General features: G+C 43.5%; 6 protein-coding genes across 6 annotated transcripts; 4 read left to right on the top strand and 2 right to left on the bottom strand.

Annotated features, from left to right (window-relative positions):
- Positions 1–1,469: 1,469 nt before the first annotated feature.
- LOC147985896 (uncharacterized) lies at positions 1,470–2,081 on the bottom strand. Its single transcript, XM_087539956.1, has one exon. The coding sequence runs from the start codon at positions 2,079–2,081 to the stop codon at positions 1,470–1,472; it is 612 nt and encodes a 203-aa protein (XP_087396082.1).
- A 27,835-nt stretch (positions 2,082–29,916) lies between these two features.
- Positions 29,917–31,728, top strand: LOC125538734 (uncharacterized). The gene has a single exon (XM_048702009.2). The coding sequence runs from the start codon at positions 30,202–30,204 to the stop codon at positions 31,531–31,533; it is 1,332 nt and encodes a 443-aa protein (XP_048557966.1). The 5' UTR covers positions 29,917–30,201; the 3' UTR covers positions 31,534–31,728.
- Positions 31,729–41,919: 10,191 nt separating this feature from the next.
- Positions 41,920–43,292, top strand: LOC125533645 (centromere protein X). Its single transcript, XM_048697022.2, has 5 exons — positions 41,920–42,073; positions 42,177–42,260; positions 42,398–42,437; positions 42,855–42,908; positions 43,007–43,292. Exons 1-5 carry the CDS (start codon positions 42,020–42,022, stop codon positions 43,108–43,110), a joined length of 336 nt encoding a protein of 111 aa, XP_048552979.1. The 5' UTR covers positions 41,920–42,019; the 3' UTR covers positions 43,111–43,292.
- Positions 43,293–44,967: 1,675 nt separating this feature from the next.
- LOC147985895 (uncharacterized) lies at positions 44,968–48,980 on the bottom strand. The gene is made up of 8 exons (XM_087541782.1): positions 48,581–48,980; positions 46,482–47,061; positions 46,145–46,343; positions 45,945–46,043; positions 45,617–45,849; positions 45,388–45,460; positions 45,201–45,302; positions 44,968–45,060 (listed from the first exon to the last, which is right to left on the bottom strand). Exons 1-8 carry the CDS (start codon positions 48,978–48,980, stop codon positions 44,968–44,970), a joined length of 1,779 nt encoding a protein of 592 aa, XP_087397908.1.
- Positions 48,981–53,120: 4,140 nt separating this feature from the next.
- LOC147985894 (protein FAR1-RELATED SEQUENCE 5-like) lies at positions 53,121–55,271 on the top strand. The gene has a single exon (XM_087541781.1). It carries the CDS (start codon positions 53,826–53,828, stop codon positions 55,269–55,271), a length of 1,446 nt encoding a protein of 481 aa, XP_087397907.1. The 5' UTR covers positions 53,121–53,825.
- A 9,276-nt stretch (positions 55,272–64,547) lies between these two features.
- Positions 64,548–66,933, top strand: LOC125538733 (protein-L-isoaspartate O-methyltransferase). The gene is made up of 4 exons (XM_048702007.2): positions 64,548–64,875; positions 65,683–65,953; positions 66,101–66,265; positions 66,457–66,933. Exons 1-4 carry the CDS (start codon positions 64,732–64,734, stop codon positions 66,705–66,707), a joined length of 831 nt encoding a protein of 276 aa, XP_048557964.1. The 5' UTR covers positions 64,548–64,731; the 3' UTR covers positions 66,708–66,933.
- The last annotated feature ends 4,191 nt before the right edge of the window (positions 66,934–71,124 follow it).

The raw sequence follows: 71,124 nt of genomic DNA, 5'->3' as shown, positions 1-71,124 counted from the left end.
GAACGGACGAGCGAACGCTCGCTAAATAAATAAACCGGAAAAAAACCGATCTATTAAAAAAACGAAACTAGGTTTTTTTCTAAAAAATAACCGAATCGTTTTTTCTCAGAAAACCGGGCGGCGGGGCGGCTACCTCGGCTCGGACTCCGGCGGGGTTCCGGCGGCGGCGGTGGGCAGCAGCGGCGGTGTGCGGCGCGGCGGCGGCAGCAGCAGCAGCGGCAGGCGGCGTGCGGCGCGGCGGCGACAGCAGCAGCGGTGACAGGCGGCGTGCGGCGCGGCGGCGGCGGCAGGCGGCATGCTGCGTGGCGGCGGCTTGCGGCGTGGGGCGGGGCGGCTCGGCGACTCGGGGCTCCCAGGGGGCCCCGGGATGGCTATTTAAAGGGGGGAGAGGCGGCGGCGTACCCGGCTTGGGGAGGGGGTCGGGCGGCGGCGGCGTACCCGGCTCGGTCTCCCCGAGTCCGGTGGCTGCACGAGCTAGGAGGCGGCGGGGGCTGGGCCGGCCTGGCTCGGCTGGGCCCTACGGGTTTTTAAAAAAAACAATTTCTCTGAAACTAAGAAAAATTCTAGAAAAATAAATAAAAATCTAAAATTGCCAAAACAAATTTTCACCGTCTAAATAAAATATTTAGAACCGGATGAACATTTTCTTGGCCCTAAATGCAATTTTCGAAAACATGCAATTTTTCCTAAATTCAAATAAAATAGCAAATAAAACCAAAATAAAATCTTATTTGATTTTGTTATTAAATCCCCAATATTTCTTTATTTTGGGAAAGTCATTTTATTCCCTCTCTCATATTTTATGATTTGAAATAATTGGAGATAAAATAAATAAAATCAAATGATCCTATTTTTAAAATTTGAGAAAACTCAAATATGAAAATAACGAAATTCCCAACTCTCTCCGAGGGTCCTTGAGTTGCGTGAAATTTCTAGGATCAACCAAAATGAAATAAAATATGATATGCAATGATGATCTAATGTATAACATTCCAAATTGAAAATTTGGGATGTTACAACATCATCAGCGAATATGGCGATGTCGGACGCCATGTGCCATTGGGTAAGTCTCTTGAGGATGCCCGTATGCGTGGCATGCTGTAGCAGCGAGTTGATTGTCAATGACCAGGGCGAAGAGCATAGGTGAGACGGGGTCACCCTAGCGTAGACCTTGCGTGTGGGATATTGGCGCCTGGGGTTGCCATTGATGAGGACTCGGGTGGATGTCGTGGAGAGAAGAATAGAGATCCATTCGCACCGGCGGTGGCCAAAACCAATGTGCCGGAGGGTTTCGAGAAGGAAGGGCCACGAGACAGTGTCAAAAGCCTTGGCAATATGTATATCGGTTATAATAACATCTTATATTATGGGTCGGATGGAGTGCGTACTTTATTTAATATGGCACAAAATATAACTTGCTTGTTGCTAAAAGCGGATGGGCTCTAGTAGCAACACCCTTCCCGGGTAAATTACAGCTGATAAGAGAAAAGGAACCAGCTGACTTCCATTCTGCAAGAGCCAACTATAAGCTCAATACTGGAGCTTGTACCCGATTTCTTTGGTTCAAACACTACTTCATGACTCTTAACATGTTCTCTGCACTGATTCTCAACAACCTGATCCCCATTAATACAATGTTCCATGACAGAAATATTCAACAATCCTTCAAGTCCTACAGAAACAACCTCGCATCTAAGCTTGATCTTGCCATCAGCATCAAGAGGCAATCTAACATCTGCACATTCCAGCAACTTGACTTTCAAGTCATCTATGTTGTCGATGCTGGCACAAAATACACCACAAAGGCCATCTGGCCATGATCCATCAACGACTTTTACACTGATTGTGGCCTCCACAGATTGGACGATCTCTTCGAATGCCATCTCCAGAGTGCTAAGCTCACTAGTGAAACTTCTGTCATTAAAATATGTCCTATATGTCATAAATAGACAGCATAAATCTTTATTCTTAGATTCAGCAGTGCCCTTCACTTTCAACTTAATCTCAAAGTACGAAGGATCTGATGACACCACAATAGCTCGGTTTGGACTTGTCAGCGCTAGATAGGGATCCTGCATCATACAATTAATTAATTATGTAAAGTTCATCAGTAATAAGACTAAATCTGAACATAACCAAACTAATGTGTTCTTCGTTGGTAAAAGGACAGGTGGGACTCAATTATGGTGACAATTTGAAATGTGTTCGAAATAAAAAAGAGGCAACTGCGAGGAAGGTTATGATGATCAGTATATGTAAGAGGCAAGAGCCCACAATTTCGGGTTGGTTAGATAGCAACTTTATATCTTGGAAACCCTTATGATTAAACAAAATAGTCTAAATGAAAGGTAAGCCCAAAATGCCATGGTAAACGTTGAACAACATAATGGAAACAAAGTTCACAAAATTGTACGCTGAATTGAAAATGCAAACCATAATGGGTGTGAGGTACATTACACTAATGACGGGGAAAATATATCAGCTTGGTGTTGAAGTAAACGACAGAAAAATATACTAGTAATTTTTTCAGTTGTGCATATGCTCACACTAAGCATGTCCTATTCAAAGTTATTTGTTTGCTAAAAGATCTTTCAAGCAAAATTTCAAAGGCAAGAAACTACTCACATAAAGAGACACCAAAGAGAACGGTAGTCCCAAACATAACTGAGGGACAGATGGACAATGGACTATGCGGTATGGGAGTTGGGAGCACATGTTAGGGTTGTCGAGTTCTGGGGCAAAAGATCCAATCCCCGGGAACGAGAAATGAGATCTTTTGCCTCATCAAAAGTTGGTTAGATGTTGCAGGCTCTCTTACATATGACTTCTATATACCCGAAAACATGCACTAATTTGATGCGCGGAATTATACCCAGATTCAAACTTGTGCATTAACAATATGCCTGCTCTACTATTGATGAGGCAGTGCTGCAGGCAAACAAATCTTATCAGCACTCACCACTTGTAGGCTTAATTCCCATCAAAAGGCGTTCGATAAGCCCAATAAAGGACAACATCTGGTTGATCACAATGAGAACTTGAAGAACTTTAACATACTAATTATGAGACTGTCCGTTGCATTCTAGTCTAGAGCCATTTATATGGATAAAAATATGATTATAAACCTCCCAAACACTCCTCGAAAATTACAAAGATAAAAAACCAATACTAGCATTGACCATTACAAAGAGGGAAGTATTTTCTCTGCATGCACTTTTAAAATCAATTTGTTAAGTTCAGAATAATTATTAATATTGAGAGTTCACATATATCGGTTGTAATAACATCTTATACTATGAGACGGATGGAATATTTACTATTGTTGCCTCTGTGGATGAAGTTAGATTTTCATTGGTGTTGTGTTAGCTTTATTCTAAGTTGTAACAGTATCTATGTATGCTAGTAGCAGAGTTCAATTTATCTTACAGAAACCCTGCCACATTTACTGCTACAATCATAATATCAACGTCTACATAACAATTTCAGTGGGCTTTGTGCCACTGTACGGTTGAAATAACTCCGCGATATCGGCCATAAAATCCACGTTGGGCAGGTATAGAGGAGATGGCTTGCACCGAACACCTAGAATATACTACCGAAAAAATGCAAATGATACGTATCGCTCGTTGTGATGCATATCAGCGCGGTCGCTAACTATGCGCTATTGTTTGGCTGGCCCATTAAATGCTACTGTATGCGGGAGGAGGGAATCACTGGGTAGAAGGTTCGTCTGGTTTTATGAAGCTTCAAGAACCTTCCTTTTGATTTCGGGAATGTTTGAGAAGGTTTTTTCTTTATTTTTCTGTTTTATTTACATAACTTTTCTTTCTTCTTCTTATTTTTCTTTATTTAAATTTCACTTACATTTTAAAAATTTAAAATATTTTATGAATTAATGAATTTCTATTTAATTTGTGAATATTTTAAAAATTTAGGAATTTTTTAATTTGAATTCCGAATCTTTGTAAAATTTATGAACATTTTTAAAGAAGCAAAAAAAACATGAAAATTTGAATTAAAGTAAAGATAATGGAAATAAATAAAAATAAAAGATATAACTCACCCATGCACTGGTTTGCAATGGCTGGGTACGGTATTACGAATATTGCGCTGCAGGCGACCGGTGCAATGGCTCGTGCTGGCTGTCTACTGGGCCAATCCAATTTAGATCGCCGCAAGCGAGCGACACGAGCGATAGACGTATCGAAGACGGAAAAACTACGCCATGGCTTCTCGCGCGGGGCTAGTCCTGTTTAGTGGGTTGACCCTTTAAATAGGTTTAGAAAGGTTATATAGACAGGTTTGGACCAATTAAGAACCCTTCTAGTGATTTTGTTGTGTGTTTTATCTATTTTTTCAGGGTTTTTTTGCTTTTCCTTTTTTTATCTCTTCACGTTTTCATAGTCGGTTTTCTGTGTTTCTTAAGTGATTTTATTTTTCATTTTTCATTTTTTCCCTTTCTATTGTTTTATTTTTTTGAACACATGACTACATTTTATATTTTTTGTATACATCAGGATATTTTTATACATGCTTAAAATTTTCAAATACATTTCTTTTCAAATAATGTTTCTCTATCTATTTCTTTTCCTATGCATTGTACAGGATTTGTACACACCAGGAACAATTTTCAGTACAAGTTTAACATTTTTCAAATACATCATTTATATTTTTTGAATATATGATTTTGAATATACTCTTAATATGTGTTAAAAAGTTTCTAATATATAAGTTGAACTTTTTTTAATCATATGGAGCATTTTTTTAATTACGTGAACATTGTTTTACATTGTATAAAGAACTTTAAAAAGCATCACGAAAAAAATTGTGAACCACGCTAACATTTTTTGAAATGTCATGTACATTATTTTCAATGGTACAAAACATTGTTTTAAATTACTCAAACAATGTTTTTCAAGATATAAACATTTCTGTTTTAAATATCATGTACAGTTTTCTGAAACGCGGGAACAAATTTTCAATTTTTACAAGTCAGGCAAACTTTTTTTAAATGCGTGATGAACACTTTTTTAAATTTATTGAATATTTTCTCCACTTCAGGAATGCAAGTAAAAATGATTAAAAAGAAACAAAAAAAATGAGAAAACGTGCGCCAAAGACCCGACGCTCCTCCCGCTATGGCCAACCCAGACGAGCGAACGCATCATCTCGCTATTGTGATGAGACAATGCACGGGAGCAATATCTCGGTCACCTGAAGGTTTTGCTTCCTTACGTAGGTATTGGCCCGACCTGTTTCCTTTTTTTCCATCGATCCCCGCTAAAAAAAAGCTCAGGTTTTGATAAAAGACGCTCGTTAGCTGTAGTATTTTGTAGGTTTTCTGTCCGTATTTTTGGGTTGTTCCTATTTGGTACTCCCTCCGTAAACTAGTATAAGAGCGTTTAAATAACTAAAGTAATGATCTAAACGCTTTTATATTAATTTACAAAGGGAGTACTTTTGTCTTTTTTTTTCTTTGGCATTTCTTAGTTGTTTTCAGTTTTCTTTGTTTCTTTCTTGTTTTCACTGTTTCCGCTCCTTTTGCACTGGTTTTCTTTGTGTGCTTTGTTATTTTCTTTGTTTCTTCCTCTGTGTTCACCTGTTTTTCTTGGCTTTCTCTGATCTTCTTGTTTTTTTCACTTTTTCCCTTTTTACTCTAGTGTTTCTTTGGTTTTTCCTTTTTTTCCCTCATTCTCCTTTCTAGAAAAGATCTACATTTTTCACACATTGTACATTTTTCTGATATGTCAAGAACAATTTTTATACACGTTTAGCATTTTTAAGTACATGAATACCATTTTTTCGAATATATGTTTTAATGTTTATTTTATTTAAATTTTCATACACATTCAACATTTTTGGTAAAGATATAAAAAATTGTAGACATATTTAGCATTTTTTATATACTATGTGATTAACATTTTTCAAATATAGGTATTGATGTCTACTCTCTTTTTTGTACACATCATACATTTTTCTTATAAATCCAAAAACATTTTTCTATACACATTTAACATTTTTTAAAGACATGATTAGCATTTTTTTCCCAAATATATGTTTTGATGTCTATTGTTTCTATATACATTATTCCATTTTTGTATACATCTATACATTTTTAACATTTTTCATATACATGATTAATATTTTTCAAATATATTTTTTGAAGTCTACTTTTTTTGTGCATAACATACATTTGTCTTATACATGTGAAATGTTTTTTATACACGTTTAGCTTGTTCAGAATTACAGGGATATTTGTGTACATGGTATAAACATATTTTTCAAAATTCTGTGTAAATGCTTTTGAAATGAGTGAACATTTTCTAAATGTCACAGACCTTATTTTTGAAGCTATCAACCCTTTTCTAAGTTATGCTAACAAAAATCTTACACTTCATTAACATTTTTCAAATTCTTGATTTTAAATTTTTTTTGAAGTAAATAAGTTTTGGAGTATATGTATTTAATATATATTTGAATATATAAACAAAAGTAACTAACCAGAAAGTTGTGTCGGCCTATTACTCGCGACTGGGAATACTGGGCAGGCCCACCAGTGCTTTCTTGACGCGAGCGTACGCTAGGTCCGAAAGTACTCTTCTGGACCTGAGCTCAATAGTAAAATCAGAAAAAGAAATATTCTTTTTTTACAAATGGTGTGAGTGCTTGTAAAGTTTCACCATCAGCTCCTGATTGAGGACCTATTGAGGCCTGATGTCTACTACACAACCTTTTTTTTGTAGACGTTGTTGGGCCTCCAAGTGCAGAGGTTTGTAGGACAGTAAGAAATTTCCCTCAAGTGAATGACCTAAGGTTTATCAATCCGTAGAAGGCGTAGGATGAAGATGGTCTCTCTCAAGCAACCCTGCAACCAAATAACAAAGAGTATCTTGTGTCCCCAACACACCCAATACAATGGTAAATTGTATAGGTGCACTAGTTCGGCGAAGACATGGTGATACAAGTGGTATATGGATAGTAGATAATAGTTTTTGTAATCTGAAATAATAAAAACAGCAAGGTAGCAAGTGATAAAAGTGAGCGTAAACGGTATTGCAATGATGGTAAGCAAGGCTTAGGGTTCATACTTTCGCTAGTGTAAGTTCCCTCAACAATACTAACATAAATGGATCACATAACTATCCCTCAACATGCAACAAAGAGTCACTCCAAAGTCACTAATAGCGGAGAATGAACGAAGAGATTATGGTAGGGTACGAAACCACCTCAAAGTTATTCTTTCCAATCAATCCGTTGGGCTATTCCTATAAGTGTCACAAACAGCCCTAGAGTTCATACTAGAATAACACCTTAAGACACAAATCAACCAAAACCCTAATGTCACCTAGATACTCCAATGTCACCTCAAGTATCCGTGGGTATGATTATACTATATGCATCACACAATCTCAGATTCATCTATTCAACCAACACATAGAACCTCATAGAGTGCCCCAAAGTTCTACCGGAGAATCATGACGAAAACGTGTGCCAACCCCTATGCATAGGTTCATGGGCGGAACCCGCAAGTTGGTCACCAAAACATACATCAAGTGGCACGCGATATCCCATTGTCACCACAGATATCCACGGCAAGACATACATCAAGTGTTCTCAAATCTTTAAAGACTCAATCCGATAAGATTACTTCAAAGGGGAAACTCAATTCATTACAAGAGAGAAGAGGGGGAGGAGAAACATAAGATCCAACTATAATAGCAAAGCTCGCGATACATCAAGATCGTGCCAAATCAAGAACACGAGAGAGAGAGAGAGAGAGATCAAACACATAGCTACTGGTACATACCCTCAGCCCCGAGGAAGAACTACTCCCTCCTCGTCATGGAGAGCACCGGGATGAGGAAGATGGCCACCGGTGAGGGTTCCCCCCTCCGGCAGGGTGCCGGAACGGGTCTAGATTGGCTTTTGGTGGCTACGGAGGCTTCTGGCGGCGGAACTCCCGGTCTATTGTGCGTTCTCGAAGTTTTAGGTCACGTGGGTATATATGGGTGCGGGGAGGACGTCGGAGGAGCCACGGGGGCCCCACGAGACAGGGGGCGCGCCCTAGGGGGGGCGCCGCCCACCCTCGTGAGCACCTCGTGTCTCCCCTGACGTAGGGTCCAAGTCCATCAGGCGTGTTTCCTTCCAAAAATAACTTCTCCAGTTGATTTCGTTCCGTTTCGACTCCGTCTGATATTCCTTTTTTTCGAAACACTGAAATAGGCATAAAACAACAAATCTGGGTTGGGCCTCCGGTTAATAGGTTAGTCCCAAAAGTAATATAAAAGTGAAAAATAAAGCCCAATATTTTCCAAAACAGTAGATAATATAGCATGGAGCAATCAAAAATTATAGATACGTTGGAGACGTATCAAGCATCCCTAAGCTTAATTCCTGCTCGTCCTCGAGTAGGTAAATGATAAAAACAGAATTTTTGATGCGGAGTGCTACTTGGCATAATTTCAATGTAATTCTTCTTAATTGTGGTATGAATATTCAGATCCATAAGATTCAAGACAAAATTTTAATATTGACATAAAAACAATAATACTTCAAGCATACTAACTAAGCAATTATGTTTTCTCAAAATAACATGGCCAAACAAAGTTATCCCTACAAAATCATATAGTCTGGCTATGCTCCATCTTCCCCACACAAAATATTTAAATCATGCACAACCCCGATGACAAGCCAAGCAATTGTTTCATACTTTTGATGTTCTCAAACTTTTTCAATCTTCACGCAATACATGAGCGTGAGCCATGGACATAGCACTATAAGTTGAATAGAATGGTGGTTGTGGAGAAGACAAACAGGGAGAAGATAGTCTCACATCGACTAGGCGTATCAACGGGCTATGGAGATGCCCATCAATAGATATCAATGTGAGTGAGTAGGGATTGCCATGCAACGAATGCACTAGAGCTATAAGTATACGAAAGCTCAAAAAGAAACTAAGTGGGTGTGCATCCAACTTGCTTGCTCATGAAGACCTAGGGCATTTTGAGGAAGCCCATCATTGGAATATACAAGCCAAGTTCTATAATGAAAGATTCCCACTAGTATATGAAAGTGACAACATAGGAGACTCTCTATCATGAAGATCATGGTGCTACTTTGAAGCACAATATATGAGACTCGCTATATCATGGTGCTACTTTGAAGCACAAGTGTGGAAAAAAAGGATAGTAGCATTGCCCCTTTTTATTTATTTTCTTTTTTGGGGGCCTTTCTTTTTTTATTTGGCCTTTCTCTTTTTGGGGGGGACAATGCTCTATTGAATGCCTCCGGTGGTGTACAGGGATGTGCAATGATGCATGAGTGACATGTATGAAAGAATTATGAACGGTGGCTTTGTCACAAATACGATGTCAACTACATGATCATGCAAAGCAATATGACAATGAAGGAGCGTGTCATAATAACGGAACGGTGGAAAGTTGCATGGCAATATATCTCGAAATGGCTATAGAAATGCCATAATAGGTAGGTATGGTGGCTGTTTTGAGGAAGGTATATGGTGGGTTTATGGTACCGGCGAAAGTTCCGTGGTACTAGAGAGGCTAGCAATGGTGGAAGGGTGAGAGTGCGTATAATCCATGGACTCAACATTAGTCATAAAGAACTCACATACTTATTGCAAAAATCTATTAGTTATCGAAACAAAGTACTAGGCGCATGCTCCTAGGGGGATAGATTGGTAGGAAAAGACCATCGCTCGTCCCCGACCGTCACTCATAAGGAAGACAATCAATAAATAAATCATGCTCCGACTTCATCACATAACGGTTCACCATACATGCATGCTACGGGAATCACAAACTTCAACACAAGTATTCCTCAAATTCACAACTACTCAACTAGCATGACTCTAATATTACCATCCTCATATCTCAAAACAATTATCAAGCATCAAACTTCTCTTAGTATTTGTCGGTGTCAAAACCGGCGGATCTCGGGTAGGGGGTCCCGAACTGTGCGTCTAGGCCGGATGGTAACAGGAGGCAGGGGACACAATGTTTTACCCAGGTTTGGGCCCTCTTGATGGAGGTAAAACCCTACGTCCTGCTTGATTAATATTGATGATATGGGTAGTACAAGAGTAGATCTACCATGAGATCAGAGAGGCTAAACCCTAGAAGCTAGCCTATGGTATGATTGTATGTTGTGGTTGTTGTCCCCTACGGACTAAAACCCTTCGGTTTATATAGACACTGAAGAGGGTTAGGGTTACACAAGGTTGGTTACAAAGGAGGAGATATCCATATCCGTATTGCCTAGCTTGCCTTCCACGCCAAGTAGAGTCCCATCCAGACACGAGACGAAGTCTTCAATCTTGTATCTTCATAGTCTAACAGTCCGGCCAATGGAGATAGTCCGGCTGTCCGGTGACCCTCTAATCCAGGACTCCCTCAGTAGCCCCTGAACCAGACTTCAATGACGATGAGTCCGGCGCGCAGCATTGTCTTCGGCATTGCAAGGCGGGTTCCTTCTCCGAATACATCACAGAAGAATTTGAATACGAGGATAGTGTCCGACCCTGCAAAATAAGTTCCACATACCTCCGTAGAGAGAATAATATTTTTGCAAATCTAATTTGCTGACTTGTTTTGACAGTATGACATTATGTCATGGCCCGGTGATTATTCGAACCGTTTCCTTTAACTAGCCCTGCACATAACGCGAGGTAGTTTTTCGACACGTCTTGTCAAAGCATAGATCGTGTCCCCTTATTACGGGATTCTCATCAATACGGGCGTGGGTAACCCAACCGCGCCATCGATTACGACGCTTGGGGGATAAGTGAGTTTTACCAGGCAAGTGGAGACGCTTAGTTTCGTCCGCCCATATAAAGGGATAAGGATTCACCTTTCTATCCACGCCTTCTTCCTCCTTTGCTCATCCGTTTTCGCACACTCGAGCTCTAGCGCCCAAGTCCGCACTTCCCACCTCAACCTTCCCCCACCATGTCCGGAGCGGGAGGCAGGTGGATGGTCTCCTCCGTCACGGAGGGAGACATCAAGAAGCTGCGCGGAGCCGGATACTTAGCCGTGAATAACGCGCATCGGCTGCCCGCTGCGGGGCAGATCGTCCCTACCCCGGAACCTCACGAGAGGGTAGTTTTCCTCCACCACTTCCTCTGCGGACTGGGGTTTCCCCTCCATCCATTCGTCCGTGGTCTCATGTTCTACTACGGGCTGGACTTTCATGATCTGGCCCCGAACTTCGTCCTTAATATTTTGGCGTTCATCGTCGTGTGTGAGGCTTTCCTCCGCATCCGGCCCCACTTCGGCCTGTGGTTAAAGACCTTCAATATCAAGCCGAAGGTGATACGAGGCCAACAAGCATAATGCGGCGGAGCCATGGTGGGCAAGTTGCCCAACGTTATATGGCTTGAAGGCTCCTTCGTGGAGACAATAAAGGGATCGCAATCGGCGTGGTTCTACATCACCGAGCCGCGCGACGCCAAATGGGCGGCAGCACCTGAGTTTCGATCCGGATTCCCTACACGGCTCACTTCCTGGAAAGAGAAGGGCTTGTCGTGGGGTTCATCGGTGGAGCTGGATGGACTCCAAAAATGTATCCGGAGTATGGCGAGCAAGAAGCTCAAGCTTGTCAACATAGTCCAGGTTATGCTCATCCGCCGGATCCTCCCGTGTCAACAACGGGATTTTACCTTGTGGGAGTTCGACCTGGCCCGGCACCAGACTCTAAGAGAGCTCTTTGATACGACGCAGAAGGACGTCTGGAAGGTGCTGTTCAAGGGCACCGAGGTCCCTCCTTCTCTCGCCGAGGACCGCGGACTAAGCGCAAAGTGCCTAGCGCATTCGGTGAGTTCAATACGTCTCGTAGGACATTTATTTTCCCTAGCTTAATTATGTGCGGGGTCTAATCTCCATGCCTTTGACAGGACTGGGTGGAGATGTCGGGGCGGATTAACTGTCCGGCCCCTTTGCCCGAAGATACTGCGGGCGCTCTCCTGACGGAGATGCTGACTCCGGCTCTTTACAAGGTGTCGGAGAAGACCAAGAAGGCCAAGGGAACCCGAAAGAGTTCCCGGCGCCAGGTGTTATCAGACTCATCGTCCGATAACTCTGTGGCACACTCCTCCCCCGAAGACGAGGAGGAAGAAGAAGATGCTCCCCCTCCAGGCGGGGGAGACAAGAAAAGGAAGGCCGCCCCAACTGGGGAGGCCGAAGGGTCCAAGAAGGGGAGAACTCTCCTTCCGGACTACTCTACCACTGCCGCCGACGGTGAAGATGAGTGGCTGCCCAGGGCCAAGCCCTTGGGGAAGTCGTAAGTATTCGGATACCAGAGTAAGTCATAGTATTCCTTTGCCGCACTACTTCACCTAACGCCGAAATATGATTATGCAGGCCGCCCCAAGTCCGTATCGATGTATCATCAGACGGCTCCCTGGGCTCGTCAGACATGGATAGCGATCCAGTCCCGACCGCCGCCTCCCCTCATCCCGCCGATGACGCCGAGGTGCTGTCTCAAGAGGCACCGGATCGAGGGGAGACAGTCCCGGAGGCACCTCAAGGCAACCTTCCGGACTCTGGGAGCCGAGGGGACGGGGCCCCTGAGAGCTCCGAGTTCGGCCCTCAGCCGAACACCGCGCCGGAACCTCCAGTGGTTCCGGGCTCGGGCAGGCGGCCTCCTCCTAAGAGGGGCAAGACGCCTGTGCCGGTGACCTCTGTCCATCCAGAGGCGCCAGACAATCTGCTGGAAGCGCTTCGCAACGCTTCCATCGACGAAGAGCACCATACTATTATGAGTGCGGTGGTCCAGAAGGTTCAGTCCGCCAAGAGCGGGTTGACTGAAGCCTGTGCCAGCCTTCTAACAGGCTTTGAGGTAAGTGTTTTTAAAATATAGGAAAAATATTACCGCATAGACAGTAGCCCCTGATGCTTTGTTCGATGTTCACAAAGAAAAGCCGAACAGAGGATCAAATAATATCGTAGGAGTCTAGCAAGGTTGGAAAGAGCGGTAGGCGTAAGCGAGGCAGTTGGCCTTCGCCTAGTGCCTAGGCGGTGCCTAAGCGCCCTAGGCGAGGCCTAGGCGGTAATATAGTTTTTACTCGTAGTGTATTTGTGGTTATTATATGGGTGATGATATTAGTTTAGGGCATATAAATAAGTTAGTTACTGTCTACTGCCATTGGAATATAACCCGTTTGGCATATCAGTGAAGTATGTGGCATGATTTCTTGCTTGGGTAGGCAATTCCTTGCTTGCCCTGCCTAGGCCTCCATTTATGGCCTAGGCGAGGCGTTTGGCCATTGCCTAAGCGCCTCCTAGGCACTGCCTTTTCCAACAGAGAGTCTAATATAAGTATGTCAATATGCGTATGCAGGCTTCGCTGCTGGCGTCCATCGCACTTACTGCGGAGGTCGTCGTACTGAAGCAGGACCTCGAGGGGTCCAGGAAAGAGCTCGGCCTTGCCAAGAGGCAGCTCGAGGAGAACAAGGGTAAGTAATACCATGTCTATAGATATGTATATATAAAAGAAGACGCGATTGCAAAATGACAGGATCATCATATATTTGTCAGGGGCCACGACCGAGGTGGCGACCCTGAAGCAAGCGCTAACCAAGGCCGAAGATAAAGCGGCCAAGGAGCGCACCGAGCGAGAGAAGCATGAGGCTCAGGTGGGCGAGGTGCAGCAAGAGCTCCAGACTCTCGTGGCGAAGCACGAGGCGTTGAAGCTTGACTCAAAGACGTGGGAGTCTGAGCTTGTCGCGGCCCTCGAGAGCGCAAAAAGTGCCAAGGCCGAAGCCCAAAAGGCCCTCCAGGAGATCGACGCAATGAAGAAGATAGCGGCGGGTAAGGCTTTCTATATGCAAAGCAAGCATGTAAAAGTAAATTGCCGATTACTTACCCGAATGCAGAGCTCTCCATGAGCATTCGTAGATTTGCCCCGCAGTGTGTCCGATGCCGCACAATTTTACCAGGCCGAGGATGGAAGCTCAATGGAGAAGCTGTTCTGGTCTCAGTATGCTGAGGCCGAACATCCGGTGCCAATGAGCGACCAACTGAAGCAGATGGTCGAGCTACATAAGGCGGCCGATCGGGCCATAAAGAGCTTTATAGTCCGGCTGTGGCCTGGCGACGCCCTTCCGAATAGCTTCTTCGGCCTGGTGAGGCGGCTTGTGGATGCCTGCCCGCGGCTGGAGGTCGTCAAGCGATCTGTCTGCATTAAAGGTGCACGCCGGGCTTTCGCCCGTGTGAAATTGTAGTGGGTCAACTTAGACGCCGTGAAGCTGATCAAGGAGGGGCCGCCGGAGGGTAAGGAGCACCGCCAGCCCGAGATGTACTACGAGGGTGTTCTGCCGGGTGCCCGTCTTATAGCGGATGAGTGTTCAAAAGATGTAATATTTGAGTGAGACTTGCTCGTTTTATCCTGTATTTATGAAAACTTATTTCATATGCGCTATGCAACGCTTGTTTGAATTTAAATAATTACCTTCTGTTTGGTTGTTTATCCAATCTGAGAGATGGATAGTCCTCGGCTTCTGCCCCCATGCCACGTGTGCTTGGGTGTTCGGGATAAACCTGAGCACTCTTGTTCCCATGTTTGGGTCCTTCGAGGGAGGTGCTCAGCACAGCGAACAAGGCAATCGGACTAATAATGCTTTATCACTCTCACTTAGCCATAGAATTCTATAATTTTAAATTTCGGCGAAGCCCCTTGTATTCGGAAGGCCGAATTTGGGGCGTGATACACGACTTTAAGCCGGACAGGGCCGGCCCCTCGCCCTAAGCGGCATAAGTCTTTAGGGACTCGAAAACCTCGCCGAACAGCGACTAGTCTCTCGCCTTATCATGACAGTCAGTTTTAGCTTTCTCTACTGAGGTGCTGAAGCCAGCAGAACCGGGGCACAATCGCAGTAGTTCTCCTAGCTCTACCTTAGCCGATAGAGCGGAACGTAAGGTACCAAAACATAGGAGCCGGGCAAACCCAACATTTGACCAAAGACATGATTCGGAGCTGATGCATATAATGCTATAAGTTCGGGGTGCCGTACTTGTGAAAGTGTTCGGACTTTTCACACCATATTGTGGGGTACGTAAGCCCCTGGTGTATTAGCCGTACCAAAGTGTACGGTTGCAAGGCGTCATTAATGAACACATAGATATATATATATATAATCAGAATGCAATAATAGTCGTAATGTCATGCATTGTTTATTCAAAAAATTGCGTTAAAGCAGAGTGATACAGATAGTGTGATAAGCAAAGAGTAGGACTATGTCCCTTCCAAGGGCAAGCTGAGGAATGATATTAAATCGACTATTTCGCTCGTTACTGTCATCCACCTGGGAATTCCGTGGTATGACGTAGCGGTCTGCCTCCTTGGTTGCTGCATCATGTGTTCGGCAATAGTGCTGCCGGACAGTGTTTCCAGAGATTAAGGTCCTGAAAAAAAGGAGAAAAATAACCAAACAGGAAGCCCCTAGTGCGGTTTAAGCCGCGTCTTGGTGCGTGCCGCAGTTGTGCCCCCTCCCCACCTGTGCCCATGGTATTTTTAATGCATAATTATGTACGCACGGCACGAGTTTCGCCGTTGGGCTGGGATTGGGGAGGCCGCCGTATTGCTACGCGAGCTCAGATTGTGCCAGGCGGTCTATTTGCTGATTGCTCTGAGCACGCTTGAAGGTGTCCGGGCTTTGAAGCGCCGAACTGGTTGATTGCCTTGAGAGGCTGCTTTGCGCTTCTGCTGTGAGGGCCGCGGTGTGCTCCTCTGTTCGGAGAGAGCGCTCTATGTTTCCATTGACTATAATAACTCCGTGAGGTCCTGACATCTTGAGCTTGAGGTATGCATAATGTGGTACCGCATTGAATCTAGCAAATGCGGTTCGCCCAAGCAGCGCGTGATAACCACTGCGGAACGGGACTATATCGAATATTAACTCTTCGCTTCGGAAGTTATCCGGGGATCCGAAGACCACTTCCAGTGTAATTGAGCCTGTGCAATGGGCCTCTACACCTAGAATGACGCCTTTAAATGTCGTTTTTGTGGGTTTGATCCTTGAGGGGTCTATACCCATTTTGCGCACTTTGTCCTGATAAAGCAGGTTCAGACTACTGCCGCCATCCATAAGGACTCGAGTGAGGGGAAATCCGTCAATGATTGGGTCTAGGACCAGTGCGGCGAGTCCGCCATGAGGGATACTAGTGGGGTGGTCCCTTCGATCGAAGGTGATCGGGCAGGAGGATCAAGGGTTGAACTTTGGGGCGACTGGCTCCAACGCATATACGTCCCTGAGCGCACGCTTCCGCTCCCTCTTGGGGATGTGGGTTGCGTATATCATGTTCACCATCCGCACTTGCGGGGGAAACCTCTTCTGTCCTTCGGTGTGTGGCTGCCGGGGCTCCTCCTCGTCATCGCTATGCGGCCCCTTGTCCTTGTTTTCGGTAATTAACTTGTCGGCCTGCTTGAACACCCAACAATCCCTGTTGGCGTGATTGGCTGGTTTGTCTGGGGTACCGTGTATTAGACACGAGCGATTGAGTATACGGTCTAAGCTGGACGGACCCGGCGTACTTTGTTTGAATGGTTTTTTCCGCTGACCGGGTTTAGAGCCTTTGAATCGGCATTGACTGTCGTATCCTTGGTATTTTCGCTGTTAATACGACGCTTATGTTTGTTGCGACGTGACCTGCTATTGCCGTCCTTGGTACTGGAGGTACCATGGTTCTTTGATATGTTATTACTGCGAGCCAGCCAGCTGTCTTCTCCCGCATAGAAGCGGGTCATGAGCGTCGTGAGAGCTGCTATAGATTTCGGCTTTTCCTGACCAAGGTGCCGGGCTAGCCACTCGTCTCGGATGTTGTGTTTGAAAGCCACTAAGGCCTCTGCATCCGGGCAGTCAACGATTTGATTTTTCTTTGTAAGGAACCGAGTCCAGAATTGCCTGGCCGACTCTTCTGGCTGCTGAATTATGTGGCTCAAGTCATCGGCGTCTGGTGGTCGCACATAAGTGCCCTGAAAGTTGTCGAGGAATGCGGCTTCCAGATCTTCCCAACAGCTAATGGAGTCCGCTGGCAAGCTGTTAAGCCAATGCCGCGTTGGTCCTTTGAGCTTTAGTGGGAGGTATTTGATGGCGTGTAAGTCATCACCGCGGGCCATGTGGATGTGGAGGAGGAAATCCTCGATCCATACTGCGGGATCTGTTGTCCCATCGTATGATTCAATATTTACAGGTTTGAAACCCTCTGGGAATTGATGATCCATTACTTCGTCTGTGAAGCATAAGGGGTGTGCGGCACCTCTGTATTGGGCTATATCGCAACGCAGCCCGAATGGGTCTTGCCCGCTGTGTTCGGCCCGGCCGGATTTTCTTTTACTGTATCCGGCATGATGTTTATCGTCTCACAGAGTGGTGCGCCCTCGTGATCCGTAGATCGATCTTGCATGCTTTGCTTTGTCTTCCAATATGTCTCGCAGGTCTGGCGTATCTCCCCATGCCTTTTTATTTGAATGGCGTCGGGGTGGAGGCTGAGTTTTTGGCTGGAATGCCTCTCTATCGCGGCCACGAGGTGGCCGATCAGCCGTATCATACGCTTCTTCCTCCAGTCGGGGTAGTAACCTGCATTTTGGGTAATTATTGGAGGGGCGCTCGAGTTTATATTCCTCGGTCGCGAGGACTTCAGTCCATCTGTCAGCTAGCAGATCTTGATCAGCTTGAAGCTGTTGTTACTTTTTCTTCAGGCTATTTGCCGTGGCCATAAGCCGGCGCTTGAAGCACTCTTGTTCGACGGGATCCTCTGGTATGGCGAATTCATCGTCGTCGAGGCTTGCCTCGTCTTCGGAGAGGGGCATGTAATTGTCATCCTCCTCCTCTCTGTCTGCCACTCTCTCAGGAGAGCTGGCTCCTCCATCCTCCTGCTCTAAATCTTGCTGGAGGAGATTGTTGTTGTCTTTGGCACTATCCGGACACGAGACAAAGTCTTTAATCTTGTATCTTCATAATCTAACAGTCCGGCCAATGGAGATAGTCCGGCTGGCCGGAGACCCCCTAATCCAGGACTCCCTCAGTATTCAACACACTCATAAGGGAACTTTTATTATTCTTGAATACCTAGCATATTAGGATTTTAAGCAAATTACCATGCTATTTAAGACTCTCAAAATAATATAAGTGAAGCATGAGAGTTCATCTATTTCTTCAAAATAAAACTATCACCATGCTCTAAAGATATAAGTGAAGCACTAGAGCAAATGACAAACTACTCCGAAAGATATAAGTGAAGATCAATGAGTAGTCGAATAATTATGCAACTATGTGAAGACTCTCTAACATTTAATAATTTCAGATCTTGGTATTTTATTCAAACAGCAAGCAAAGCTAAATAAAATAAAATGACGCTCCAAGCAAAACACATATCATGTGGCGAATAAAAATATAGCTCCAAATAAAGTTACCGATGAACGAAGACGAAAGAGGGGATGCCTTCCGGGGCATCCCCAAGCTTAGGCTCTTGGTTGTCCTTGAATATTACCTTGGGGTGCCTTGGGCATCCCCAAGCTTAGGCTCTTGCCACTCCTTATTCCATAGTCCATCGAATCCTTACCCAAAACTTGAAAACTTCACAACACAAAACTTAACAGAAAACTCGTAAGCTCCGTTAGTATAAGAAAATAAATCACCACTTCAAGGTACTGTAATGAACTTATTCTTTATTTATATTGGTGTTAAACCTACTGTATTCCAACTTCTCTATGGTTTATAAACTATTTTACTAGCCATAGATTCATCAAAATAAGTAAACAACACATGAAAAACAGAATCTGTCAAAAACAGAACAGTCTGTAGTAATCTGGATCAAACGTATACTTATGGAACTCATAAAATTCTCAAATAAATTGCTGGACCTGAGGAATTTATCTATTAATCATCTGCAAAAATAATTAACTAAATAGCACTCTCCAAATAAAAATGGCAGCAATTCTCGTGAGCGCTAAAGTTTCTGTTTTTTGACAGCATGATCAACAAGACTTTCCCAAAGTCTTCCCGAAGGTTCTACTTGGCACAAACACTAATTAAACACATGAAACCACATCTAAACAGAGGCTAGATGAATTATTTATTACTAAATAGGAAGAAAAAGCAAGGAATAAAAATAAAGTTGGGTTGCCTCCCAATAAGCGCTATCATTTAACGCCCCTAGCTAGACATGATGATTTTAATGATGCTCACATAAAAGATAAGAATTGTAACATAAAGAGAGCATCATGAGGAATATTACTAGCACATTTAAGTCTAACACACTTCCTATGCATAGGGATTTTGTGAGCAAACAACTTATGGGAACAATAATCAACTTGCATAGGAAAGCAAAACAAGCATTACTTCAAAACTTTAAGCACATAGAGAGGAAACTTGGTATTATTGCAATTCCTACAAGCATATATTCCTCCCTCATAATAATTTTAAGTAGCATCATGAATGAATTCAACAATATAAGCAGCACCTAAAACATTCTTTTCATGATCTACAATCATAGAAATTGTATTACTCTCCACATAAGCAAAATTCTTCTCATTCGAAATAGTGGGAGTATCATAAGAGACTTGAATACTATAAGTTGTTTCCAAATTAAAAGAGTAATGTTCAGAGAAGGGGTAATCATAATCATGGTAAGTTTTATAAATATAATCACTACTTTTTATAGCATATGTATCATCACAATAATTATCATAAGTAGGAGGCATGCTATCATCATTATAAACTTGCATATCAAAAGTTGGGAGACTAAAAATATCATCATTATTAAACATAGCATCCCCAAGCTTGGGACAAACATTAATTGCAGCAAATATATTCTCAAATATGTCATCATTATCAAATATAGCTTCCCCAAGCTTGGGCCTTTTCGTATCATAAGCATAATCACTCTCATCATTAATAGTATGGATAACACCAATAGTATAGCAAACATTATTATCATATTCTTCCAAGCAAGTACCAAAAAGATTTTCAAGATCATAAGAAGTATCATTATCTTCCCAATCATAATCATCACAACAAGCAATAGGCATAACGAGATCATCATAAAGTGTATCGTCTTCATTTTCATAAGGCACAACAATAATAGGAGCAACTTTATTTGGGAGAGATACCTTTTTACCTCTCTTCTTTTTTCTTTTCTTCCTCTTTACACATCATGTGGGGGTTTAATCCTCTTTTTGGAGCTCCTTATTAATGAGATTGGTTGAATAAAAGGCTCCTCCTCGTTACTTGATTCATCATAAGAAATAATAGGAGGATATTGGGAAGTCTCTTTCCTTTCATTAGTATTCTCTTCATCCTCTATTTGTTTTCTTTTCTTTATGTAATTGGCAATATAAGGATTTTCAATGCAATTCACCGCACAATACATATAAACCTTCTCTAGATCAATATCAAGGAATTTCTCAAGGTTATATTCTGGAATATGCTTAGTTTGACATTTCAATTCTTCATAACCCAAAAGCAAACTTAGTTCATTATAATGCGCAAGGGAAATCAAGTCATCACAATTTTTGGACATGATTCGGTCATGAAACAATTTTCATTTGATATTTAAATGACCATGTTCATTGCAAAGTTCACAAGTATGGTAAAGATATTTTAAATTTTCAGCACTCACATCAAGACTTTCTTGCAACAGTTTAGTTTCTAAACACTTATGTCTCTTGCAATATCTATCTTCCCTATTTGGTGTGTACTTGCAAACCCAATCTACTCCACAAAAATTGACATGTTTATAGGAGGTATTTTCATCATAACTAGTGCAATCATCATTAGCATCATGGATATTCAAAGAATTCGTACTAACAACATTGCAATCATGCTCATCATTCAAAGATTTAGTGCCAAACATTTTATGGATTTCTTCTTCTAGCACTTGAGCACAATTATCCTTTCCATCATACTCACGAAAGATATTAAAAAGGTGAAGCGTATGAGACAAACTTAATTCCATTTTTTTGTAATTTTCTTTTATAAACTAAACTAGTTATAAAACAAGAAACTAAAAGACTCGATTGCAAGATCTAAAGATATACCTTCAAGCACTCACCTCCCCGGCAACGGCGCCAGAAAAGAGCTTGATGTCTACTACACAACCTTCTTCTTGTAGACGTTGTTGGGCCTCCAAGTGCAGAGGTTTGTAGGACAGTAGCAAATTTCCCTCAAGTGGATGACCTAAGGTTTATCAACCCGTAGGAGGCGTAGGATGAAGATGGTCTCTCTCAAGCAACCCTGCAACCAAATAACAAAGAGTCTCTTGTGTCCCCAACACACCCAATACAATGGTAAATTGTATAGGTGCACTAGTTCGGCGAAGAGATGGTGATACAAGTGGTATATGGATAGTAGATAATAGTTTTTGTAACCTGAAATAATAAAAACAGCAAGGTAGCAAGTGATAAAAGTGAGCGTAAACGGTATTGCAATGATGGTAAACAAGGCCTAGGGTTCATACTTTCGCTAGTGTAAGTTCCCTCAACAATACTAACATAATTGGATCACATAACTATCCCTCAACATGCAACAAAGAGTCACTCCAAAGTCACTAATAGCGGAGAATGAACGAAGAGATTATGGTAGGGTACGAAACCACCTCAAAGTTATTCTTTCCAATCAATCCGTTGGGCTATTCCTATAAGTGTCACAAACATCCCTAGAGTTCGTACTAGAATAACACCTTAAGACACAAATCAACCAAAACCCTAATGTCACCTAGATACTCCAATGTCACCTCGAGTATCCGTGGGTATGATTATACGATATGCATCACACAATCTCAGATTCATCTATTCAACCAACGCATAGAACCTCATAGAGTGCCCCAAAGTTCTACCGGAGAATCACGACGAAAACGTGTGCCAACCCCTATGCGTAGGTTCATGGGCGGAACCCGCAAGTTGGTCACCAAAACATACATCAAGTGGCACGCGGTATCCCATTGTCACCATAGATATCCACGGCAAGACATACATCAAGTGTTCTCAAATCTTTAAAGACTCAATCTGATAAGATTACTTCAAAGGGAAAACTCAATTCATTACAAGAGAGAAGAGGGGGAGGAGAAACATAAGATCCAACTATAATAGCAAAGCTCGCGATACATCAAGATCGTGCCAAATCAAGTACACGAGAGAGAGAGAGAGATCAAAAACATAGCTACTGGTACATACCCTCAGCCTCGAGGGAGAACTACTCCCTCCTCATCATGGACAGCACCGGGATGATGAAGATGGCCATCGGAGAGGGATTGCCCCCTCCGGCAGGGTGCCGGAACGGGTCTAGATTGGTTTTTGGTGGCTACGGAGGCTTCTGGCGGCGGAACTCCCGATCTATTGTGCGTTCTGGAAGTTTTACGATACGTAGGTATATATGGGTGAAAGGAGTACGTCGGTGGACCGAAGGGGGGCCACGAGGCAGGGGGCGCGCCCCAGGGGGGTGGGCGCGCCCCCTACCCTCGTGAGCACCTCCTTCATCTTCTGACGTAGGGTCCAAGTCTATCTGGTAGGTTTCCTTTCAAAAATAACTTCTCCAGTTGATTTCGTTCCGTTTTGACTCCGTCTGATATTCCTTTTCTTCGAAACACTGAAATAGGCATAAAACAGCAAATCTGGGCTGGGCCTCCGGTTAATAGGTTAGTCCCAAAAGTAATATAAAAGTGGAAAATAAAGCCCAATATTTTCCAAAACAGTAGATAATATAGCATGGAGCAATCAAAAATTATAAATACGTTGGAGACGTATCAAGGCCTCTTGGTTCCACCATGTATTGAGGACATATGGCCTCTTGATTGTAACACTGTGACATTGCAATAAAAACTTCCTTTACCCCGCAAAAAAATATAGGGGACATACTCACGCCCGAGACAAAGCTGCTCCCAGAAAATGGCTCGGTGCGTACGCGGCTTGATTCATTTTATTTGTCGAATGGCCGACGCAGGAGGTGGGCTGGGCATCTTGGCTGGATGACCGTTTCTTTTAGAGAAAAATATATGAGCCGTCTCTTGCATGGCTAAGTTTTGCGTTGCTGCCATGTTTTGTGCAAGTTGAAAGTTCAAGGACGAAGCTATTGGGCTCTTACAAGTGCTAGTCTTGTTCGGTCAGCTGTTGGGCATTTAGTCCAGGAGATCCAGGAGCTCATGTGTTACAAGTGCTAGTCTTGTTCGGTCAGCTGTTGGGCATTTAGTCCAGAAGCTCATGTGTTTAAGGAAGTTTTTACCTCAAAAGATCCACCATAGTCAAAATAATGTTGTAGATCGTTTGGCCACCTATAGCCGCTCTGAGAGAACCACGACTGTATGGTTGCACTCGGTTCCACCATGTATTGAGGACCTATGGCCTCTTGATTGTAACACTGTGACATTGCAATAAAAACTTCCTTTACCCCGCAAAAAAAATATACGGGGCATACTCACGCCCGAGACAAAGCCGCTCCCAGAAAATGGCTCGGTGCGTACGCGGCTTGATTCATTTTATTTGTCGAATGGCCGACGCGGGAGGTGGGCTGGGCATCTTGGCCGGATGACCGTTTCTTTTAGAGAAAAAAAATATATGAGTCGTCTCTTGCACGGCTAAGTTTTGAGTTGCTGTCATGTTTTGTGCAAGTTGAAAGTTCAAGGACGAAGCTGTTGGTACGTATGATCACAATTTTAGCATAACAACTTCCAAAGTTCAAACTTAAATTCAAATTATCTTTTTTTAAATCCCAAATTCAAATTAAGGAGCTTATCGCTCCCAGTTTCATTTCATGGTCTTCTTTGCGGGTAGTTTCATTCCACGGTTTTTTTCCAGGTAGTTTTATTCTACGGAGTTGATTTTTTTAAAGAAGAATATATATTAATATCAAATAGATAGCAATTACACCCAGCCTCTGCACCAACAAGATGCCTAAAAACATCTAAGATGCACACAACAAAAAAAGAAATAAAAAAGGAAAATGAGAAAATGACCCTGCCATGGTGATCAATCACCCGCAGTAGCAGCACTCTAACCACTACCAAAGACAACACCCAGACTAGAAAGAAGGTTCTTCAAAAGCAACGCCTCCAAAAAGAAAACAAGCATAAGCGTTGTCGTTGCCTGATCAAAGATCGTAGGTTTTCAGCCTGAAGAAAGAACACGTTTCCAAAACAATGACTTCAACAAGGTCACTGCCAGGCACAACCAATAAAGTCCAGACCTTGGGTTTTCACTCTAGAAAATCATGTCGCGGTACCCAAAAGAGCACCACCGACAAAAAAGTCCTCCAATGTTGCCGCCTCCACTTGCGGAGTCCTACAAATGTCCCAATGTGTCAACAAAAACAGAGCTTCGCGATACCCCTGTGAAGCTGGTTATCCTGATGTTTCGGGTGCACATGACCGGCCCTGTCCAATCAAGGTGTCCAAAGAGCGCCATATACGACAGTCCTTGTTTCCTTCAAAGGAGAGGTCCGGAACTCACCAATGGCCAAATCAAAGAGGATTGTTTTCATGCCGAGCCCGACGCACACCTCATGTGTAGTAGCCCAACGCGCCCACCACACCGAATCCATGGCCCAGCTCGCAGCAGAGAGTGCAGACTAGATCTGCCGTCGATAGTAGCCCACGCCTAGGGCCCCCGCGGCAGACGAATCCGCCGCAATCCGACTTCATCGGTACAAGCCGTCGGTAGCAGCCACCTAAATTGTAGCACAATCCGATTAGCCAGTGAGCGATCATCAGCTCAACCAGGCCCTTTGGTCATGAGATCTGGCGATGACAACCGCCCGGGGTCGCTCTGGGAAGCGGTATGCCTAAGAAGGCGTACGGTCCTTATCACCAGTGCCGCCGTGCTCGGCCTTGTGCATAGGAGGAAGTTTCTCTTCCAGCATACAGGACCTTGGCCGTAGCTTGCTAGAGATGGGTGGCCCTCTCCACCCAGACTGTCGAGGGATCACCATGGCACACCACGCCCAGTCAATTCATGCAGATCGCATCCGCCTCGTCTGGATCTGGCAATGGAAATTCCATGGTGGCAGCCGCTGGACCAGAGCCGAAAACGAGAGACGCAGCCCCGTTGGACACGGCTCCCACAAGCCTGGGAACTCCAGCTGCCGACGAGGACATGTGGTGGTGCCGGCAATCACGGATCAGGGAAGATCTCCGTCGAGATCCATGGAAGGACGCGGGAAGGAAAGACGACCGCCCCGCCACCACCTTACGCCACACGGGGCTTTGCCCCGGTGACGCAAACAGGCGGCGGCGAGGGAAACAGGAGGAGGGGGGGGAACCTCGGGGGTTGGAGGCCGTCGCCGCCCGTGTCGCCCTGGAGACGACATGGGGCCAGCAGCGTTTTTTTTCTAGTTGGAGCAGCGAGAACCAGAAATAAATTAAAGTTATTCAGACGTCCTTCCACGGAGTTGATAATTACACAGTTTCATTGTACATCATGCAATGATGCAAACAGCCAAGAAATCCCTACTGGAAATCTAGAACAAGCAAAACCACAATCAAAGCTGCGAAGCATCAAGTGCTCAAGCAAGTCATTTATTCTCACGCCCACAAAAAAAAAAGTCATTCATTCTCACACAAGCCCAGCACCCATCAGTCATCAGTGCCATGCTAACCCATCCATTTGGGAGTCGTTCTGCCGCCCATCCCTGATCCGTATCACTGTATGCACCGATCATACGCGCCGGAATTGGTCACGAAGATGGATCACGCGATCCACCTGTCGGTCTGCCCGTGGATTCAGCACATCTCCCCCCTGCGTCATCATCGCGGCCGAACAATCATTCACCCCGAGAAGGAGAAGGAGAAGGAGAAGGAGGCGAGTGGCCGAGTGCTGGGCGCTGACACGCAATGGCATATGGAGGATGTGCACTACCAGGCCAGTACATCGTGGGCTCTAATCTTTACCGTACGTAGCGCCAAAACCAGGAGAAACAAAAAGTGACACCGGACGAAAGGCGAACTCCCACTCCCTCGCCACCGCCATGTCATCCACCGTCACCCCAGACTGAAGAAACCATCAACCGATACGGTCTCTTTCGACGGCGTGGTCCGATCTACCTGCTCCTCTTGCCGCTCCGGGCAAACGCAGGAACACGCGTCCGGCGCTGGACGCCGCGCGGCCGTGAGAACCATGCCGTCCTCTCGTCCAAGACGCTCGAAACGGCAACGCGACCTCGCGGGATTCGCTCGCTCCGTCGCCATCTACCCCCGACGAAAGTCTGAACCGAAGCCCCAGCACACGCCGGCCGGCACTGGAGCGCCCATCCCGCCGTCTAGTCTCGCTTTTGCGCCGGCGGGCGCGCGGGGGTCGCTCGTTCCGGCCCGTTTTTGCCCGGCTCGCGGGGCGGCCGCGCGGAAAGCGCTTTACACGCCGCGCGCCCGCAGGCCGACACCTCGCGCCCGAGGGACGGGGAGAGAGATTGCTGTTCGATCCTGGACCTGACTGGACTGGACCCGTCACGGTCGTCTGATGAACTGTCTGTTGTTCACTGTCGCGTGTAGCGCTGCGCTGCGGTTGACAGATTAGGGCATGTTTCCCGACGCACTGTCACGTTGTGTCGTTCACGCCAGTGATCGACCGGCCAAAGCACGACACGAGTAAAGTAATGCCATGCTACTTGAACTCAAAATACTCTCTACGGGCCTGCTACGTGGATGTAAGATAAGGTCACGCTTAGGCAACAAGATGCGGAGGCAACAAATTTTTCAGCCAAGAAGAAATGACGCTAAACCCGCTTTGCCGAGGTCAAATTCACTTCAGAAAGCGAAACTGGTAGCTACCCGGTTTTACCCAACGTCTAACGCCACCTGCTTTGATTTCTTGAGCGCTGAATCGGATGTTACGTAGATGATGAAACCATGGGCAAAGATTAGGTCGGACTCGGTCGAAAGACGACCCTCTTTCCATCCAAGACTTGTTTCCTTCGACACGTCCTACGAAACCCCCATAATCATGGGCGACACGACACCGATCGCTCTCCCCTCCCCACAATCTTCCCCTGGAAAAAAGGCAAGAAACCACAAACCACCACCTCCTCTGACCAACACCGGCAATGATACGATGCAAGAAAAGGGCAGCGCAACAACGCATCATCTTGGGACGTTTCGCGCGCCCAAGGAGGCCACGCCATGTGTCCGTCTCTCTCTCTGCCGTGGCCTACCTGAACCTTTCTCTTTTCTTTCTTTCCACACACACATGTGCCATGGTCGCCCACGATCAACCTCCCCGATCGATCTGCGGTGCCATTGCAGCCCCACCCGAAGCAGGCGGGCACCAATGGAGCTTTCTCCTTTCGTCCTTCTTCTCCGTGCTTGCTTGTGCTTGCTGATGGATGGGACGCGTTCCAGGTCCCTAGTCCTACTCGACGCGGCCCTTGACCTAACTGCCGCGCGCGCGCCACCTGGATGCATGGAAGCGACCCATGGCGAACGAATCACACCCAGCACAATCATTTCGACAGGACGAGCGCCATCAAACATTGCCGAGGACGAAAATATCACGACCGGGTACCACCACCACAAGCGTATCGAGCATGATTCGTTGTTGTTTTTCTCACTGCAGTCTGTGAAGTTTGCAGTGGATCCATGTAGAGGTGATTTAGATTGTGCCAGGAAGATCGCGGTGCAGGTTCTTTGCGTGAGCTAGCATGCATCGAACATCGCCTTTCCTTTTGGTACTTTTTGCTCTAAAAAGAGTGCGAGCAATAACGCCTGGACCACGAGCGAGCGAGCATCGGAGCTTTGAGCTGCTTCTGCCCGTCGATCTGGCTCCGCCGAGTACGTACGCAAGATCTAACCAATCTTTTAGCTACCCGTATCCTATTCGGGGAGGCGACCAATTGGACCGGCGAGCATGTCGCCGTCGTTTACGATGGTAGAAGGCGACGACGACGCATACATGTGGGCAGTGGGCATGTGGTGTCTCCTGATTAGTTACCCCCCCTGTGGATTGTGTATCTGCAGATGTTGCGTGACGCCGATCGATGTCTGTCAGTATATAGTATGCACGGCTGGCCACTTGAGCAACGTTGCGATCTGCTTCTCTCACTGGTGACAAACGAGCCAGTAGCAACTAATTAACGCACAAGTGACGAGTCACAGGAGGCTTTGACAAAATATCAAGTGCATGCCCACGCTTAATTAACGGTTACCGCATTGTGGCAGGAAAGACTAGTCCCCATTTTGTTTGAGCGTGCGTAGGGAAAGCTGAGGAGCGTGACAAGAGAGAAAATGGCAGACAGGGACAGCAGCAGCCGCAGCAACGGCGGTGAGGACATGTATTCTTTGCTGCATCTCCACTGAACACTCAGCTCCATGATATTCTTTGCGGCCTTCCCGCGCCATTCGAGGTAATTGTTTGACAATCATCTCATGCAAGCACCGAACATTTTGAGATCTGAGCTGAATATTAGCTAACGACATACACTTGGATGGTTTTTTATCATCGCGAGAAGAACAAAAGTAGTGAGCTAGAATGGCTTTCAAGGTTGGCTACGAGGCTGGCAGGGGGACCGGGAGGTAGCGGCAGACATGGCCTTTAACCGGGCCTGCTTAAAACCTTGATAATATTTCATAAAGTGGAGCACTTAGAGTGAAAAATATCAAACTGGTTGCTTGGAGGAGCAAAGAATGGAAAATGATATTTCGCTTGCCCTTTTATAATGCACTGCTTTTCCTTTACATACGCGCGCTGTGAAGGCTCTTTACACCATATATGAGTTGGTTGGGATTTGCATGTGCTCCTACTTAACCTTTCCCAGCATTAGTGAGATAATGTTGTGTAAATCGTCCACTTTTGGCAGCACATGTTGGATCAATAGCTCTTTTATTAAGTGCTTCTGTCGATCTTCCCCTCTCTGTTCAGCACTCAAAATTATATATAGCACGATGTACTATGAATCCATGATAAAAAATCTCGTCTTTTCCAACGTCGAAAGCTGGTAGTAAGTGTTTGTCCTCAGCTTGTTTTTGTTCGATGATTTTTGTCTATACAGCGAACCGTTTTGTCCACGGCTGATTTGTCAAGATTTTATTCTCCAAATGAGGCAGCCGGTAGCTTTTCTGCACATGCATGCATGCAGGCTCTACCAAAACACCACCTTAATTTCGAGCATTAGCTTACTATTTTTTTTTATAAAAATAAAAAAAGGAGGATCACACATTAGCCTACTGACGATGCTACTTCATATATTTACGTTAGCTCGGTGCATGTTCAACCGTGGGTGCACCAAATGCACACAGCGGGTCGGAATAAAGACATAAATGGACACGCTTAAATTCCCATTTTTATAATGAGAAACTTTATGGCAGAGGGCTATCCCTTTCTTTTTCTTTTCAGACGAAGCTGTGCCGTCCCTTTGAGAGGCTGCGCCGTGACATGTTTTATCCCTAGCCTGGTAGGGCTAGGCAGAAGCGTCCCACGTTCCGAGTCCCGGTGATTTGACATGGGAAGGAGCCAAAAAGCAGAGCTTCCGTCTAGTGCAACGCTTTACCCATACACACTGAAGCCATCCATCGACACCTCTGATTCTACTACAGGCGCACATTGCGTATCAGGAATGCAGGATGAGGCCAGAATCAGCTAGCGGTCCTTCTCCTGACGGAGAGCAACTCGCCAACCGTCTCCGCTCGACGCCGGAGCACGCTCTGTTCATCGAAAGAGAAGCGGAAGATGCCGCCGTAGTACATTGCTGCACTGCATATGCATTTCCCCGATGAGAGCGAGATTGCTGCGTGATTGGTCCCTCCGTGTGGCTCTAACGCTGGTTCTGCAAGCACATTGCGTATCAGGTTGAGAGACCGAGATTCCCACGCAAAAATGAAAATAAAAATTACTGTGCTAGGATCACCCTGACGGAAACAGGCTCTGCTCATCGAAAGATGCCGCTGTACCGTGCTGCATTACCCCCTGCCACAGGTGAAAGCCAGATTGCCGCGTGTGTTTGGTCCCAGGTTGATGCCCGATCGCTGGCTGTATCGGTCGCGTCGCACGTTGACGCGAGGCGGCCGCCCCGACACCTTGCCACGGGCTGTCAAAGCGAGCACTGTGCCGACGGGTCGCCTCCGAGCCTCCGTAGTCCGCATTGCAGAGTCGCGACTCACGCGTGGCAACCCGGAAACCCGCGCGCTCCGCGTACAAATAGGCCCCCCGCCCGACCGCGAACCCAGCACGACCTTCCATTCCACCCGAGCAGCCGCGCCGCCTCCCCGATAGATGAAGCTTCTCCCGCGCCTCTGCATGGCCACCAGCAGCGCCGCCGCCGCGGGCGACAGCGACGCCAGCAGCAACAAGCTCGCCTCGGTCGCCTCCACCTCCTCCTCCACCGTCTCAACCTCCTCCTCCGCCGCCGCGGCCGCGGTCTCCGAGGCGTCCTCCTCCACGTCCCTCCCTTCGCTCTCCACCGCCACGTCGAATGCCGCCTCCTTCGCCCACGTCGCCACGCTCCTCCCTCCGCCCACGGCGGCGTCGGCGGCAGCGGCCGTCGCGGTGGTGGACGTCTCCCGCGGCTTCGTCGTCGCCAGGCCGGCGTCCGTCGCCCTCCACGACCTCGGCACCCTCGAGCCGACGTCCACCTCCGACCCGGGCCACGACACCGCGACCGCCGGCTCGGTCAAGTGCGTGGCGCACGTCCACGGTGGCAAGGCCGTGACGGGCCACCAGGACGGGAGGCTGCGCCTGTGGCGGGTCTCTTCGCGCGCGCCCGCCCGGATCCGCCTCGCCGCCGCGCTCCCCACGGTCTCCGACCGCCTCCGCCGGTTCCCGCTCCCGTCCAACCACGTCGCCGTCCGACGCCACCACCGCCGGCTCTGGATAGAGCATGCCGACACCGTGTCCGGCGTCGCCGCGTCCACGGACGGCCGCCTCCTCTTCTCCGTCTCCTGGGACAAGACGCTCAAGGTCTGGGCCATCCCGTCCCTCCGCTGCTTGCAGTCCTTGCCGGCGCACGACGATGCCGTCAACGCGGTCGCCGTCGCCCCCGACGGCACGGTGTACACCGGCTCCGCCGACAGGCGCGTTCGTGTCTGGGCGCCCAGGCCCGCGTCGGACAAGACCACCAAGCGTCAGAGCAAGAAGCCGGTTTACTACCTGGCGGCCACCCTCTCCCGCCACACGGCGGCGGTGAACGCCGTGGCCGTCGGGTGCGGGGGGCAGGTGCTCTACTCCGGCGGCAACGATCGCTGCGTGGTGGTGTGGGAGCGGGAGGACAGCGCGAGCCACATGGTCGCGATCGGGGCGCTTCGGGGGCACCGCAAGGCGGTGCTCTCCATCGCGAGCACGGGGGGCGGGCTGGTTGTGAGCGGGTCGGCGGATCACACGGTTCGGGCCTGGCGGCGCGAGACGGACGGACGTGGCCACACGTGCGTCGCCGTGATCGACGGGCACGGCAGCGCCGTCCGTTCGGTGGCGGTGGCTCTCGTTCCGGGCAAGAAGCAGCTGCAGGGGGGAGACGACGGCGATGACGGCGGCGAGGAATGGAGGGTGTGCAGCGCCAGCTTTGACGGCGAGGTGCGGGTCTGGTCGTTGCGGGTGACGACGGGTTTGTAGTAGGTTGGATTTGCTACGATTTTTGACGTTGGAAAGAGTGTTTTCCTGATTTTTGATCTGATCTTGATAGCTGAGATAGAGATACATACGGTCGTGTACATACAGGAAAGAGGTAATTTATCTACCTGTATTTTTTGGACTTCGGCGGAGCTTCTTGTGGTGAATCCAATACACGTCGCCTCTTTTAGCCATTTACCTATGGGATTGTAAATCTCAGCCCGCCAGTAAGACTTAACCTATGTTGATGAAATCTTACATAAGGATCCATGCAATTTTTTTTAGTTTCTTTTTAAATTGTTACATGTTATGTCACTTGATTTAGACTTGATTAAGTCTCAACCGACTGAGATTTAGCCACATTCTTTACCCTAAGATTGACACGAAGGTTCTCAAATATTAGAAATGGAAAAGTAAGAAAATAAAAGAAAACAAGTCGCCTCCATTAGATCGGCTCCAAGCCATAGTTCCCCTTGTGTAGCTCCAGCGGGCTATCGAAACTCATATCCGGTTGTTGAGGGCCTCTTCCGCTTCCCCCTCCCCCTTGTCGCCATTGTAGGGCAATGTCGAGGTCGTCTTGTGGCATGAAAGCGTAGGATATAGAAGTCTTGGGGAGGGTTTAGCGTCATGATTTGGGTCCAATGGCCACGGGGCTATGCTCTAGTGAGTCAAGGTTGCTAGGCTACACGGCAATCGTGGCCGAGCAGATGCCCCCTACCTCCCACAGGCCGCTACCACCAGTGAGCATCATTGGACAAAGCCCACAAAATGTAGGGCCTTCCTCTAGTGTCGTGACATGGGAGTTGGCGCATGGTGACGATTCTTACCCTTTGATTGGCAGTGATTAGGGTCATACCGGCAGATTGGAGGACTAACGTGACTAGCTCTAGCACGGGGATGATGTCCTCAATGGTTTGTGGCGCGGTTGTTCGATCATGGTGGCTTGCATTGGTGGTCGGGTGGCGTGAGGTGGCGCGCGTGAGACTTAATGGCTCCCCTCCCTCGATGCCAGCATCCGACACACTCATTTGGGGGGCTAAATCCACCAAATCCCTGGTAGAGGTAAGAGTATATAATATACCTAAGCCGTTAATTTCATTAAGCAGTGAGACTGTTATTTTTCTACCTCCCATGTGAAAAAGGGAGGTAAGGGGGACCATGTTAAAATTAACATTGGCACCGGTGCTTGGTTTGCTTGGGGTTGTTTAATACTCTTGAGAAAATGTATGATTGTTTGTGTTATCAATTTAGAAAAAAAAATATAGTCAAGTTTTCACATTGAAAACAAGTAATGGTTTTCATGTTTTGATAAAATCTTGAAAGAAGCTACCGGCGATGTAGTAACTAGTGAAAATAATAATGCCATAGCGTTTTGAGCAATGTCTCGCTAAATAAATAGGTGTACAATGTCTTATTAATAGCATTTTATAGCGCGATATAGCACGCTAATACCTTATTTTAAAGGTCACGATATTTTATCATATCGTGCTATTTTTTCCATTGGTAATAACGCAAAAAAAATTAACACATACCAGAACTGAATTTAGTGAATTATAGTTGTACCATGAGCCAAGGACCTGAAAGATTGGATGCTCACCTCAAGAAAAGGAAAAAAAAAGGATGGGATGCCAACAGCAAACGTGCCATGCACACACATTGACACATGGTTTACTCGGTACTGATTATCGGACCACCGGGCAAATCCGTGCAGCTGTAAAGTGATCATCCATTGGTTGCTTGGAAGCTGGAGATCGACCTGGAGTTTAGTAGGTTTCATGTTGGCGTGGGCAGATTCGAACTGGCACTGAGCGCGCGTGAGCTGATGAGCCATACCCCTCAGTGGTCCAACTGATGAACCATGAGCTTGAACTGGGATGGGTCTGTGGGGTGCTCTGTTCACCCTGGGGTTCTTCTTTTCTTGCTGTTTTTTTTTTTGCAGGCTGTCACTGGTTCTCTATTCTTCATGTCCAAAACAGAAAATGGATCTTTCCAAAAAAAAAAACAGAAAAATGCATCCATCTTTCTAGTTCTTTAATAGACAAAGATCAGAGCCTACCGTATTGCATGTTATCTATTTTCGCATGTTCTTATTTCCCGTATTAAGAAACAACTGTTTGGTTCGCCATTTTTGTAATTCAGTCAAAAACATGTTTTTTATAATATTATTTATTTCCAATTTAGAAAAAAATATTATTTATATTTATGAATTCCTGGTTACCTTCCTATTGTTTCCTTCAGTTCCCTAATTTTATAGTAGTATTATTTCTGGAGTAAATCTTCTTTTTAAAGTTCATTTCTCCAAAACTTCTAGTTTATGAAAACCTCATTTCTTGTCTAAAATTTCAATATGTTTTCCTTTTGTTCTCTCAACTTAGTTCATTTTTCCCACAGAAAAAAAAGGAACACGTTTTTTTTTTACTATAGCCAAGAGATCAAAAAATATTTCTTTTCGATTTAGAAGTGATTTCTCTATTTTACTTGAACAGTTCACTTTCTCTTCTGGACCACTGGCATTTGAAGTACACCCTGACCCTGCGATTGGATGCGATGCCAACTTCCAATCAGCTGCCATGCAGCATACATTGTTACTCGGCTGTAAAGCCGCCTTGTATCGCTGGGGAGCGGGAGACCGGCCCGGGGTCGAGTTGCTTTCATGGTGGCGTGCCGACTTGAGCGTGCGAATTGTTGAGCCGTACACTTGTTGGATACAGTAGAACGATAAGATTTCTCAACGGTTTCAGCGTCCGTCCAATTATTGCCAACGGTTGCTGCCCTACGATCCAACGCGAGATCGACATGTGTGTATATGTATATGTCGATTTGCACTTGGAGGAGTGGTACATGTGACCTGTGCACTGAGCGATCGTCCTGATCAGCAAAGCTCCAACACGCTGGATACCGGACAGAAACAACACGTTGGTTTTAGATACCGGACAGATTTGTACATCGCACGACAGGCGATAACGTAGTTTTGTTGTTTGATTTGATTGATGATGATGATCTGTCTTCTCCTCTCCGTGCCGCACCGGCGGGAGGAAAGGAACAAGGAGCGTATCCGCGGCAGCCATTTCCGGAGATATTTGGGCGCGGGGTTGGTGCTGGTGCGTGATGACCGCCTGAGCCCGGGTGGCAAGTGACACACCAGCCGGTTATTAGCCCATGTGTAGTGGACACGTCAGCTCTGCAGTAAATTAATCAACACCGATGCAATGCAACCAAGTGTACTCTTATCGCGTCTGGTGATCGCATGCAGATAACTACGAGAGGTCTCATGCAGTATCTGCCTGATGGGAACAGGCAAAAAAAACTTTCAAGACCGGGCGACGAAGTGACGGACGAATCAGTGGGCGGAGCGGAGGGCCAGACGGGATTAACAAAGCGCGGCTAGTTGCGCGGATTAGGCGGGGCTGGGTCGTCGCGGTTGGTCCCCCGAATCTATCCACGGAGGAGGAGGAGGAGGAGCAATGGCGCGTCAGGAGCAGGAGCAGGAGCTACTGGGATTTAATTACTCCTCCACTAATTCACGTACCCACACGCTCTCTCGATCAATCATGTTAAACTAATCGATCCATTCCAGGCCAGCTGATCGATCCTTTTCTTGCGCTTGCCTACCTAGTTGGTGCTCACATCTGAAGTCAAATGCAATTGGGCACTTTACTCGCGCCAAATGCTGAATTCAGTCAGAAGCAAACGATCCACTGCTACTGAGCTAGCTAGTTAGTCTGATTAACAGAGCGTGTCTCCTCTCTTTTCTTTTTTGAACCGAAGACCGTAGAACTATTCTTCTACGATAATTTTCATTCAAAATAAAGCAAAGTTATGTACATCAAAAAAGAAAATAAACAATAGGGCCATCTAACCAATACCAGCTCTAGGTATATTCATAATTAATTAAGCTAGATTATCTGTAATCCAGCCCTTGAAAGCCTCTCTGTGTTTTTCTTTGGTTCTCACAGCTATCATCTTGAGGTCATTTCTGAGTAAACTTCTCCAAGCTTGCAGCGATGGAGTTTGAGTTTTGAAAATTTTGGAATTCCTCTGCATCCAAATGTGCCAGCAGGCCATGGTGATTATGCTCATTGCAAATTGCTTGGGTAGGTGAGTTAGCAGAAACGTTATCTCATCAAAAGCATTAGTGCCTCTCTCCTTGATGGGCACAGCGTGCCTCCTCTAGCTAATGGAAGGAATGAAAAACAAATGACATTTCGCAATGTTGAAAATGTATACACCAAATTGACTCTTGAGCACATGGGAATGGGAGGTACTCCACATGTATGTATAATGTATAACAACAAAGAAATACAATTTGATCAAAACAATCAAGGAGAAAGGACCAATGTGGCTATTTTTTTTATGTACTCGTCCACATGCATGCGCCGGAGTTGGGCATGTCAGCCTGTAGCTTAGCTTGATTGCAAGACGCCACGGCGAGGTCAAAAACAAGTGGCCGATTTTCGCCTGAGACCGCTCCCCCGTGCGTGGTTTCAACGGACCAGCAAGTCAGGCGCGTCTACATGCATGAACGCCCCCGGCGTCGGAATATTCGATCATTAAATTTGTCAACAACTGGGTTGAGTCGACGACGACTACTGTAGTAAGCCATGTCAACTGCTTAGCTAAGCCAGGCAGGCTTAGATGTATGGTGTGGACGTGGGGACGCTGCTCCTGTAGAATACTGCTGCTACCGATGGTCTCTCCTCATCGATTGCCTATGGTTGAAACGAAACATAGTAGGAAATCCATAATCGGCAAAAGAAACTATCTATACTACTCCCTCCGATTCGAAATAAGTGTTGAAGTTTTGAACTAAGGTTGGATTGAAGTGAGTAGTATAAAACACCAGTGCTGCAAATCTTCTTTGAAACGCCACTGCAGCGGCATGATTGGAGCTGAGGTATTCGCCTTCCAGAAGCTTCTCGCCACGTACCATGGACGAATGCTGAAAGAAAAAAACTATATCCCGGGGTGTTTGGTCAACTGTCACAGTGTCACCGGCGCCCATGTCCCGGCCTGGGAAGCTAGCAGACAAGCGAGGCCCATGACTCGGATGGATAAGGGGCATGTCAGTGGATTGACGCTGACAGTATGCGCCGATGCCGATCTGAACTCGGAACTTGGGCGCGCCTAAACTGCACTAGCACACAAAAATCGTCGCTCCCATAACCCTTTACAGGTACGTACTGTACAAGATAAATCATCTTGCTGTGGTATTTATGCGGCTCCGGCGACCGGCTTGCCGGGTCAGACGTGCAGTCGTGCAGATATGTCTGTTTAGACTATGGAAGAAACAAGGAATCGTGTTACCGCAAAGGGGTTTTGAATGAGCAAATATGCTCGTGATGTCGAGAGAATGGAAGCAGGAGCAGAGCAGAGACTCCGCTTTCAAAAGCGATCGGCCATGGTCATGATAATGCTGGTCGTGTTCGCTTTTCCCGACCGTCGTGACCCACCTCTTTAAGGGAGCAGCTTAATCACGCCATTACGCCAACTGTAATCAACCAACAAGACGCCTAACCACGCAGACCGATGCAGGTTTAGAAAAAGAAAGTTCAAACTGCTTTACGACTAGGATTGCCTGCTTCCGCGGGCGGCGGATCTAGGCGGCAGGCGGCGGTGTCCTGCGGCGGCAGGCCTCGGCGAGCGATGGCGGGGCGCGGGGCACGCGGCGGCGAGCCTCGGCAGGCGGTGACGACTGCGCGCGGGGCTGACTCCGGGGCGGCGGCGCGGGTTTGGATTCATCGCGGATCTGACCTGCGGACGTGGCCTCGGCCTCCCCTGTTCGGCCAGCGGGTCTCGGTGGGGGGGCTTCTCCGTGCTGAGATCTGGCAAGCGGGATCATCCAGATTCCGGCAAGGACGGCGGCGACCCGTGCACGAGAGATGGAGATCTTTGATCAGATCTGGGTGAAAATCTGCTATTGGCTATTGCCAAGGTCGGCGACGGCGACGCTGTCTGCGTCGTTACCTTCCTGAAGGCATCGCCGTGGAGATTTTCAAGGCCACTCTCTGCTACCTCCGGAGGAAACCCTAGATCAGTAGATCGGATGACGGCGGCTCTCTGGTGTCGTTTCCCCCCTGGAGGCGTCATTCTTGGAGGTGCACACGAACTCGAGGGACTAGAGGACGGCGACTTTGGTGGAGTGGTGCTTCATCTTACACATTGATGGTGGCGGATCTCGGCGGCATGGTGCTATGGAGACTCGGCGTCTGATGCGCGGAGATGGACTCGTGCAAGAGGAGGAAGCTGTCTAGCGTCATGGGGGCGTCAATGGCAAAGTGGCCAGACAAGGTAGAAGGTTCAATATGATCTGAAGACGGACCTGTGAAAGATGGCGGCGACGACACACGAGTGCGTTTGACCGGATTGTGCCCCAGACCCGGTATGTGGCTCGGCTGGGGCTTCCGGCTTTATATGTTAGGCTTAGGTGAGTGGTTTGGTTAGTGGCCCAGCTAGCATCCCTTCATCATATGGATAGGAGTAATGGCATATGTTGCCAAGATGATGGATTCAGGTATATTGTTTGTAATACTTTGTAAGGTCCTTCAGAATAATCAATAAAGTGGCCGTATGCATCTCCCAAATGCAGAGGCCGGGGTCATCCTCCTTTTCTAAAAAAAAATGACTAGGATTGCCGATGAAACTTGGAAAAATACTTCATTTGCATCTCAAAACTGGAGGAGGACTTGAGGCAACTTGCCTTATCGGCCAACAGAATTTTCATATGAACAAGAAATGACCAGTTTTTTCAGAACAATATAAGGAATGGCAAGTTTACCTTTTGTTTTTCAGGACACTAGTACTCGTCGTTGCTAGGTAGTTTGCATACCTTTTTTTTTTAAAAAAGAGGATGACCCTCGGCCTTTGCATCTGGAAGATGCATACGACCACTTTATTAATTATTCTCGAGTACCTTACAAAGTATTATACCAATGTGCCTGAATCCATCATCTTGACAACATATGCCACTACTCCTATCCAATATGATGAAGGGGTGATAGTCGGGCCACTATCCAGACCACTCACGTAAGCCTAACATTAAAAGCCGGAAGCCGAAACACATTCGGAAGCCCCAGCCGAGCCACATACCGGGTTTGGGGCATAATCCGGTCAGACGCACTCGTGTGTCGTCACCGCCATCTTCCACAGGTCCGTCTTCAGATCAAATTGAGGCTTCCACCTTGTCTGGCCACTCCACCATTGACGCCATCATGACGCCAAACAGCACCCTCCTCCTGCGCGAGTCCATCTCCGTGCATCGGACGTCGAGCCTCCACAGTGCCATGCCACCGCCATCCGCCGCCATCAATGTGTGAGATGGAGCACCGCTCCACCATCCTCCCAGCCAACACTTACTCCAGAACGACTCCCCCAGGAGAACCAGAACGCGTCGGAGGAAAAGCGGAGGCTTGGGCAAGAAGGGCACGCTGTCGGCAGCTGTCACCGACCCCAAACAGCGCCTGCCACCACCCAGCCCTCAAGGTGGCGTCTTCAAGAAGGTCGCGGCGCCAAAGACGCCGCCGCCGCCCACCGAAGTTAGGTTTTCACCCGAGAAGCTAGGTGGTGGGGAGTGGAAGGGCAGACCTTGACAGACGTCTCCATGAAGAAATCGGCGCCCGCGGGCGTCGTCGTCGTCGCGGCCGGCCGGAGCCGACCCGGGTTTCCCCCGATCTGGATCCCGACCACCAGAATCGCCCGCATCCCATAGGCAGGCCATACAACACGCTTAGGGACCCTCGCAGGAAAAGCGCACCGAGCAGGGAAGAAGGCCAGCAGCCAGATCTGGCGCCGCCAAGGCAGCCACGCGAGGCCCCAGGCCACCGGAGATCCGTCAGCCACCTGACCATATCGCCGGCACCACGCCAACCCCACTGCCCGCCGCAGGAGACTGGGAGCCATACCTGTATGTAGTTCTAGAGCATTTTTAGCTATATTGTCGGCATCAACATTCGATTCCCCACAAGAATAAATAAAAGAGATAGCAGTACTAGTTTGAGAAAATTTCTAATTTCCACAATGATCATTGCATTTGTTCCTTGCATGCCTTCCGCTATGTTCTTCACCACTGTCGCCGAGCCACATGCAATTACCGCTGATTTTTGTTTGGCACTAGCATTCATTTTTACCTCTGCAAAAGTGAAAATAAAAGCAGTAGAAGAAGCCCATTCGGACTTTAATCCAGACCAGTTTCAAACAACAACAAAAAGAGGGAGCAACTAGTTAACGAGCGCTTCTTCGGAAGCCTCACAACTATCAGCGCCACTTGGCGCGCTCTCAGCCATTCGCCACGTGTCGCGCTTTGGACACTTCCTCTGGGTTTTTTTATATTTTTCTGCATGCGTTTTCGGCTTTTTAAACGGGTTTTTTCGACGTTTTGGTTTTCTACCGGTCTTTCTTAGCTTTTCGATAAAAAAAATTCGAATTTTTTTTTGCACGAAAAGAACACGTTTTCTTTTTTTTCGCGAAAGTCATAGTTTTTTTTCGCAAGAGGCACGGTTGTGGTTTAGCGAGAGATACGGCCGTGCCTTTCGGAAACGAAAAAAAACGCGTTTTTTTTTCCGCGAAAGTCACTGTTTCAAAACACGTTTTCTGTTTTTTTCTTTTGCGAGAGTCACGGTTTTGCTTCTGCGAGAGACATGGTTGTGCTTTCGCGAGAGTCACAGCCGTGCCTCTCGGAAAGGGAAAAACAAAACGCGTTTTCTATTTTTTTTTCTTTCGCGAGTCACGGTTTTGCTTTCGCGAGAGGCACGGTTGTGCTTTCGTGAGAGTCACGGCCGTGCCTCTCAGAAAGGGAAAAAATACGTGTTTTCTGTTTTTTTGTTTCGCGAGAGTCACGGTTTTGCTTCCGCGAGACACGGTCGTGCCTCTCGGAAACGAAAAAAACGCGTTTTTTATTTTTTTTCCTTCCAAGAGAGTCATGGTTTTGCTTCCACAAGAGGCACGGGTGTGATTTCGCGAGAGGCACAGGCGTGCCTCTTTCGGAAAGGGAAAAAAATCGTGCTCCCGGTTCGGTTTTTTCGCCCGGTTTTTTCCGTCCGGACTTTTTCATAAAAAAAAGTTTGTCAAAACCTATCAACATGGTATCTAGTTTTGAAAATCTCAATGCGAGGAATCCAATGATGAAAACGGTTCGAGATTTGGACGCACGGTTTAAAAGATAAAACGTTTTGAATAAACGGATCTACGAAAAAAGGAAAAACTCCCATGTTGCGACAAACGGCGCGCTAAATGTGCACGACTTGTCGCAACCTAGGAAAGTAGAGTGTTCTTTGCAACAAGTACTCGTTAATTAGTTATTTCGGCCTCAAGAACTTCAACCCAGCCCAAACCTTAATCTCCCCGTAAGCAGCGCTAAAGAAACGGCCCATGTAGGCCCAGAAATGAACCCCTTCCCGCGCCTTCGCCCTAACTCGCGGCCTTCCCTAAACGGCGCCCGTTGCGCCCGTTACAGGCATAGGCGCAAACGGGCGCACACCCCCGCGTCAGGCTGAGCCGGCCCATCTAACGTGTCTTCGTTTGTGTCTTAATCCGCAAAAAAAAGCGCTGCTAGGATTCGAACCAAGTAGCTCTCCCGTCAAAGAACGCCAGTGTAACCACGCGGCCGCCAGGAGGGATCTAGTTACCTTTTAATATTTCAATTTATTATTCGTTCTCCTCCCATTTTTTTGTTCTCTTTTTTTCTTTGTCTTGGTCCGATGAATTGGTTCGCAAGTACATGAACGTTTTATTCAAATCGATGAACTTTTTTAAAATTCATAAACTTTTTAAAAAATTTGATGAACTTTTTCTAAATTCGATGAACTATTTCTCAAATTTGATTAACTATTTTCGAATCTCGATGAACTTTTTTCAATGTCGATGAACTTTTTTTCAAAATCGGTGAATTTTTAGAAAAAATTGATGAACTTTTTTCAAAATCAGTGAACCTTTTTTGAATTTTGATGAACGTTTTTCAAATCTGTGAACTTTTTCTCCAGATTCGTGAACTATTTTTTCAAACGATGAACCTATTTCAAAATCGATAGAATTTTTTCTCAAAATCGTGAACATTTTTTCAAAACCGATTATTTTTTTCAAAACAAATGAACTGTTTTGTAATTTATGAACTTTTTCCCAAATGTTTTAAAAAAATTAAAAATCAAAGCGCTACAGTGGTGTACTTAAAGTCTTTTGCCTGTATTTGGTCAGTTGCAAAGAAGCTCAGGTGGTTAGCATTCTTGTTCCCTGTTCTAACGCCGAGAGTTCCATACTTGCTGAGAACGAATTTAGGGTGTTTTTTTTTGATTTTTTCGCGCCCCTGTAGATTGTTGCTGGGCCAGCCCAGTCGGATCGGCTTCGGGCGCCGATACGAGAAACCGGCGCTGCGAGCGCCGGTTAGGAGCTCCCCTAACTTTTTCTCAAAAAATAATAAAAAAAAGGAGCTCCCCTAACTCGCCCCCCTCATCCCGCCCACCCTCCTGCATCTGCCGCCCCGGCGAAACCGCAAGTCGCCATGGAAGATTTCCATGAAGAGACGCGCGAGGCACGGGACGAGACCTTCAATCCGGTGAGCTCACCCTCTCTTCAGTTCCTCCATCGGATGTTCCCTTTTCTCTGTCCTTTTTGTTCTTCCGGATGTTGGATTTTAAGAGCTGTCGGGACCTGAGCAGGATCTGATCCGCGCGATATTCAAGCTTGTGTGGAGCCGGCGGACCGACAGGGGCGGCGTCGTCGACGAGGCCGTAGACGTCGAGGTGATTCCGTGGTCCAATCTAATCTCAGATGCTTAACTTTTCTGTTCCTTCCTCCTACCCCAAACTGTTCAGTTTCTTTTTTATCCTTTTGCTATGTATGTATATCAGATGAGAATGTTTCAGTTTTTAATTGGCAGCCTGCTGCGGAGACGTCAAGGAGGAACCGGAGTACCTCTGGTAAATAAATGGTGTTTTCTAGGATGATAAACAATGCTTTGTTCTTGGAAATTCAGTAGCACTGTCGACTGTCGATTCCGCGTGCACCTGCAAATTAAACTGATGGAGTCCTTGGGTCCTTCCTAGTCCGGATTCTCTGTCTTTCCAAGCTAGTAGTTGCGTGCACAGTTTTCGTGCATGTTGCAGCTATCTGTGCCAGTTTTTACCCATACTATGTTTATATTGACACATTTATCATGTTCACTGTTCGATTGTTTATCAATCCCTTGATCGAAAATGGAAAAAAAATAGCCGAAAACAAATGAATTTCTGCCCTTAGGTTCCTTTGGATAACTCAAACCTAAGATATCAAAATGATTTCCAACAGAAGCCTTCCCGCACCTTGTTCATGATGCTTTGTTTGTTTAATGTTTGCAGCCAATGCAAGTGCACTTCAAGTGAGCTGCGAACTTCTTCGGATGTTTGTCGCAGGTCTGCATATTGACGAAAAATATCACACCACCTCATGCTAATAACAAGTAAACATTTGGTTCCACTTATGCAGTCAACCTCTGAATTCTGTCTTGCAGAGGCTGTCCAGCGGTGTGCTGTTATAGCTGAAGCAGAGGGGACGACCACAATTGAGCCCACCCACCTGGAGCGAGTTTTGCCGCAGCTTCTTCTGGACTTCTAGCTAGCCTTCTTGGTACGGTGGTACCTGTCCCGGACACAGATGGATAGCCAAGGCGCCTGAAGCAATCCATAGTTAATCTTGTAATGAGAATGTTGTTTCTGTCACCCTGACAAACCAGTTCAGTTAAATATAACACTGCCGCCCTGATTCACAAGTCAGTAAATTGGGGTTTTGTTCCACAAGTCTGCAGCCAATTCGTGCAATTTCCCGTGGAATTTTACTGTCCTTGGAAAATCCTCCGCGCTGGGGGTAGCAGAGCACGCGCTACGTGTGAGTGTGACTGGCCTGTGAAAGAAAGGCGTGGTGGTCTCTGCAGTGGCGGAGCTTGAAAGAAATCTCAGGAGGGGCGAAGAAATCTCAAACGGGCTGCATTGCACAAAGCTTCAAATATGCTCGCCCCACATCATCTCTTGGATTAGCTGGATGTTGTCAAATTTGTGGACGTAGACACGTAGTGTTGGATCCCGATGCAAAAATTCAATCCCTCAAAATAGGGCTTCATTTGTTTGATGGCCTTATTGTTGCGGCATCGAAGGATGTGGTCCGTGTTGCTCAAATTCCAGTAACAACAGAGGAGGCTGAACATGTATTGCTTCTGTTTGTGTTGGTTCGTCAACTTTACATTCAACTGAATCGCCTCACTTTTTCTTTTTGAAAAATACATAAATTGTTTTCCCTCAAGAATTGTATTCACCGTTTTTCTGTGAAGGACATTTTCTATTCAGCACAAAATCCATGACCTAATTAGAATTTTCCCCAACTGCAGAATCAAAATACTCTAAATTTCCACAATTTGTAGAGGGGGGAGACAGAGAGAGACAGCGAGAGCAATTTGCTCACCAGCTCACTTCGGCACTGCGCGCGGCGCCGGTGTTGCCTGATTCTGTTTGCATCCGTGCGGCAGCAATGAGAAGTCAGGACTCAGCAGGTAGGAACGGAGATGTCTCTGACCAGCAATAACCAATCCCTAGCCGTTCGCCCACCAGCGGCAACCTCCACGCCGACAAGCCACAGCCGCCGCCGGCCAGTCCGCCGGTGCGGTGCCCCACCCCCACTCTCAGGCGTCAGCTGTCACAGGTCAAACGTGAAATCTTGATTGCTCTCGCTCGCTTAATGGGTCGCTTTGCTACGAGTAGATAAGAAAATGGGCCTTGTGGGCTGTAATACATAGGGATAGTAGAAAAACTTATTTTTTGCTGGGGGGGGGGGGGGGGGGGGGGGGGGCGACGGCCCAGGTTCGCCCCCACGAAGGGGAACTCCTATTCTGGGTCAACTAGTTGCGGCTTCGCACAGGGGCAGCTGACTGGCGGGCTTTGTGGGCCGCTTGGCGCGCGCGAACTGTTTTTGAACTGTTTCAAGCGTTTCGTTGTTTCTGCTTCGCGAAGCTGTTCCACTGGTTGCTGTCCTTGTTGTTTTACACTGTTTCTACTGTTATAAAGTAAAGAATGGTTCCATTGTTTCTTCTGTTTCTTCTCTTTCTGCTGTTTCAACAATGGTAGTAAATTAAAGAATGGTATAGTTTCTACTGTTCCACTGTTTCAACTGTCTCCCAAAGAAACATGAAACAGAAAAACCTTGAATTTACTAAACAATGGTTGCTGGTTCCATTTTATGAAACCAGGTGCTGGTTCCATTTATTACAAACTGGTACTTCTAAAACTATCATAAAAAGTGGTGAGCTTACAACTTGATGAAATTGACTGATAATAGTATCACCAAGGTGTCATGAAAGACTGAAAAAATGTACATGTCTTACTACTTGTATTCAATACCTTTTCAGCTGTTTTCGGACATTGTTTACAGCTGATGGTCTTGGAAGAAACTATCACTGGACCAGCAAGAGAAAAAAAGATTGCTCTATCGGTAAGGAAACTTTTTTGCCATGGAAGTATTCCTTGGAGTTGAATCTTGCAGTGCACTTCCCTTGAAGGTGGCAGTATTAATGAGACCCTTGAGAAGAGAAAGAAGAATTTGAAGAAACGTAAACGCGATTAGAAGAAATTAATTTCACTGTTTGGAATGAAAGAACAGGCTCTAAGAAAATAACATCTCTTTTGTTTCCATAGGAGAGAAAAAAATAGAGAACTTACATGTCGCTGCAGGAAAGAAGTTACTAACGGCAGTTGAATTTGATTGTCCTTGCATGTTACAATCTCAAACAGGATTTTTTGACGTAGAGCTTGTAAATCATCCTACCGTATTTTAGAAAAAGTGCAGTTTAATTCCTGATATGTTCCAAGTAATGAGCAAAAAAGGGAAAAAATGTTTATAGCTTACATTAGAGAAACCTTGCAATTCAAGACCTTTGTACTTGCTAACATACTGCAGAATGAAAATTCCTGAGTCATACCTGTGAAATGAAATAGCACAATCAGTTCCATACTCAAAATGGAAATTATTGTGAATTTAAAATACTTCTAATCTGTTTTTTTAGGAGAAAGAGCCAAAAATTTGCCCGTGGCTGGTACAAATATTGTAAAACTGGAGATTTCCATGGAAAACCCACCTGAAATTGACCTTGGGAGCTGGTACAAATCTTGATTCGAAATTACCTATGTTGAAAGAAGTAGAATTTCCATATGTAGCAGCAAACAAGACCTTGAAGTTGTAGATAACCGCACTAATTGTTGGTAGAAATGTATCAGCACTGTAGTACGGGTTCATGATATCAAAAAATTTGGCTCTGAAGTTAGCAGTGATTAAAATCCACTGTTTTTCCTTGAATACGGGCATTTTTACCTAGGGAATTGTGGAAAGGAAAAATCTATTAGTCTAACCTCTTTCAACAAGAAAAATTAGTAAGAAACAGTTTGTACAAAAAGAACTTATCTTACCAAGGAAGCATTCAATAAACTGAAGCCAACATTACTTTCCTGTAAGATTAGTTTATTTGTAGGATCTGAATGATTTAGCATTGGGTTCATTAGCTTCTCCTGCAAGTTTGTTTCCCAGAAAATTATTGATAGTTAAGAAAAGGAAATGTCAATGGTGTGAAAATGAAAACAGAGGAAAAGAATTTAAAAAATAGGCTGACCATGTCGTCAATGTTAACTATGTGCTCCACTATTTCACTGTTTGGTAGGAGGCCTTTTCTTCCTCGGTTCAGCTGGTCTTTGTTCTTTAGTTTTGAAAAACAGGCAACAACCCGAGGGTTTATCCAACCACCAGGCTTGAATGATACAGTTATGGTTTTCTGATCCACCCAAACACCTTCAATCTCAAATATTCTTTGGCTATTAATGGCAGAAGAATATCATCAAGAAAAGTGAAAAAAAACATGAGAAAAAAGCATTGATAGCATATATAAAATTGTTTATGTTCGAATCATGTACAACATATCACATAAAAATTCATATGCTTTTTGTACATACCTGAAAGTTAATTTGGGAAGTAGTCCAACCAATGTTTGGTAGAAATCATTCTCTATTCCATCTGAAAAGATGACCTGTTGCCCAGAATTTTTGGGTTCTTGAATGACTAGTGTCGCAGATTTGAAAGAATTGTTCACATGTTGTTGCCAGGTTGAAGTTTCTGGTTTTGAAAACTTGCTGGAATGTGCTTCATGTTGTTCGAGTGCTTTAACTAGCAAAGAATCTTCAATAGGTGTGGCAATATTGTTTGGGAAGAGTTTTGGTGATAGGAAATCCATTATCCTTATTGGGCTCTCGGTTCCAGGAACATTGGGATTGGCATGACTATTGCAATGCATGCTATACTGATTTGCTGAGAGGGTGAACTGACTAGAGGAACGAGATGCAAATGGAACATTGTGAACTAACTCAATTGAATTGGTAATTGCATCAAATGAAGGAGAATTTGTGTCTTGATATTGAGTGACTGTACCAGCCTCTCCATTTGAATTGGCATGCATTGTATTGTTGAGAGTACTCTGAGATGCAACTACATTTTCATCAGGCAACAAGTCTTTATCCAGTTCAGCATCAATGAAATCTAGTTGAACAAAAAAAGTTAAAAGAACATTAAGAATAAGAAATTTTAACAACTCAGTTCATCTACATGTCTGAAAAAATTACTTTGGATAAAATGAAGTTTGTAAGAGAAATGACCTTCCAAATGCTCTCCTGGTAATAAGAATCTGAACAGTGGAAAGCAAAATTTTGTTTCTTCTACTCTTTGTTTTGGGGGTTTTGATTCAGACAAGAATCCTGTAGAAAAAATTTGTCATTACTTAATTCATGTTCTATTTGGGTACAGAGAAAAAACATGCTTAGAAGAGCTATGAAAGAAAAACTTACGATGCAACATTTCTGAAACATCAGTGGGAGGTGTTGTTTTTCGACTTGATGTCTTCACAAATAATTCCGGACAAGCAAGCTCTTCGAAAGATGGTAGATTACCATTAAAAGATAGAGAGAAATTAGAGCTGGTTATGTTCAGAGATTGAGTGAAATGATTGACCAATTGCTGAAGAATTTCATTGATGTTGACTTGTTTATCTTCATCAACGATTGTTGGGACATTTAGTATTGGGAAGTTTGGAGGTGATTCTATAGCCAACAATTGTTTAGTCCTAGGAACTTTGAATGTGTTATCCGAAACTGATGATTTAAATTGCAGGTTTGGGCTGCTGGAAGATGTCGACGTCTTGAGCAATGAAGTATGCATGTCATCTACATAGGTCTTTAGAGTAGGTGCTGAGTTCCGAATGATATTCGTGTAGAATTTCTGAGCTTGTATTTGAAGAATTATCTTGTCCCGTTGAAATGAGAGAGTACATCTTGTTAAACAAACTTTAAAAAATGAGAAAGTCAGTTTGTTGTTGCTCCGAAAAAGATGAAAAGCAGCAAGAGAACTTACTTGTGTCATACTAATATCTGTGAATTTGGATTCAATATACTACGATATCTCTTCAGGAAGTTCAATGAAAACAGAATCATTGAATGGAGTAGAGGAGATGTGTTTTATCTGTTGGGTAAGAAGAAGATGTTAAATATTTATGTAATGTTCCATTGCACTTTGAAGTAGTACCATAACTATAAAATGAAAATTAAAGACAGGGAATAGAACTACGTAATGTGCAAGAGTAATATCTATGAAGAACAAGGCCATACCGGTAGTCTGCCATATTCGTTTCTCTCGCCATGGAGCGCATCAAGTGCCATGTATGAATTAAGCATGTTTGCCGACCATAGTGGTAGTCTTGGTTCAATGCTTGGGAACTTCAATTCACTTATTATGAGGAACTCGAAATAGGATATCTGACATTTAAAACAAAATTCAGAAAGATTTGGTAAAAAATGACAAGTGTGAATTAGAGACAAAAAATTGATTGGTGCATAGAAAAAGAAAAATTAAAGAAATTTTGTCGTGGGAAATGAGCTTACCACCATAAGTAATTTGCATCCTCCAGGAATGAACTTTTTGGTGCTTGCCTTGTTTAGTTTTGCTTTTTTGATTGAATAAACCATGTAGCTCAGACATAGCAGACACCAATCATATTGTGAAATACTGTCTATGTCAACTACTGCATTGTAGACAAACTTGGTAACAACTCCACTTGAATTAGGTGCAACAAACAGTGACATTAGTATCAGAATGAAGATTCGGCAGTATTTATCTTCAGGAAGTTCATCATTGATAATTGAGAAAAGGTACTCAATAGTGGGTGAAGTTGTTCCTAACTCGTGCTTGATGAATTCATACGTTGCTTCTGATGGTTTCGTGATGACAGGAACTCCACCAATTGGCATACCAAAAATCTTGTGAACAGTTGAAGTTGTAATAGGGAATTTGAATCCATTTCCCATTTCAATGGAGCAAGAAGTAGTGTTGAAATGGTTTGAAAGCCACAGGTAAATGGAGTCAATATTGGACATGCTTGTTATTTGTAGGAATGTTTGAAACCCCATTCTACCTACACACTGTTTGTGTCTATCACTCATTTCAGATGCAAGCTTCAGAAATGATTTGACATGCTCAAATTGATTGCACTGCATGGAAAAAAATAAAGGAAGAAAGGAAAATATTAGAGGATTTGTTCAAAAAAATATGTCCCTTTTTCGTCATGAATCCTAGAGGTAGGCTGCAGAAAAGATCACAAGAGGGGCCAGTAATCTGCTAGCTATTCAACAGCTTATCAAGTCGAAATAGTGTCTCTATAAGTAGTTTGATTAAACAATGCAGACTTGTTCTTGGTAAGGAACGGCAAAGAAGAGTAAAGTTGGCTGGACAAGCATGTCTTGGAGCCACTACATGTTTTGTACAAAAATGTCAAAAAATTCTGAAAGTGGAAACAGATTTTTCAAGCTTTTACCAGCCTCCAGATAAAGAAGAAAAACATCTGGTGACAAAAAAGAGAGTAAATATTCAGGTTGAAACAACAATGCAAAGAACTACTGTTATTTGCTGAAGTTTTATATCATTGCACAATGGGTGTGGACATGGAAGATAGTTACTCATTGATTTGGGAAATGAAATGGGTACATAAAAAGCAAAACATAAACAGTAATTGTACTGCTAGAGAACTGAGCAAAACATATCAGAGAATGTTATAGAGCATATCTTCATTACCATGGATCTTTTGCCTCCATGTACAATCTCTTCTGCTTCTCTTTTCTTAGAACATCCTTGTTCCATCTACAGTGAATAGAGTATCGTTAATTGTTCTAATGAAATTAAGTGGGGAGAAATTCAAAGTAGGAAAACATGGCAGTTGCTTCGGTGTGGAAGTGATACTATCTATCAGTATTGAAACACAAATTTCTAATATGCATTCATTGTAAGCACTGTGTTGAACTACTAACAAACTGCAGCTCATTGATCGCCTGACGACGACCGCACCAACAACCTTCAATTCTGCGACAGGAATAGTTAACAGTTTTCAGAGGCTATGAACACGAAACAGTTACCGCTGAGCTATCGTCTGATCAGTCCTGTCGTGATAACAACAATTCGACTGCAAATGGTAACCAGCATCTTCCTATGTCACCGTCACCGTTGTCATCTACCAACGGAAGGTCTCCCGGACTGGCAAATCAAACCAGGACAGTGCAGTGAACTGCTGGGTTGGTTGCAGCTGCACCGTTGTTTTTCATTCATGCTTCCATCAATGCGTTGAGGGCCATCCCAAAATCATTTTTTGGTTCCCCATCGGAAAAAGATGCTGAAATTATCTTCTAATTAGCACTATGTTGTAGGACTAGTATTACTGAAATTATCTTCTAATAAGCACTTGTTATAGTACTTCTAGGAATTAGTGAATGTAAGCAGGAAAAACATCTTAATTGGCATGAACAAAAAGTATTTCCACAAGGCTACTATTCCTGACATGTTCAAATCGAACTACATGGCTGCTAAAATATTCCATGAGAACAAACCCTAGCCCATCAGAACACGCGTTGTAGTCAGAGGCACCTAAAAAAGACAGCAATAACAACCTATCTAAGTTGCAATCCTTGGAAGAAGATCTTAATCACGATGATACTTCCGCAAGATTGAACAAAATATACACAAATGAAGAGGTTAGAGGCGAGTAGAACATAGGCAGGGCGGAAGGGAGAGGGGATGGAACCTTTTGCTTGGAGCCGATTCAGCCAACGGAGAAATACCGGTGAACAACACTTCAGATCTCAGGAGGGGCGACGACGAGCGGAGGGGAGGAGAGAACAGAGAAGTGAAATGGGGAAAGTGTTCTAAGTGGATGGTCCCACTTGTCTGTTGCTGAACAGAAAATAAAGGAGGAAAAAAACTCCGACCAGATAAGACCTGGGGGGTACGTGGCCTGATCTGTTCCACCAAACCACGAGATAGGCGGCGGCGGCAGTGTAGCGGCGGCGCCGCCAGGGCACCTAAAATCCCATTTCCACCGGCGGCCGTGCTCGAGCGCACAGGTAGTAGAATACCTCGCCCTCTCTTCTTGATCTTCTTCCTTTCCTTTCCTTAATTCTGTTGTACATTGAAGAAAGTTTGGTTGGGGGAAAAGGAGGAAGAAGTGGAAGAAAAATTACTTGAAGTTTCTAGGATAGTAAGAGGTAGAATTGGTCAGTTAGTTGTTGTTGATCTGACGAACAAGTACTTAGTTTAATGACTAGCTAGAATTGGCCAGTCATTGAACCTTGATGATTACCTAGTTTAATGCTCTGAAGAATTTCCTGTGGCCTGAGTTGCAATTGTTGTTATGATTCAATTTCAACTAGATTTTTAAAAATTCATTGAATCAGTCCTTAAACTAGTGAAAAGTTATTCCAAGCACTGTCTTGCAGATGTTGTAGCGGCAATGTAATGCTAGTTCTCCCAAAAATTGCTAACATGTTTTAGAGAAAATACTCTGAAGCTGCTCTGGCCGCTGCTATGTTTCCTGAACAAATGTCACAAAAGAAAATAGTGCCAGCAGAGTAGAGAAGTGAAACACAGGACTAATAAACGCACGTAGATGATGCCGCCACCGAGCTCCAGTATGTTACATGCATGATAAATCTGTAGGAATATAATGCCATTTTTTCAAACACATGAGGAAGACCAAAGAAATTGTCCAGTCATTGAAACTTGAGAATATCCGAGCTGTTTAGTTGAATCTAGTAATATGATTAATGATCCAACTATGTTTGCAAGGTTCTGCCTTAGTGGCATCTATCTATCTTCTACCTATTTATGTTGGACATATTCCAGCTAAGTTTCGTTTTACAAATACTTATCACCACATATACACAATATTTATAAAGTATTAATGTGTTACGTAGTTTAATCCTCTGTTTCATTTTACTTCGCATATTTGCAAGTTTGACAAAGTTCACTGAAAATACATAATAAGCAGTACGTGTTGTCTTGTTTGTTGCAGCCTATGGTATCATCCAGATGGAAGGTGAAAGCAGTTTTGTGCAATTTGCTAACCAGCAAGTAATCAGTAAGGAGAAAAAGATTACTAAGAAGGTTAGTCTCTACATTTCTTGTTTATAAAAATAGAAGTTGAGTGTGTTCATTGAAAAAGTTAGTGACTACAACACCAGGAAAAATTCAAAAGAGAGAATGTGTCATGTTTTCTTCTGGATGCAGAAACAAATTGAGAAAAGAACTGCATCCAATGGAAAAGAAGTGAAGAAGAGAAGGACCAACAATGAAAACAAACTGCTGGAACGTTCAGCGGGCAAATATGTTGCAGAACCTGCAAGTGTGGTGAGTGACTGTCCTTGATTCAATCATTGCTTTGCAGGGTTTCAGTTAAGATGACAAGATCTTTTAAATTACTATCACTTTTCTCTTAGGGGTGTCCTTTGATGGAAGAATTTGATTAGTTTGTTCAATATCAAAGTTTGAGGAAAGAAACTGAGGTTGGTTCTTTGAGATCTGTGATTTAAAATGCATTTCTTCGTTGCAAATGATATGCAGTACTAAACTTTAATACACTCAAAAATGGTGTCCAAGAACTGATTGAGAGTCAAGAAGCTGAAATGGGGTTCAATTTATTTGGTGGCATTGACAAAGAAGTAGAAGTAGCTGCACCAAACATGATCAGCGAACTTTTGCGAATGTCAAATAACAATGAACAGACTGTAACTACTTTCAAAGTGGGTAGTGTGATTATAATTGTAGCACATGTTTTTCTCAACCAAAAAGTGTGACAAGATCTTGAATACAGTTGTAGTGTTTGACAGAAAGTATATCTTCATTGTTTTTTGCAGTCAATGGGGAGAAATGATGATAACAACCACAATGCTTCTGAATCATCTTCAGCAGTAGTGCTAAGTTTGAGCAAGCAGGTCAGTGTGAGAAAAAAAATGAAAACCTGCAAGTGCTTTTGTTTGCAAATATACTAAATTAAGAAGTGATATGAGTATTAAAATGTAAATAAATCTTTACAGGACAGTGTTGGTGAGAACATGAACATTGAACCTTTGACGACAACAGAAGAAGTGGAAAATATTTGCCGCGAGGTACGATTTTTGCATGCTTGGGAAAAAGAATAAAAATAGACTTTTCATATTTTAACTTTGTTTTGTAAAGATTCTTATTCTGATGTTGAATACTTGTGTTCCTTCCCTTTGCAGGTACTTTCTTTGGCTCAGAATTCTGAATGTGATTACGAAGGAAATTCTGAGAGTGCAGATTCTGATGAAGAGACAATAGCTTGTGCGGGGAATGAAGAGTATGTGTTCCCTACACCAGATGAAGCAGACAATGGTAGTGTGCCAGAAATTGGTAAAGTCTTTACAACACTGGATGATGCTGCCCGGTTTGTAAATGTTTATGCTCAGCTGAATGGTTTCGCAACGATAAAAGGAAGGAATTATAAGAATAGGAAGTTGTATTTCCAGTGCAATAAAAGTAGGAAAAGACCAAGTATCAACACTGGTTTGAGGAAAAGGAAAAGAAACATTATTGAAGGGACAAATTGTCCAATGAATATAACAGTGAAGTTGGTGGATGACAAGTGGCATATCGCTTCAATGTGTCTTGAGCACAACCATGATCTAGTAAGGTCTCCATCACTTACAAAATTTTTCTTAAGCCACAGAAACATGAACGAGGCAGAAATCATGTTGTCAAAATTGCTTCAAGAACACAGAGTGAAACCGAGAAGAATCATGAGCATATTCAGAAAGTTTTGTGGTGGCAAGCTGGGAAACATTACCTTTGATGTGAAGAAACTGGATAATTTGAAAAAGGGAGAACGGATGCGTAAAAAGGAGAACACAGATATTGAATGGACATTGTAGTATATTGAGAAGCTACAAATTGATACTCCTGGTTTCTGCTACATGATGCAAAGAGATACAGACAACACGGTTCTCAGCTTGTTCTGGACAGATGCTCGTTCCCGATTGAACTACAGGTTGTTTGGTGAGATCATTTCATTTGACACCACTTATAGCATAAATAAGTATAACATGCCTTTTGCGTCTATAGTGGGAATTAATGGCCATGGAAGAACAATTGTGTTTGGTTGGGCGCTATTGCAAGATGAAACTTCAGATACTTTTGTGTGGCTGTTTGAAACTTTCATGGAGGTCATGCAGTGGAAAAAACCAGGAATAATATTGACTGACCAAGATGCAGGGATGAAAGCTGCTATTCCTCAAGTATTTCCAGATGCGTTACATAGGTTCTGTCTTTGGCATATATTTAAAAATGTGCGGGAAAACATGAGTGCTTACATGGCTACAAGGGAAAAGATGGAAAAACATATGATGAAGTGTTTATTGCAGTCCATTACTGTTGAGGAATTCGAAGAAAGATGGGAGAAATTTGTGCTGAAGTATAACTGTGCTGAACATGCTCACATCAAAAGGATGTGGGAGAACTGGACCTTCTTTGTTCCAGCTTATTTTCGAGGCGTGTTTTGCCCTTTCATAAGGTCGACCAGCTGGAGTGAAAGCTTCAACTCAAATTTCAAGGACTACATCAAGAGGAAAGATACTATAGAGGCTTTCATGAAACAGTATGTGCTGTTCCAAGAGAATGTTATTCACATAGAAAACCAGGACAGATTCTTGTCTAATGAGAAGACTCCCGTCTTTTGGAGTCATCAGCTTGTTGAACGGCATGCAGCAGCAATATATACCAGAGGAATCTACTTGAAGTTTTTGACAGAATTAGTGAATTCAACAGCTTTTAAAGTTATAGAAATTGAGAAGGATAAAGTGTATGATTTGGAAAAACACATCAGGTATGAAAAACCAGAATTCACAAGAGAAATGTTCAGAGTCCATGTGGACCTTAGTACTGGTTCATTCAAATGTTTTTGTGGGAAGTTTGAGCGTGATGGTATTGTTTGTTGCCATATCCTCAGACTTTTTACGCAGTTTGACATTACCCATATTCCAGATAAGCTGATTGTTGACAGATGGACTATTTCCTTCAGAGAAAAAGAATTGGATAAGTGCAAGAAAGAAATGGTGCTGCTTACAGGTGAAGATCAGTCACACAATGCAGTCAGATATTCTATTCTGATGAGTAAAGTTGGTGAAGCTTGCTTAGACATCAGCAAAGATTCTGAACTTAGCAAAGAACTTTTGGATGTTGTTGCTCAAATTCATACGAAGTACTTGCAAGGGAAGAAACAGCAAGAAGAATTGCAGTCTGAAAATTCGTTGAAAGATCCTCCTATACGGCCTTCCAAGTCTGTGAACAAAGGAGAAAGATTGAAGCCACAATCTGAAAAGAAATCTAGGAAGAAAGCAGCTCCAAAAAAGAAGACTAGTTGATGGTTTTCATTGTTCAGAACAAGGAAGAAGATAATTTCTGTTTGCAGCAAGGAAGAAGATAATTTCCTTCGTTGAAGAATTTTTTGCATTGTTAGCTGAAAAAATTTAGATGGATTTTAATTATTGTGTGGACAAAGAAATTTGATGATGTCCCTTGTTTTCTTGTTCATGGATAATGTTCTTTGCAAAATGATGATTGGATAATGTTCGTTGGATAAAAAAATGATAATTGTATAATGTTCCTAGGATAATGTTCTTTACAAAATGCTCCTTGGGGCCAAAACAAATTAGTTGAACAATATTGTCCGAAGCTTGAATAAATAATTGTTCCCCGAATAATGTTGCCTCAATTAAAAACTGTTTAACGCTTACTAAATAGTTCCTCAATATTGTTCCTTGATTTTTAAAAATTCATTGAATATTCCCTCAATGATGTTCTTAGTGAAAAGTTAAAAATTGTTATTCAAAAATAAATAATGTTCTCTGAAAAAAGGTTATTCTAGACTAAATTATTATTTGCATTTTGAAAAACATTTATTTGTAGAACATTATTAAAAGAACATTATTGGGGGAACAATCATTATTGCATAAAAAAGTAAATAATTTTCTTTGAAGTTTAAAAATGTTCTTTAAGTCCAAAGAAAAAAATCCTCGGCATCAACAATATTTAGGGAACATTATTCAGGGAACATTATAGTTCCCTAAGTAATGTTCTAAAAAAACACTAAATTGATCCATAATAAATAATTTTCTTTGAAGTTTAAAATTGTTCTTCAAGGCAAAAAAATTTCCTCGGCATCAACATTATTTAGGGAACATTATTCACAGAATTTGGGGGACATTATTGAAAGGACATTGATCAGGGAACATTATAGAGGAACAAAAAGAAAATTGAACAGATAATTGGGGAACATTATTCGAAGAACATTATTGGGGGAACAAACATATTATATAAAATAATGATAAGTGAATATTACCTCGAACAAAATTTCCTTGAATAATGTTTCATTCGGGTCAACAAAATTTCCTTGGAGGGATGTTTTTACTATAATGATAATCAGGTCAACAATGTTCAAACTCTTCAATATAAAAATGTTCCTTGTATAATATTTCCTGAATAATGTTCCAAGAAAATCAGTAATTTGTTCCTTATAAATTCTTTGAAGTTTAAAAATGTTCTTCAAGTAAAAAAAATTCGTCAGAATTAATAATTATTTGAGGAACATTAAAAGACAAACATTAATTTGGGAATATTATTGGGGGAACAAAAAAGTTTGAACATTATTAGAGAACAAGAGAACATTATTTGAAAAAAATAGAACATTATTTGGGGAACATTATTTGTGGAACAATATTAAAAGAACAATTTTTTAACATAATTATTAAAGATAAATTTATTTATCGTGGGAACATTATTAGAGAACATTGTTCGGAGAACATTATTGGAGGAACAAAAAAAATTTGAACATTATTATAGAACAACATTGGGAAAAAATTGAACATTATTTGGGGAACATTATTTGTGGAACAGTATTAAAAGAACAATTATTGAACACAATTATTAAAGACAAAATTATTTAGGGACTTCACATAACATTATTTGGTCAACATTATCTTGGGAACATTATTAGAGAACATTGTTAGGAGAACATTATTGGAGGAACAAAAAAGTTTGAACATTACTTCTAAGAAAATCAGTAAATTGTTCCCTATAAATAAAGTTCTCTAAAGTTTAAAAATGTTCTTCAAGTAAAAAAAATTCCTCAGAATCAACAATTATTTGAGGAACATTAAAAGACAAACATTATTTGAGGAACATTATTGGAGGAACAAAAAAGTTTGAACATTATTAGAGAACAAGAGAACATTGTTGGGAAAAAAATTATTTGGGGAACATTATTTGTGGAACATTATTAAAAGAACAATTAATGAACATAATTATTAAAAACAAAATTATTTATCATGGGAACATTATTAGAGAACGTTGTTCGGAGAACATTATTGGAGGAACAAAAAAGTTTGAACAATAGAACAAGATTGGGAAAAAAATTTGAACATTATTTGGGGAACATTATTTATGGAACAGTATTAAAAGAACAATTATTGAACACAATTATTAAAAACAAAATTATTTAGGGACTTCAGATAACATTATTTGGTCAACATTATCTTGGGAACATTATTAGAGAACATTGTTCGGAGAACATTATTGGAGGAACAAAAAAGTTTGAACATTACTTGCCGAACATAACAATAATCAGGGAACATTTTAGGGGGACAAAAAGTTTGAACATTATCTTGGGAACATTATTAGAGGACATTAAGAGAACATTATTGTGAAAAAAAACTTTCAACATTGTTTGGGGAAAATTATTTGTGGAACATTCTTAAAAGAACAATTATTGAACACAATTGAGCACCATTATTAAAAGATAAAATTATTTAGAGAACATTATTGGGGAACAAAAAAGTTTGTACATTATTTGAGAAACATTATTGAAGGAATAAAATTATTTAGAGAACATTATTCAAAGAACATTATTGGGGGAACCAAAAAGTTTGAACATTATTTGAAGAACATTATTGAAGGAACATTAATCAGGGAAAATAGGGTAACAAAAAGAAAATTCAACATTTATTTGGGGGAGATTATTGAAGGAACATTATTAGGCGAACAATCAATATTCTATAAAAAAATGATAACCGAATAATGTTCCTTCTAACAAAAGGGTGAACAAAATTTGCTTGGAGGAAATTTTTTACTACATTTATTTCGTTTGTTCGTTCCTAGGAATATTATTGTTTGATGCGGAATTTTTTGTTCACCCTTTTTTAGGAATTTTTTACTATATTTATTGTTTGATGCGGAGGAATGTTGCCTAAATAAATTTTCTTTAATAATTGAATAATGTTTGTTGAATACTGTTCGTTCGTTGAATAATGTTTGTTGAATAATGAATAATGTTTGTTGAATACTGTTCGTTCGTTGACCAATTTAATTTTGGAGAAGTGTTCACTACAATTTGAATAAAAAATGTTCACTGAATATTGTTCCCTAAAATAATGTTCTTAGTAAAAAAATTTAAAAAAGTTCTCCAACATTACTTAATGTTCTCTGAAGTAAAAAAAAATGTTCTTCAAGCCAAAAAATATTTCTAGGAACAAAATGATAATTGAATAATGTTCCTTGGAACAAAATTTCCTAGGAACGAGGTCGAGAAGCGGACCAAATTTTGTGAATCTTTGTTAACATTATTAAAACAGGAAAAAGAACATTATTCAAATTGTAGTGAACACTTCTTCAATGTTCTTTGGGAAGTCTGTCCTAAGGAAGACCAAAAATTGTATCAGCATTGTTTTGTTCATCACATTGTGTTTCCTTCTATAAACTTATGTTTGATCCAGATATCAAAAAACTTGAAAACAACTATGAGCACCAAACACATATATGAAAGAAGAGATGCTGGTGACACGATTCCGATAAATGTATTAAACTATTGGGAAATCATTTAGTCGAAACCCAGAGGAAAAATTTAAATTGTTGGGAATATTCTCCTCATAATAATTGTAGTTTTCTGGTCATACTGGGGAAGACTTATTCCCACAACAAGAGAAAAGAGCGGTTCTTAAAAAGTTTTTCAAATAAGAGACAGCTGACTTTACAACTACTTCTGTTTCATTCATGGCGCAATTGGAAAGAGATCAATTTTAGAAGCTGGAAGTGTTTTCTTTCTGCACGGAACTAACGACGCTTTTTCCTCTTCTTGCTTGAAACATCTTCTTGAAGTCGCTCGAAGTCTTCTTCATTGATGTCAGACTTTGCCAATTTGTAAGCAACGAGCTGCCGAAATTGAGGAATAATTTCCTGATACAAATGAAAAGGTGAACAACACATTAGGCATGACAAAAGAGAAGTGCTGGAAACTAAACATAGAGCAAGTATGGAGGAAGAACAATTTCATGGCAACATACATCATCAAATTCCTTCATGTTCTTCCCATCCCAGATATCCATGTACATGATAGCATACAGAGCACAATTGTGGCTGCACAAGAATTTTAAAATTCAGTAAAAGAAACTTGTTTAAAAAAATTCAAGTGAGTAAAAGAGTTTAACAGAAAAGAGTGGATTCTCTGTAATGATGCTTTTGTTTTACTCACAGGTTGTTTTGCTGGGGGTAGTCCTCAGGAGAAATGCACTCAAAATTTTCGATGTTTTTGTATGTGTACCCAGAAGATTTGAAGAGGGTAGCCATGTTGATGATCTATATTGAAAAGTAGTAGAGTTCAACAACCACAGAACTTCAATAAGAAAAGGGTACTTAATTTTTGTTGAATGCCTAAACATACAGAAGCTTACAGGGCAGTTAGCAGTAAAAATAGATTATGTTACAAAGCGAAAGAAGTTAAAAGTAAAGGAAGAAAACAAACCAGGTTTGATGTTAACTTGTTGACAAGATTTTGAGGAACAGAAGATCTTGAATCAAAGAAATTGATAGTTTCAAACAAATTGTTGATGCAGAACAAAGACCAGTGGAATGAGTCAACTCTGGGGAAGTATAGCTGGATGGCAAAAAAAGTAGAAAAAACAGATAAGATGAGATAGAATGCAAAAAAGAGAAATACTTGTGATGATAAAAGTTGTTTACCAGATCACGCTTATGCAAGTTCTTTCCAGAGGTAATTTTCTTGAATTCTCTTAGGCAAGACCGAGAATTGAAGATTTTGGGGTCTACAAGCACCTTTTGCTGCAAAGTTAAATTAAAAAATAGATCATAACACCAAGAAACATAACTTCCATGAGTGTATCGTGAACAAAAAGAAACATAGATGAGGAATAGAGAATTACCGTGAAATAGCTAGTAAAGCAATATTTTGAAGGGTCCTTGCTGTTTGGGTCTGGATTTTCATTCTCATAATTGAAAACTTGGACATAGGCATTGAATACTTCATTATCAACATTTCCTATTGCCTTTAATGAATTATAGAAATTATCATACTCCACAGGAAAGCCATTGATATCAATAACAGTTGGACTGCACGATAAAAAAGAATAGAAACGCTTATTGAACAAATTGTACAAAACAGAAGAATGCATGATATTGAAAAAATTAGTTTGCACATTGAAATGACTTACTTATTGCCATTCTTGAAGAATTTGTTTGCAAGGTATTTCTTATAAAACTCCTGAACATGAGGTTCAACAATCATCTTTGAAATCTTTTCCTGAGGAGATATTACTTTTGCTTTCCTTTTCTTTCTATTTCTCTTCTCTATTGTGCTTGGACCAGACATGTTTAGTGTAACATCAGATGACTGCTTCTCAGGTACTAGAGGATCTGTCCAATTAAGCAGTTGCATATAATAAGTATTGTGCTGACAACACAATGAAACATATAAAAAAAAGACAGGGCATTGCAAGAACAAAATCAGTGAAGCAAAAAGCAAAACAAGGGAACAGCAGGATGGGGAGATGATAAAAAAATGTTTTGAGTTACCTTTGGGAACAGACTTGACAACTTCTTCGACTAATAAATCATCTCCATACTTCATGGCAATTTCAATGCCAGTTGCAACATTGTCAATTGATTGTGAATTCAGATTTGTTGGTGTGGAGGCATCTTCAATTATAATGTTGCTCGAAGGAGACAATATGATCTCGAGACTAGGATTGTTCTGAACTAGAAAAGGAGAGATGGGACAGGAAGATGATTCATTGTTTGGTGTCTGACTGGCAGGTCTAACATCACCTGGCTTTTGCTCATTCAGTAACTGAACATTTTCTCTCATAGAAAATGAGTTTCCAGTAAGAGGAGTTTCCTGCAGATTTACCGTCACAGAGTTGACATTTTGAGAATCTATCTGATTTGCTTCAGTAACACTTGTAGGATGAACAGAATCCAGTGGTTCCAGGAATCCAGTTGATTTAGTATGAACTGCCTCAGAAACGTTACCTGAAAATGGCAAAAAATAGTGATGTCAGAATGTGTTTACAGAATGAATGTATTTACCATAATAGTGATGTCAGGAACAGGAAACTGAGTACTAATAAAACTGCCTCATGAACAACAAATTGAGTGCTATGACTAGTTTGAGTAAAAGAAAAAATGTTGACCAAATGTGTTATTAGAATGAATATCATTGTCCACACCTGTTTGTGCTTGCTCATTTTCCTGGAATTGCTGAGGTAATGACACTTGCTTTTGAACTTCATCGAAAATTTGAACTTGGTTATCCTTGGTAACAACTGGAGTAGGAATGACTCTGATATGGTCGTCAAATAAAGAACCTGTAATTGCCTCACTGTTAACTTGGAGTGTGCGATTGCCAGGATTTAATGGTTCTCTGAGAACATTTCTGTTGCTGGCTCCAGACAGAAGAACAGTTGGATTCGTGGTTGAAGTGCCAGCATCATTGACTTGGCTGCTAGAATTTTGCTGTAAAGACAAGACAGTTGCTTTGAGTTCTGCTAGCATACTCTGTACATGCTCTTCATGGAACTTCTTCCAAATGACATCATGTTTTGCAACTATTTTAGAGACTATCTTCATAACCTATTAGTTTGAGCAAACAGAACAGATATATGTGTATTAGTTTCTGGTATGAAAGTAAAGTGACAACACTAATATCTATTAAGAAAAGAAAAAAAGCAGGCCAACATACTTCTGGATTGTTGTTCGAAGTAGATGCAACATTTTCTCTGTCATTTTGGTTTGGAATGTCATTTTCATCATTATGAAAAGACTCTGGCGCTTTGGACCACTTCTCCTCAGCCAATACAATTGCACGAGCACTGTAAGGTGTCCTAGAGATGTCTTTCAACTGCACAAAAAATTGCAATTGAAAAGGATTATAAATGACAAGATTTGCTCCTTCTAGATTGCTTGTAGAAGAAAAAACTTTTTGCTAACTTGAAAAATGAACAACAACAAATTTATACAAGAAGCTTACTGGTAAGAAACCCAATGCAAAACTCTTCTTGGAAGCTCTGTTCAGATCCACTGTAGCTAGATAGTCAAAGTCTTCATTCTGAACATGTGCAATTCTAGGGACTCCATAATTGATGTTTCGTTGTTTAGAAGCTTTTGTGAAGTCTACAAAGTCCAGATACACAATCTAGGAAGGTTCTGAATCATAAGAGAAGATATAAGAGGTAATCAGTGACTATAAAAAAAGATTGCAGAACTAAAGTCTATGTAAAAAATTGAAAATGACAGAGAAAAGAAAACTTACAGCAGCCAACGGTAAACATCCACCAACATAGATTGAATCATTCAATGGAACTTCAGTTCTATTGAAGAGTTTAGTGCTGAAGTTATCAATTTCATTGTTCAGGTGATCAATGCACAACTGAGCCAAATCAAAGGTCTTCAGCTTGGTAATGTCATCCAGCCCATAAAGAAGTTTCCAGTTTGCATACTTCCGAGTGGTTGGACATAAAACAGATGTTATGAACAGAAACATGAAGCTCCGTATGAAGCCTTCCTCAGTCTCATCATTTTTCATCTTGGTGATTATGTTATCAAATGAAATGTTCTTCTCCCCAGCACTAAGATACTCAGACCTAAGTTCCAATACTCTAGCCACGATAACTTGATCTGTGCTGTCCATAGGAAAAGGCACGGAACCAGAACGAATACCAAAAACTTGAATTACCATTTCCCTTCTCAGATGAATTATCTTTTGACCCTTCCTGAAAACTCCTGTTCCATTACAATTTAAGTGGTTCGCAACCCATTGCAGTACTGGAATTGGAATCATTAAATGAGGGTGAATGTTCAGGAGATGATCAAGCTCATATTTCGTAACATATGACTTCCGGATGTCAGTTAAATCAGCAACTGCCTTACGCCACCTAATGGTAGAGAATCTGTGTTTGATACTACCCGGAGGGTATTTGTAAAGTTTAGGCATTTTGACAGTTGAGTGAGAGCTGTATAAAAATAATAAAAAGTAAGGTGCTGAAATTTCAGGTATAAAAAACATTTCATGTAAATGTAAGCTGCTGAAACAAAAATTAATTCTGCAAAACAGAAGAGAAGTACATAGTATCACTCATAGTTACATTATACACAAAAAAGCAGAAGATGCCAATTGATTGCCAAGAAAGCAGAAGTGACGAAGGACTAATTCCAATGCAAGAAGGATATGTAGCCCTAACACCCAATTTTTCTAAAATTTATTTTCTAAAATTTATTTTCTTCCTCTTCTGTTTCCTTGCTTTTCTAAATTTTCTAAACAATTCACATTATTTTATTTTTGAATTTTTCTAGAACACCTTTTCAAATTGGCGAACATTTTTTGATCCTCAATTTCAGAAAATGTTCATCCATGTTAAAAAGTTAAAAAAAATTGATGTTATAAAATTTAGATGTGATGTAGTACAAGAACAATCATTTGAGTGAACACACAATGTTCAAACAAATTTACACATTACAGAAACTAACAAGTGTCCTATCATCATCAAAATAAACACACACACAAAATTTCCAAGGGCAACCGCATGAAACAGACAACCTCCTACCATCATTATGCTGCATTCATAACCTGATTTCAAATTCTGAATCACATCCGGGAAACCAAACTGAAAAAATCGCTCCAAAGGGACCTTGTCTAGCCTCATATTCACCCAAATCAGATTGAAAAAATCGCTCCACTGCTACCACCAAACCTCCTACAAACCCTAGAAACGCTGGACCGACACAAACGGGAAAAAAAACGTCTCGATCTGGCGAAATCACACACAGAGGACACGAACCAGCTTGACAAGAACACAGAAGAGGGAACTGGGGGCATTACCTTGAAGATGACGAACTTGACGAAGATCGATGGAACCCTAGATGACCCGATCTTGAGGGAACCCTAGACGACGCCGACGCCGACGAGGAAGCAGTGACCACCTGCAAAAAAGCATCCATCACGACGATGTCCGCCAGATCTAATCGGCGATGCCTCGGACGATTCGACGGGACAGAGGTCTGTCGGCTGCTTACCAGGGCGGTGGCCTCTTATCAGAGCGGGATCCCCGCAGGAAAAAGCAGACGAAAAGGGAGGAAGTGGGATGCGGGACGAGGGAGGAAGAGCACGGCGGATGCGGGACGAGGAAGGAAGAAGACGGGAGATGCAGGATGAGGAAGAGGAACGGGAAAATAGTGACTCGAGAAAGAGGAACGGAGAAACAGCAAACATGTACTAAAAAGGCCGGCCCAAATCAGACGAAGGGGTATACGGCTCGTCGACAGTTTGACGCAAAATGCGTCAAATAGGATATTCCCCCACGAAGCTCCGCCGTTGGGTCTCTGGATGCGTGCGGTGCAGCCACGCTAGGACTAGAAAGAACGGCGGCGCGACCACCTGTCGAGACGAGGCTCCCCTGCATCGCCACGGCGGGCCGAGCTTCCCACACCTGTTCGCCTCGCCCCCCTTACCCCTCTTATAGCCGAACTCCACGCGCCAGCGCCATGTCCCTCGCCGCCGCAGCCTCCCCGTCGTGCCGCTTCCTGTCGCCCTCCACGGCCGCCCGCCGCCGGTTCCTCCACCACCTCCTCGCCGCGCCCCCGAGGCCGCCGCAGCTTCGTCGCTGCTCCCCGTACCACTGGATGGCGGTACGTAGCAGCACACGTGACGCCCTACCCTTCTCCTTCCCCTTTTTTGTTTGTTGTACTGCCATCCTGCATAACTGTTTGACGATTGCCGCGGCAAATTGGATGATTAATTAACCTGCACCCTCGAGTTTAAGCCGATTCAGGATATCTTAGTTGCGCGTTTGGACTCGAGAGAGATTTGGAAATCGGGAGGGCTAGCCCTAGGCTCTAGCTGATCGGTGGATTTTAGTCTTGTATAGCTCTAAAGGAGAGCGATTATGATTTTGAGGGCTGGAGAGCACAAGAGTATGATGGTGAACTTGGCTTCTAGCAGGTCCAGCTATGAGTGAAGCCATGCTACTGATCTTTTTTACCGGTTGGTGCTGAAAATTCAATAGTGTTAAGCTATCTTGTGCAAGCGTGGCACCTTGAGTGTGATAATATAGGTTAAATCTGAACCTAACTATGCTGTGAAGGTAGCTTATCTGTTGCAGAAACTGGGAATTATGTGCCCACAAACATTTTATTTTGGAAAGGGCAGTTTACTCCTAACAAATGCGACAATGTTATGCGATATCAATGTAATGAAATCTGCGATCATCATATATTTTTGGCACACTGTGAATGTTTTAGTGAAGCACATAGTCGTTGCTGCTCAGTGACGGCAAGCACTGGAGTTTACCTATGAGGGCTACTCCCTCCATTTCAAATTACTCGTCGTAGAAATGGATGTATCTAGAACTAAAATACATCTAGATACATCCGTACCCGTGACAAGTAATTCGGAACGGAGGGAGTACATCTCAGCATCTGTTGTTTAACTTGCAGCAATTTTGGACTGAAGGATCACTGGAGAAGAACAACGCTCTGGTTGAATACCTGAAACAGTATGGTGTTGTTCGAACAGATAAAGTGGCAGAAGTTATGGAAACTATCGATCGAGCCCTATTTGTACCAGAGGGCTTTACCCCTTACATTGACAGTCCTATGCCTATTGGTTACAATGCAACGATATCTGCTCCTCACATGCATGCAACCTGCTTAGAACTTTTGAAGGATCATTTACAGCCAGGCATGCATGCTCTAGATGTTGGATCAGGTTTGTTGCTGACTGCCTGATACGCTGTCACTCTGTTTAGTGCCTTCAGATGATACACCTGTATCTGTATAAATAAATAACTTTATCAATATCCAACTGACATTTTTGTCTCAAACTACTGCCATCTTCATCCATTTCCTATCACAGGCAGTGGCTACTTGACAGCTTGTTTTGCAATGATGGTCGGACCAGAAGGTCGCGCAGTGGGGATTGAACACATTCCTGAGCTTGTTGCTGCTTCAACTGAAAATGTTGAACGGAGTGCTGCAGCAGCACTACTGAAGGATGGTTCACTTTCTCTTCATGTTTCAGGTATGCTAGTTGGTACTATGGTGTGTTGAGCCATTCAATACATCAATGAAATTTTAATTTCCGCTGGTCGTTTTATAGCCTCAAAACGTCAAGCCGATATGATATGCATACTATGATAAAGCAAATATTTCTATGGAAGTCCAAAACATCTGGAGCTCAAAGTTGTCTTGTTGCAATTCACAAAACCACAGATGGAAGGCTCGGCTGGCCGGATGTGGCGCCATACGATGCTATTCATGTGGGCGCAGCGGCACCCGAGATCCCTAGGCCGCTGCTAGAACAGCTGAAGCCTGGCGGGCGGATGGTCATACCCGTCGGCACATACTCTCAGGACCTGCAGGTGATCGACAAGAGCTCCGACGGATCCATCAGCACCCGCAACGATGCCTCTGTTCGCTACGTCCCTCTCACCAGCCGCTCTGCTCAGCTGCAGGACAGCTGAGATCCTTTGCTCTGGATCTCAAAATGTGTGTGTATATATGTGAGTGCCTATGATCTTTGTCCACCAATGTGGCGTCTGATGTTTAGATGGTTTGGTTTTGTATAAAATGCTTACTGCTGGTTGATGTTGCGTAGAATATGTGAATACGTGTTGTGTGTGGTAAGTTCGGAAATCGCTAGCGTTTGTGTGACCTTTTTATGGCATGATTTGTCGCGGTTTAAGTTCAGTTCAGGTGCAATTTCTCAACTTTGAGATAAAGATGCAGCATTATCCTCTCAACTTCATGCCCTCTCATCATCTTTATCCGACCATTGTCCCCTTTTGCTTGCTAACGATGATGGGCCCAAGAGACCAAGTCCTTCCACCTCAAAAACTACCCGATCAAAATGCCGGGCTTCCAACAGGTGGTCAGTGATGCTTGGGAGGAAACAAGGCATGTTGAGCCCTACAAAGGCTCTTCCACAAGCTTAAAGAAGACAAGCCAAAAATTCTGTGTTTGGAGCAAGACCCTCTTTGCCAACTCGAAGGTCCAACTCCACATGGCCCTCAAAGTCGTTCTCCACCCCGATTTAGCGCAAGAGGAAAGAGTTCTTAGGCCCTGTTTGGTTCAGCTTTTATCGATGGATTTTGCTGCCGCGCAGCAGAATCTGAACCAAAGAGAGAACCCAGCAGAATCCGATTTTAAAAATCCGCTGTCAAAATCTAAATCAAAAGCGGAAGCAGACCAGGACGTGCTTTCCAAAATCTAATTTCGCTGCGGGCCAAAATCTGAAAAAGATGTATCAGCTGGTTTGCCAAATGACCAACATCTTTTTCACATCAAATTTTTCACGGCTATTTTTCCACAGCAGATTTTTCATAGCTGCTTTTAGAAATCCACAGCCGAACCAAACAGGGCCTTACTCTAGAAGAAAGTGACATCCGTAAAAGGCTTAGGAAAAAGATTATTAGCTTTGTCGTGTTGGAGAAGGTTAGGGAGCGTCAAACTCCAGAATCACTAACCTCAAAGAAGGAGATCCAAACACTCGTTTCTTCCACCTACCTCAAAGAAGGAGATCCCAACACTCCGTTTCTTCCACCTACGTGTCAACCATTGAAGGAGAAAAGAAATTCATTCACCGCCTCAAGCACAATAACGATTGGGTCACCGAGCACGGGCACAAGGAAAACATTGTCCACTGCCATTTTCAGAACATCGCAAAAAAGGCCCTTCACAAGAAAAAACATTGTCCACTGCCACTTCAAGAACATCACAAAAAGGGCCCTTCACATGACATTGACATCAATTGGGAAATCATTCGCACGCCCAATTATGACCTTCATGTATTGGGAGAGGCCTTCACCGAGGGGAGAGGCCTTCACCGAGGAGGAAACTAAGAGAGCTGTTTTTTTCATGCCTAGTGACAAGGCACCGGGCCCCGATGGATTCATGGGTGCCTTTCTCAAGGAATGTTGGGATACTATCAAGCCTGACATCATGCTTGCCATCAACCATTTCTCTGATCTTCATGCTACGCACTTTCATTGGTTGAATTCTACCGACATTGCTCTTATTTTGAAGAAGGATGGTGCCGAGAACATCGGCGATTCTCGTCCCATCAGTCTTATCCATGTCATCGCTAAGCTAATTGATAAGATGATGTCCAACCGGCTTGCCCCGCACATGAATGAGCTGGTCTCACACGCCTAAAGTGCATTTATTTAAAGAAGATGCATCCATGACAACTTCATGTATGTGCGCAGTCTCGCGAAATGCTTCTATCACAGGGAAACCCTGGCGTTGCTCTTTAAACTTGACATAAAAAAGCCTTTGACTTGGTGCATTGGGACTTCCTCCTCGACCTACTTCGACCCTGCTGTCGTCGGCTTCGTCTCGTGTTCTGCTTAATGGCGTGCCCGGCGATCCCATTAAGCTAGGTCGGTGGTTGAGGCAAGGGGACCCTCTAACCCCCCTCCCCCCGTTATTTGTGCTCGCCATCGACTCGCCGCACCACATCCTGGCAAAGAGCATGGCTCAAGGAAATCTACACCCCTTGGTGGAAATGCTATGGCTATCTGAGCTTTGCTTTATGCAGATGACGCCATGATTTTTCTTGCGCCCATCAAGGAGGACATCTAGTTTTTCACTGACACTGTCAAGCACTTTGGGGATTGAAGAAAATATGCCCTAGAGGCAATAATGAAGTTATTATTTATTTCCTTATATCATGATAAATGTTTATTATTCATGCTAGAATTGTATTAACCGGAAACATAATACATGTGTGAATACATAGACAAACAGAGTGTCACTAGTATGCCTCTACTTGACTAGCTCGTTGATCAAAGATGGTTAAGTTTCCTAACCATAGACATGAGTTGTCATTTGATTAACGGGATCACATCATTAGGAGAATGATGTGATTGACTTGACCCATTCCGTTAGCATAGCACTTGATTGTTTAGTTTGTTGCTATTGCTTTCTTCATGACTTATACATGTTCCTATGACTATGAGATTATGCAACTCCCGTTTACCGGAGGAACACTTTGTGTGCTACCAAACGTCACAACGTAACTGGGTGATTATAAAGGAGCTCTACATGTGTCTCCAAAGGTACATGTTGGGTTGGCGTATTTCGAGATTAGGATTTGTCACTCCGATTGTCGGAGAGGTATCTCTGGGCCCACTCGGTAATGCACATCACTATAAGCCTTGCAAGCATTGCAACTAATGAGTTAGTTGCGGGATGATGTATTACAGAACGAGTAAAGAGACTTGCTGGTAACGAGATTGAACTAGGTATTGAGATACCGACGATCGAATCTCGGGCAAGTAACATACCGATGACAAAGGAAACAACGTATGTTGTTATGCAGTTTGACCGATAAAGATCTTCGTATAATATGTAGGAGCCAATATGAGCATCCAGGTTCCACTATTGGTTATTGACCAGAGACGTGTCCCGGTCATGTCTACATAGTTCTCGAACCCGTAGGGTCCGCACGCTTAAAGTTCGATGACGGTTATATTATGAGTTTATGTGTTTTGATGTATCGAAGGAGTTCGGAGTCCCGGATGAGATCGGGGACATGACGAGGAGTCTCGAAATGGTCGAGACGTAAAGATCAATATATTGGACGACTATATTCAGACATCGGAAAGGTTCTGAGTGATTTGAGTATTTTCGGGAGTACCGGGGAGTTACGGGAATTCGTATTGGGCCTTAATGGGCCATACGGGAAAGGAGAGAAAGGCCTCAAAGGGTGGCCGCACCCCTCCCCATGGACTGGTCCGAATTGGACTAGGGAGGGGAGGCGCCCCCTTCCTTCCTTCTCCTTTTCCCTTTCCTTTCCTTCCCTCTTACTCCTACCACTTGGAAGGGTTCCTAGTTCTACTAGGAAAGGGGGAATCCTACTCCCGATGGGAGTAGGACTCCCCTAGAGCGCACCATAGAGAGGGCCGGCCCTCCCCCTCCTCCACTCCTTTATATACTGGGGCAGGGGGCACCCCAAAGACACAACAATTGATCCCTTGGATCTCTTAGCCGTGTGCGGTGCCCCCCTCCATCATAATCCACCTCGGTCATATCGTAGCGGTGCTTAGGCGAAGCCTTGCGTCGGTAGAACATCATCATCGTCACCATGCCGTCGTGCTGACGAAACTCTCCCTCAACACTCGGCTGGATCGGAGTTCGAGGGGCGTCATCGAGTTGAACGTGTGCAGAACTCGGAGGTGCCGTGCGTTCGGTACTTGATCGGTTGGATCGTGAAGACGTACGACTACATCAACCATGTTGTGCTAACGCTCCCGCTTTCGGTCTACGAGGGTATGTGGACACACTCTCCCCTCTCGTTGCTATGCATCACCATGATCTTGAGTGTGCGTAGGATTTTTTTTTTTTGAAATTACTACGTTTCCCAACAGTGGCATTCGAGCCTGGTTTTATGCGTAGATGTCATATGCACGAGTAGAACACAAGTGAGTTGTGGGCGATATATGTCATACTGCTTACCAGCATGTCATACTTTGGTTCGGCGGTATTGTTGGATGAAGCGGCCCGGACCGACATTACGCGTACGCTTACGCGAGACTGGTTCTACCGACGTGCTTTGCACACAGGTGGCTGGCGGGTGTCAGTTTCTCCAACTTTAGTTGAACCGAGTGTGGCTACGCCCGGTCCTTGCGAAGGTTAAAACAGCACCAACTTGACAAACTATCATTGTGGTTTTGATGCGTAGGTAAGAACGGTTCTTACTCAGCCCGTAGCAGCCACGTAAAATTTGCAACAACAAAGTAGAGAACGTCTAACTTGTTTTTGCAGGGCATATTGTGATGTGATATGGTCAAGACATGATGAGATATAAGTTGTTGTATGAGATGATCATGTTTTGTTGAAGTTATCGGTAATTGGCAGAAGCCTTATGGTTGTCTCTTT

This window comes from Triticum urartu, chromosome 2A (assembly GCF_056163025.1).
Source record: "Triticum urartu cultivar PI428250 chromosome 2A, HENAU_Tu73, whole genome shotgun sequence".
Lineage (NCBI taxonomy): Eukaryota > Viridiplantae > Streptophyta > Magnoliopsida > Poales > Poaceae > Triticum > Triticum urartu.
The sequence above is the reverse complement of the archived record's forward strand: the minus strand, read 5'-3'. Positions and strand labels throughout refer to the sequence as shown.

Bases quoted from the DNA above. Each gene is read 5' to 3' on its own strand.
- LOC147985896 (XM_087539956.1), bottom strand. From the start codon at position 2,081: ATGATGCAGGATCCCTATCTAGCGCTGACAAGTCCAAACCGAGCTATT.
- LOC125538734 (XM_048702009.2), top strand. From the start codon at position 30,202: ATGAAGCTTCTCCCGCGCCTCTGCATGGCCACCAGCAGCGCCGCCGCC.
- LOC125533645 (XM_048697022.2), top strand. From the start codon at position 42,020: ATGGAAGATTTCCATGAAGAGACGCGCGAGGCACGGGACGAGACCTTC. The intron at 42,261-42,397 runs GTGATTCCGTGG...TTTAATTGGCAG, and splicing joins ACGAGGCCGTAGACGTCGAG to CCTGCTGCGGAGACGTCAAG. The intron at 42,438-42,854 runs GTAAATAAATGG...TAATGTTTGCAG, and splicing joins GAGGAACCGGAGTACCTCTG to CCAATGCAAGTGCACTTCAA.
- LOC147985895 (XM_087541782.1), bottom strand. From the start codon at position 48,980: ATGGGGTTTCAAACATTCCTACAAATAACAAGCATGTCCAATATTGAC. The intron at 45,461-45,616 runs GTGGGTTTTCCA...TTCATTTCACAG, and splicing joins GCTCCCAAGGTCAATTTCAG to GTATGACTCAGGAATTTTCA. The intron at 45,061-45,200 runs GTAAGTTCTCTA...TCTCTTCTCAAG, and splicing joins CTTCTTTCCTGCAGCGACAT to GGTCTCATTAATACTGCCAC.
- LOC147985894 (XM_087541781.1), top strand. From the start codon at position 53,826: ATGATGCAAAGAGATACAGACAACACGGTTCTCAGCTTGTTCTGGACA.
- LOC125538733 (XM_048702007.2), top strand. From the start codon at position 64,732: ATGTCCCTCGCCGCCGCAGCCTCCCCGTCGTGCCGCTTCCTGTCGCCC. The intron at 64,876-65,682 runs GTACGTAGCAGC...TTTAACTTGCAG, and splicing joins CCCCGTACCACTGGATGGCG to CAATTTTGGACTGAAGGATC. The intron at 66,266-66,456 runs GTATGCTAGTTG...ACAAAACCACAG, and splicing joins ACTTTCTCTTCATGTTTCAG to ATGGAAGGCTCGGCTGGCCG.